The following is a 71,787-nucleotide window of genomic DNA, read 5'->3' as shown; positions in this document are numbered from 1 at the left end:
AGGTTTTTCCTTAGTGTTGAACCAGCAACATTGCAGTTATGTGGTGTGCATCTGAACCATATGCCCTGACTATACCTGTATGTGTCAACATCGAAGTAATGACCCTGGCCTAGAGCTCAGGTTCACCTTCACTGACACCAAGCACTGAGGTTGGCACTGGAAACGTCATAGTGCTGGTAGGGCCAGGCAGACCCACAATTGGTGCACTCTGGACAGTGGTGGTGGAAACCCCTCACAGTTCCAGATCTCCAGGAAGAGCTCTGGTCTGCAAAACAAGACCACCGGAGACTTGTGCACCTCTCCAGAGGTACCCGAGTAACAGGTCTCAACTGCCTAGGCTGGCAGATGGACTGTGTGCCCAGCCTGACTTTCTGGGCTTTGCAGTTCTGTCTGCATTTGTAAAGCTGATGCATATTTGAAGACTGACTCAACCAAATATGCCATTAAGCCATGGTCAGCTGGCTTTGGCTTTGTGCCAATTACTCTTATGACTCTTCTGAGATGCCATTCTCTTTTTGGAAACACAACGCGTGCCTCACTGAATAATCTGAAGGGTTAAAAAAGAGAAACACACGTGCAATCAATTAAGTCAATTAAAAACATGCAAATTATACAAGTTATAACAAAACTAGCTGCCCAGTTCAAGGGTGGAAAAAAAATGCTGCATCAGAACAACGAAGAGAGACCATCAAGTCTCAAAAATAATTCTTGACTTGAATGTAATACCACTCAGTAAGAGTAGGTGGCGACAGCACACTAAGATGCAGGTGACATCCCACACACAGGTGTGATAGGATAGGACAATGCTCCTGACCTGAGGGTGATAGTCACATGAAACGTGGTTTCGTAACAAGTTTCTAGATGTCCTGGCACAAATGTGTGTACTTGAGCATTTGTCCTCCAGTTTTGTGCAACTGTGGGACAAATGCCTAGGTACATACACACACACAGACACACGCATTAGTAGACACATAAGTACAAAGCTGCCAAAATGTGTTATAGTTATTTTATCAGGTCATGTTGACAGATTGACCTTTTAATGATAAACAGATGGACATCTCCTCTGTGTTCCCCAGGAGGCAGAAGGCCACAGGACCCTGACTTCCTCTGGGCGCCGTAATAGAGAACACAGCTCAGGTCAAACAAATAAACACGTTGTCGGCAACTGACAGAAACCTCCCATCACCAAGTTTACCATTTGTGTTTTTTACCGTAAATGGATGGTATGAACAAAATGTTTTTCTGACCCTGTGAACCTCTGAGCCAAAGGCCTGATAAGATATTAGTCAGTTTTTTAAATAAAGGGCCATTTCAAAATGTTTCTGTAGATGTGACAGACGCTGATGTAGTGTAGAAGATAACGATGTTCAATGAGTTAGGTTTATTCACAGGTCATAAGAGTATGGGAATACACTATAAACAAACTATATATTAATACATGATATAGTAGATTCTGGAAGTATTCAGACCACTTTCACTGTATTGTGTCTTAAAATGTATTAAAAATGGTTGAGTGATAGTGAAATGATTATTAGATGATGGCAATTAATTAGATAATAGAGATAATCAAGAATAATTAAAATGAAAAAAGATGCAACTGAGCTCAATCTGCAGTGCAATCGTACATTTTTAATACATTTGCATTTAAAAAATAAATAAATTGCGTATATTATCCTAGCAGTTTGGTTAAAAATTGGGTTAATTTTTGGTACATTTTCAAAAAAACAAAAACAAATACTCTGTAAAGCAAATATAAATTATATATAGTATGTGTGTGCACAGCAGCATTATAAATTATATATAGTATAGTATTCAATGCATTTGATTATAATTTTGTTTATTATTTTGTTTTATCCCCAAAGAGAAGAAAACAAATGATTGGCCATGTAAAAACATTTACACAATCATGAATGAAATCCAACAGAATTTGTATTGTATTTTCTGGTATTCTGTGATATTTAACTCTACAATCTCTTGTAGATAAAATAAATAATGAAATTCTTGTCAGTTTTCTTTTGACCTCAGTAGATGACAGATCACTTTCAACACATATTCCACTCATTTGTGTTAAAACCTTTATGTTTTATGTCACTTATGGATTACCTTGTTGTTGAACTTTAGAACTTATGACCATTTCCTGCAGTCTTCATGCACAGTTTGTTCAATTGTGATGGATCTTTTAGCTGGTTAAACTCCGTGTTTTCATTATGGGTTAACTTCTTTTTGCCAAAAAGATGAATAAATAAAAGTTTGGTCTACAGATTCATGTCAACCAAACAAACTTAACCTGCTGATGAAGACCACGTGATTCACTCAAGAGACCTAGAGTTGAGATTTTTTTGCCATTGAAAACATTTCTCTGTGAGCCCTTTTATTCCTGAACTCCTGGCGTCTTCTATCCCTTCATGTCTGCAAAAAAACATGAACTTTTAACTCTCTAACACACTTTGTTTCATACTATCAACTACACACTATAACTGAACACAAATGACAGCAGTTAAATCAGGCCCCACAGAGGCTTAACTTAATGCTGAACAGAGGCAATTAAAAGTTTTACAGTGCTCATTTGGAGAAAATGACTTCCGCTACGGTGAAATGATATTTACCACCCAATAAACTGTCACTGATGCATTATTAAGACTTACTGCACCCAACAACCTTTACAAGAAACTTTTACAAGCAGTTAAACTGCTTATTATAGAAATCTAGGCCTCCTTCCTACTAAAAACTTGTTTTTTTCAGTTTTCTGCACAACAGGTTTACAGCTACAGAGAGCAGAGTCCTCCGGTGAGAGACCTTGAGGAGGTAGTTCATGGAGAAATCGATACAGTTAAATGAAATACAGTAGCAACAACAGAGTTTGGAAAGAGGGGGAGAGATGGAGAAACACACACACAAGTTGGTGTGATTACGCAGTGAGGGGTTAATGATCAGATGGGTGGCCTCGTCGATGTGTAATAACATCTGTTTTGAGGTCAGTCACTCTGTGGCCCCACTGGCCCCCAAAAATCATTCGACGTGGACGCAGAGTGAGCCTGCACACACACTGTACACATGTAGTCCATGCATCAACAACACAGCTTTGACAGACCACCATGTTTCTTGACACACTGTTGTTGCCAGCAACAAAACACTAAAGTATTATGAAGGAAAAGCAGAGGGATAATTCCAATATTTCTCCTTTTTTATATTTTTTCTTTGCAGATTCAGATTGATAATATAAAATTTAATCAACAAACGAATTATGGTGTATTATCATAGGCCAGGATAAGACTTTATTGTTCTGCTAGGGGAAATTCACAAGCTACTAAACAACTCCAACTTTACCATCTGCATTATTATAAGTGATGCTTTCACGTTAATGCATACATTATTATAATACAATAATGCAATATGTTATTCTGAAGTATATTGTATTTTGAAACACTTAAAGTAAAAATTTAAATCCAGGACTTGTACTCTCTTAGTTGTAATGGAGTATTTTACTTTACTAAGTAAAATATTTGAGTGTTTCTTTTGCCACTGGCATTTAGTAAGTTGAAATAAATTACTGAAGGTTGTCATTTCTCAAAGAAATTGTCAGCTGCTTCTCACCTCATACTGAAGTGGCAAACTCCATATCTGTGAAGTGAAGCCAATGCAGAAATGTCAAAACTGCAGTTCCTCAAGCAGCCACTAGAGGCTGACTACAGAACGTAAGCCCCCATATTAAATAACCAACTTCACAGCAGAAATAAACATGTTTACAGTCTGCTACAAAAAACTGTTTTGGTCATGACAACTGTACTAAGTCTGTTTTTTCTAACTCACCCATTCAATTTATATTAACGCTGAAAGTTATGCATAATTAATGGCCTGGCTGCTTTGATTGACAGATGGGTGCCGTCAAAGGCGGCTTGTTTGAGCACCCAGCCTCATGTCCATTGATGATCCACATTACAACAAAACTAGCCAGTTAAAGGGTTGAAAAAATTGCTGCATCAGAACAACGAAGAGAGACCATGATGTAAGTGTAGGTGGCGACAGTACACTAAGATGCAGGTGACATCCCACACACAGGTGTGATAGGATAGGACAATGCTCCTGACCTGAGGGTGATAGTCACATGATTACAGGTTCACTGAACTGAAATAAAACAGAGACACAAAGTATGGAAGGTGGGCTCCCGGGCTCATCTCCTGGGCACTGCCAAGGTGCCTTTGAGCAAGGCATTGAACCCCTAACTGCTCCCAAGATGCTGCTTTATTACATCAAAATGCACTGACAGTCAGCAAAATAAGAAAATGTATATTACATGCTATATGTGTACTCAACACATATAGTATGTAAGGTGCAAATAGATGGTAGGTGTCCAAACAAAACAGTTATTCTGTGTGATTTACGTGTAAGTCGTAGCACTAAAGCAAATCCCTGTTTATAGACAGAGTTTAATGGGGGGATAAAAAGCCATTTAAATCACAGCCTTTGTTCCTTAATCCAGCAGTTGCTGTAAAATAATTTAAAGACCCATTTCAGTGATCTCTTAACTTCCGCAGATCTTTAAAGAAACCTGGTTCTCAACTTTTTGACTTGTTCTTTCGCTTTTCAAAGCGCTTTACAACACTTACCCACTCACAACAGGAGCGATACAGCACTTCCAATCCAAAGTACTTATAATGGAACTAAGCTCACCCGTACACACACACACACACACACACAAGTCATCAGGACATCAGCACAGTCATCAGGACCACTTCTGGGATTCAGTATCTTGCCCAAAGCCATTTTGACCAGACCGGGAGAATCGAATCAGTGATCCTCTGATCACTAGATAACATCACTTCTAACAGATTAGCCTCTAAATGTGGATGTGAGTTTCTTTTTGTAATGTTTTACACAAGGACTAGTGTAATTTTTTGTTTTTTTATTCATATGTTTATTTTTTGCTGTTCCTGAAAATGTGATATGGATGTTGAGAGCTATCCATCCCATGAGGATGTGGCAAAATGATTTGTTTTCTCAATTATATACATGATATTATTATATAGAGCTATCATATGTATCAGACAAGCTTGGTGTTGGTTGATGTCTTGTCTTGTGCTTGTATTGACTCATATTGTATGAATGTGTATTGATTGATTAACAAATAAATCTTGTTTTGATATTGGGTTTGACATTGACAGTATAAAAAATGGACGTCATATCTGTGGTGTCACCCATAGGAGCCGTTTTGAAGCTCAGAGTGTTGTAGCTCTGGCTGCCGCCTTGTTGGCAGTCCTGCGTCTTCCACCTACTGGCTAATCTAAATATCAGCAAAGACGTGGATCGTCGTTGGACCTGAGGCAAGGCGAATGACGCCTGGGTGCTCAACAAGGTATCTGTAACAGCACCTACCTGTTGATCAAAGCAGCCACACGGTTAATTATGCAACTTAACTTTAAGCCTTAATATAATTTGAACAGGTGAGTTATGTAGAAATTCAGACTCAGTGCAGTTGTCATGAATGGAGAAATTAGCTATAGAGACCAGGTTGTAAATGTGTTTATTTCTGCTGTTAAGTTGGACATTTTAACATGGGAGCTTATGGTGATTGACTCGTTCTGTAGCCAGCCTCAAGTGGACATTTAAGGAACTACAGTTTTTGGGATTGCCACTTGAGGTCTGACTGTCAAAACTCAAACATCCTGCTCCAATGTATGCCTGCTTGAATTCATCAGAAGGAAATTACAAGCCCTTTCTTTCTCACTTTGCTTGTTTGTCTCTTTCCCTCCATGTGTCTTAATTTGAATATATTGCATAGTGTCCTAATTGCTGTTTAATATTATGTTTTGTGTGCAGTGTTTGTGCAGTATTTGCTTAAAGTACCGATTGACCTGAGCTAGTTTGTTTATCGAGTTACTGTGACAGTGTTTTGATGGGTACTGGTCGGGTTTTTGTTTGCTTGTACAATAAGCAGCGATAAAAGAAAATACAAGCTGGTTTGTCTTATACACATACACGTGTAGTGTGACCATGTACCATGTATGGCTGCTGCCTGTCATCTACAGCAAACATGATAACTTCGACATATGTGCTCTCTCCTACTGGTTTTATTGAGAATAAGAGGTGTTTCCAAGTGAGAGGTACTCCATGTTATCACTGTCACATCCATGCAAATAAGTGTTGAGGCCACCATGGGCAAAGTGTGTGTATTTGTGTGTGTGTGTGTGTGTGTGTGTGTGTGTGTGTGTGTATGGGGAGGGGTTGTGGATCACTTTCCACCCTGTTGGCATAGGCGAGGTCGACCGGTGCATGTTTTTTAGCTCATTCACTCATTTACTTACCACCATCACCCCTTTCACCCCTTACACACACACATACACACATACACACACACACACACACACACACACACACTGAGGTTGTTAGAGTTCAGAGCAGGGTACACAAGGACCCCTCTGAACTCAACAAGTTGGCTCTTTTCCAACAAATATCTCACTTCAGTTCTATAGCTCACAATAGAGCAGAGTCTCCATGCCCTCCTTACCCTATACACACACAGGTTCACACACACAGAGACGCACATGGGAAGAAGGGTTTCTGAGGTGGCTGCAAAACCCCCTACAATCAGACATTTAATGTCTATAAAATAGACATTAAACCGACAATTAATGAAAAAGTTGTGATGCAGCAGAGATAAAAAGGGAGAGCTCATGTGGATGAGTGAGAGAGAGAGAGAGAGAGAGAGAGAGAGAGGCGACAGGGCGAGCATGTGAATATGGACAGAAATATCAACGTTACATAAATCTTTCTTTGATCATGAAGCATGATGATCATGGAAGCAGGGGAATTATATATTTGGGGCAGGCACAATAAATCGCTACATTAAATCCAAACTAGGCCGGTTACATGCTGGCTGTACCCTTTAGAAACCCTTTAGACCCTTTAAGAAAGCAAGAGCCAAGCAACATTAAGTGAAATAATTGTACGGGCTATTTCACGCTAAAACTTTTCCCCTGAAAGATCATGATGAGTCCGAGTAGTATGCTGCAATTTCAACATTTAATAGGAACTGAATATGTGCAGACCACCTTAAAACAAACAAAACAAACAAACTGAATGAAGTGAGTGAACCTTATGTGTCATATAGCTACTTATGTCCTCATGCAGCTACAGTGTGTGAGCAAGTTGGCTGGTTCTGACCAATCGTATTTTAAACTTTTTCAGAATTAAAAATATTAGTTTACCATGCAACTAATTCTGACTACTAAAAACAACAAATTATTTTAATTATTATCATCAGGCATGACCTGGAGGTGACAAGATGCAGCACAGAGTTCATCCAGGGTGGGCCTGGTCCCCAAATGCCCACCCATGTTGTTATTGTCCAGTAATGTTGTTTATCAGTGAAGTGTATGTGCTGGAGTCTCTGGTAACAGTCATCAACACAGACAGATCCGTGTTATATGCACTTATCTCCTCTAGCATCTGTGCCCTCACTTTTATTATGATGAAAACTATGACGAAATGGTTGTGGGTCACACCTCTCTCCCTCTTCATCTCCTTGCAGTTCGCATGTATGTGTTGTTGACTGTGTAGTTCCTCTGACTGCTTTGACATATAGTATGTTAGTGTTCACGTTTGCTATTTCCTGCAGTGTAAAACATTCATGTAGAACATGAATATCATACACTATTTAGTATTACGTCGTTGTAGACTGACCTTCTCTCAGCATCCCCAACTGTGACTTATTTTTTAGTGTCCCTGCTGCTGTGCTTTCCAAAACAAGGTCAGCCCTGCCCAGGCATACTAAACAGCATTTTAAAACCCTCTTTTGATCAGGCTCGATGACCTCCGGGCTTCTTTTCCCTGCAACATCAGCACATAGCGTCGGCACAGCCTGCGCCCTGGCACCAAAACCAGACAGATGTTGTAATAACCAGCATGAACCACATCAGACTTTGTAAACACGAATGAAGATGATAAAAAACATGGACATGGAATAAACAGCAGGAGGAAGTCTGGGTATGGTACAGAATCACATATGTGCAGTCACGCACAGACACCACCTACCACCTACACACGTCAAAATGTGAATGTGTAGTTCTTCTGCATGTCTGTATGTATGTATGTATGCACTCGTGTAGAATGTGACATGGACAACCATACACACACACCTTCAGCTGACTATGGAAAAATAAGATTATCAGTTTTATTTCCATTGCACTTTCACAGGAAGCATAAAGTTTCAAGATACAGGCACCCTTAGAGGAGTCATTTTTTAGATTTGGCTGTTTATTTTTTTAATAAAACATTCAATTTTTTGATTATTAAATGTCATTCAATGTATATATGGACAACTGTACAACTTTATTTGTTCATTTTATTACTTATGATTAGGGATGGGAATTGATAAGATTTTTATAATTCCAATTCCATTTTCGATTCTGATTAACGATTCGGTTCTTTATCGATTCTTTCATCGATTCTCATTTGGAAAAAAAAAGGACAAAAAACTGGTTGATAAGCATCATCTTTGGTTAGTTTAGAAGTAACATGAGTCATGACCTTACAAACCCAACAACAGTGAGGTCTTAAGAGGCCTACAGCCTAGGGCTCCTCGATAGGGTGCCAGCCTTTAATCTCTCTATTTGGGGCTTTGTACTTAGGGTTGAGAATCTTTGTCATCTCCCTAGAAAATATATAATGGGAATGAATGACTGAGCTGGGCTGAGATTCATTAATGTTAGTCCGGAGCGGATCGAAAACGCGACATTCAGTAATAGTTATCGCATGCTATGTGCGCAAATGTTGTTGTCTTTTCTGTACTGCTTGGGCGCCATGTTTACTGTTGACTACTGGCTGCACTGGAGTCGGCAAGCAATGTGCGTGGTGACGTCATTCACGCCCACTGGAATCGATAAGGGAATCAATTCCAAGGAAATGAAACACTGGGAACCGGTTCTCAACAAGTCTTAACAACCGGTTTTCGATTCCCATCCCTACTTATGATCAAGATAGAGGCTGTAGAGCCTAGTTACATTGTCTGCATGCCCAGCTCCGGTTCTGGCATGACACAAGCCCCAACAGCACTCCTCCAGGCCCCTGTGCCTGAAAGCCTCTTCTTTCTGGTGGTTCAAAATTCCTTTGGTACAAACAGTAGCACTTCCCCTGTAGTCTGAGCTGCTCTAAGAGGAAGCCAGCAGGAATTTTGTGCTACTCTGAGAAGTGAAGTTATTTGAGGACTGTTGGCTGCCAGGCATGGGCTTTTCCAATTAGGAGTTTAGAGAAGAAGCTAATGTCTATTAGACATCATGACTACGAGGTTGCCTGAGTGTACAAGGATGGACTTAAATAGTAGCGTGAATAGTTGTGGCTATTGTTGGGTAGATTTTGAGGGCTGAGGAAACAAACTTCACTTGCACTCGAGTCCATTCTGTTGCAATGCATTGTAGAAACCCAAAAAGCCAACAGAAAGAGCAGGGTTAGTGTAAGATGTGTGCCGGTGATTGCATTCTAGTTGGCTCGCCTTGTGATTTGATATGTAGGATGAAATTGAGGCGGCCTAGAAGTTTCCCTTTTAGTGCAGCATGGGGCAAGAGAAAATTTGCTTAGCATAGGCAGTAAGAGTAAGAGTGCCTGGAGCCCGTGCTATAACGTGCTGTTGCGGTTGCTGGGAATATGCAGCAGGGGATGCTGGCATCCTGGCTGCAGATTTCTTTGCTAAGGCTAACTGCTGTGGTTGCCATAAGAAGGCAGTAGGCACTAGTATCCCAGTGCCAAACGCTCCAGCTGATGTGAAAATATGGGACTGGTAAAGCTGTGAGCTGGACGATCCTGGCATTCTAGTGCCAAATGCCCTGACTAAAACATGCTGCTGTGGTTAGTAAAGGGTGCTAGCATCCTGGTGCCCAGAGCCCTGGTTAGAGCAAGCAACTGTGGTTGCTGGAAGTAGGCAGCAGGGGTGCCAGCATTCCTGTGTCGAAGGCTACATGAGCTGCTGGGATTAGTGAAGTTGGGAGATGAATGATCCTGGCATCCTGATTAAATTTGGCTGCTATCTTTGGCCAGAAGGAGGCAGTGTTGGACTCTGGCATTCAAGTTAGTCCCTGCTAGAGCAAGCCGCTAGAGTAGCTGGAAGTGGGCAGTGGTTGACTCTACTGTGGGTGCAGTAGCTACCTATATAAATATATATATTGGCTGGTCCTGGTCGCCTTGACTCAGTCTTGTCCTGCCTTGTCCTGGTCTTGATTTGGTTTCAAGTAATCAAAGTCCTAGTTTTGTCTTTTGTCACTCTGATCTTGCTCATGGCTTGGTCTTGATTTAGGTGGTCATGACTACAACACCTCTCCAGTCCACACTGATAACTTCCATTTTATTGTACTCTACCCATGTAAATTCCATAACTAAGAACAAAGTACGAATAAGGCTGATTGGAATCCAATTAGTCTTGTAGGCATTCGGTCTTATAACAATGTATTGGTATAGTATTCATCCTGATGGGAACATGACTTTGTATCAAATTTCATGGGAATCCGATAGTTGTTGAGATATGACTAACTGATCAGAATTGCCCTCCATAGTATAAGTAGAGTAAACATCTGGATATGCAGATGGAAAATACACATTCCTGCTGTTTGTGTCTCCAGGTAATTAATGAGTAAAGAACTTAATATATGAACTCAATATATTCTCACAAGCTGCTGTTACTGACATAATTGTTAAGTCTAGAGAGTGTGCCTGGCTGAGGTTCTAGGTGTTTTGAGCAGACACGTAAACATCACCTTCTGACAACAAAGTGGGCACATATCCCAAGGCAATGACGAAGTATGACTGCATTGTTTTTTTCTCTCCATCTGTCTCTTCTAGCACTTAATAAGTCCAGTAAATCTGCTGAAGAGTGATCAAAACATGCCTTGCACAACAGCAGTAAAAGGAGTTGTAATAACATGTTTGGCCTTTATCTTGTGAACACGTGAACATCTCCCACACACAAAAAGTCCAAACACACTTTTCCACCAAAAGTTTAGTTTGAGCTGCTGTGGTGTCTCTACATGCTTGTTTTTTTAGCCCATTTCTGACTTCCCCTCCGTGTATTACTTCGTCATTGAGCAATGTGGTCCTTTTCCCAGTGAAACCTGATAATGTTACTGTACACTCAGGAATGTTTTTCAGTGGCAGGATGTGTTCACATCTCTTTGCCTGTTCCTCAAAAGCGTTGAGGCTCCACTGTTTGTTCACTCTGTCTCTGTGAATGAGAAATAACACATGCCACATGTCATGCAAAATTGAATGCACACCTTTTCCCAGAAAGGCTCTTCTCTGCCGCCCAGTGCTCTGGTTATTGTTGTAACAGATGTTAAATGAGAGCAGAACCCGCCATCATTCGGTAGTAAACATCACTGCCCATCAAGGAGGTGTTATGCTCTTATCCTTGACAAGAAAACATTGTGGATTGTACAGTTAACTCTTCACCCACAAAATCACATTATTATTTATGTTTTTTGATCCTGATCTAGTTTTTGACCCTGTCTGTGTTTATCACATTCTGCCTCAGCTTGAGCAATTTCATACTTTGTTTGACTGCCTGGAGTTTTGAAAAGTAAAGACTCTGTACATTTTACATCTGCCTCCTGAGCCATGCTCTTAGGGTTTTTTTTTTTTTTGTCTTTGAACTGTAAAAGGTTGTCAAACTGTTTCAAAGTTGATTTGTGTTTCCATTTACCTTAACTTAACCCCAATCAGTTATCTCTACAACATCTGCACATAAACTAACAAGATCTCAATCCAACCAAAGCAGGCAAAAAAAAAGAAAAGGGAAACACCATTCGATGGAGGGAACAGATTTCTACATCAACCGAGTACCAACCAAACTCAATCAACTACTGACAAGTATCATTTGACTTGAAATGTACAAGCAGTATGTAGTGTTGATAAGCAGCAGCTGACCATCTGTATATGCACAAAAGCTGAAGGTTTAAAGCAGCATAAACTGGAGATCAGAAGCTCAGTGGTTTAAATAAATATATTAACCCCAAAACAATCTAATACAATGCAAATGAAGGAGGAAATTAACTCTGATCCAGAACTGTATAATATTTATAAAAGTCCTGTTTAGCTGTCCACTCATAAAATGCTTTGGTCCTCCATGGCACATGATTAGCCAACCTAAGCCACCTTATTGCAAAGGTTATGTCATGTGTTGCACATAAACCCAAATTTTGTGCTGAACTAGCTCTGCTTAAATTATATAACATCTGGCCCGAAGCATACTTTGTGGATCTGGTCTGAACAAGGCTCTTAACTACATTTTAACTGCATTCACTTTTTCCACCCTAAATCTGCACCAAGTCTTCTTTTTAATTCTTTTCACTTTTTAAAGCACATCTGCATAATAGATACAAAAACAAACTTATCCAACCTTGAAGATTAACTTATTAGAAAACTGTAAATACACTTTGAAAGAAATGTAATGTCGGCATGATAATTAATAATAAAACAAACTGTTAAAATTTTCCAAGTCTGCAACTTGGCAGTACTGAACATATCAGTGAAGTTAAGTGATGTATTTAATTTGTTTTCTTACAATATTCACCTGTAGCAACTAAAGTATGATTAAACCTTTTCAAGGTTGTATTTCAGGCACTTGCTATGTTTACTATTTAAATGTATTCAGGAATTTGGGAAAACAAATTTCACTGAATTTACTGAACTTATTTTAACTCTTCAATAGTGATAAAATTGGTTACTTTAAAGTGAAATTCACTTTCTTCTGTCCACCAGGAGGTCAGCTACAGAACAAATAGTTTGCAGTGTTCTTAGGTTCACTACTTTGCTCAATGGCAATAAGTGCCAGGTTAAGGATGCTTTCTTTGTTCACTAACCACCATGAAGCTCAAACTTGGTGTGAATTTTGTGTTGCAAACCTAATTATGCTCTGCTTTGCACGGCCTCTTTGAATGCCCATTGACAGGCAGACTGACAGGACATTGGTGCATGATGACATCCACCAAGAGCTTTTTGTTTATAGTGATAAGATAACAGGCAGGGCGATCAGTTGATGGGGCCATCGGGGTACACTGTATCTGGGGGTCAAAACCTTGACAAATTTACCTCTGAGGCTCAGGTCAGTGAAGAGGTCAAAGTGTACCAAAGTGTGCCAACGATGTAACCAATGAGTTGATTTGGGGCCATGGCAGTAATGGTGACATAACTACTGCAGAGTATTCATGGTGTAATATTTATTTTTAATCACTTTCTTTCTCACTTTCTTTTCTTCTTTCTTTTTTAATAACTTAGATACAATAGCAACAGAAAACATCATCAACTAGGACACTTGCAGAGCGCAGACCTTTGCCAGTCTCCTACAGTGATGTTTAAGGGAATCTAACATAGACAACAGTGTTCCAACTGACCTTGCAATGTTAACTAAAGAAAGAAATTATTTGATTTGGTTGAGCTTTAGATCTTCTCCAGAGTTTAATGGGTTCTTCTATGGCGTTACCCTTCCAACAAGTTTCATGGAAATTTTAGCTGACAGACAAACAAACAGCACAGAAAACATAATCTCCTTAACAGAGATAGTAAACATCACACAAAAGTGCTTCATAGTAACCACTGACCTAGTCAAATACTACTGCACTTGTTGCACTCCAAGCACTAACTGGCCTTTAAATTCCACAGACATCATACAAGTTAACCTATTGGCAAAAAGTAGGGCAGTGAATACAGTAAGTGTCTTCAGCTGCATATCAGATTACATAACCTGCTACCTTTGGTCAGATATTCTTTCAAGGTGCTTCAGCCAGAAGAACAAATACATCACAGGCAAGAACAGTCAGCTAATGCTCCTTTCAGAGTGTGCATGACCTACTTAACCTCTGAACATACAATCCATATGCAGAAAGCAAACTTTGATGAGACATTAAAAGCAAAAGTGCAATACATTTGACCTAATTTCAGGGTACAATAGGCCAAATACCTGTTAGTGCAGCTTGAGTAATAATTGCTATGCACAATCATAGTTTTGTCAAAGTCTTTAGTCATGCCATTGGGTTTGTGAGACTGCACTTTGGCACAACAGTGTTTTGAGCTAAATACAACAATTAAAATATCAATTTCATGGTGGTGTTAGAGAAAAGATCGATGCATCAGATCAAAATCATACACAGTTTTGTGCCAATCTATCATGTAACTGTTGTTATTTCCCCTGTTAAGTGAAAACTTTGACTTGAAGAAAAATCTGATGATCACCAAAGCTAGCAGGATTCATCCTGCTCCAACTGGCTCCAAATGTCTGGAACTATAAAAGAGGATTTTCTGAGCATAGACAGTTCCCCTAATAAACTGACCCCATAAAACTAAATGCCTTAAAAAGATTAGATTGAATTCTTGAAGAAGTTTTGCAGGAGTCTGGACAAGACTTCTGAACCCCAACACTGTTTAAAATCAATTGACCATCCATCTAACAGGTGGTGGACCAACTGATATCCCTAAATATCCACTATAAACATTTGACCTGAGTTTCAGTGCAGTGCGAAGTTTTAACTCCTGCTGTTAAAGATGTTGTATTATATTTTTGATTGCAGGAGTGTGTGACTCTGCGGGAGGTTTCATGTGCTTTTGAAAACACAAGAAGGCTGGAACTTTTGCAGGCTTAGTGACAGGTGGACAGACAAAAATTTGCTTTTTGTGAACACTGACGCCAACAAAACACAATACTTACAAAACCTGACCTGCGGCCTGTGGGCCTGAACTGGCCCACTAAAAAACAGATTGATGCACAAATTTTTCTTGAGATTTAGGCCGTTCATCATCTGTTTTGTAAATGGATGTTTCATTATAAGAATATTCTCAGACTTGAACTTTTTAACACTAAAGAAATGGAACAACATGGAGTTGCGTTATATTATCATGCAGCAGTTTTACGTGTTTACCAGCAACTTGAAATCAAATTTGGCTGGATGTGGCCCAGTTTGACACCCCTGCTTTAAGTCATTGAGAACATTTTTCAAGGTATAACAATATGTATTTTGATCATCAGTGTCAGAAATTCTCAGAGGCTACCATGAGTTTTCCAGGACGTGTAGTTCACAAGCTTTTGTTAACTGTGCTCACTCAGTGACAGCAGTTCACCTCAGTCACCCTTAACTCAACTACTGATCTCTTCAAAATGAATGACACAGCACTAATATCACTGAAACACAACAATTTGGATGAGCTCTGTGAGCAACAGTGGTGGTTGTTGCGAGGGAAACACGTTCCTTTAACACATTTGTGACCCTATATATACATACGGTATATGACTTTGCTGTTGCCTATTGACATTTCCCCTTTCCAAGGAACAAGCCTACAGCCTCACATCTCCCCCTTTCCATTCCATTAGCTAGTTGCTGTCAGAGAGGAGGGAGGTTGGCCCTTCTCCATCCAGGGAATCCTGACCCAGATAATGAGCCAGCCTTCCCCTCCAAAGCCAAGAGGCTACAGCGTATAGAAAGGGGTCAGCAAGTTTATGGAGATCTCCTTTCTTACTAGCTCTATCTCCAGCCCTTCACCATCATCTCTATCAATATAATCAGTAGGAATGGCCTACTTTCTGACCAGTCAATAATCTATAAGCTGTTGTGAGAGAAATGTTTGTTTCATGTTGTTACACTGGCTTCATATCAAGAATTTTAATGCTCAATCAAGGCCAATGAATGCACAATGAAACGGGATGCATTGAAAAACTATGAATAGCAGATAAACTTGTGAAACCGTTAGATTTCTTGCACCGTCGACACCATTTAGGAACATCTCTGTCAACTCTTTGAGAGCCTCAGTGCTGCTCAGTGAGTCTGTGTGATGCAGGCAAACAACACACTGCTCGAGGGTGGAGAATGTGGTTTTAGAGGGCTGCTCCTTACATTACTTCACTCCTGCTCTGTTGTAAATATTTTCATTCTTAGTGTAAGGGTGGGCTTTGCAGAAAGGGGCACCTCATATTCTAGGTCAGCAGTGTTATGTGACCAGTCCTGTAAGAATTACTTCAATCTCTCCTAAGGATCCCAACTAATCGCCTCCTTTTGTGGCCTCCACATTATTATTATTATTATTATTCTGCCAGTAGCCCGGTGGTCTCTCACTGCTCACTTTCATGCATGAATGTGCATCTTTGTGTGCATGCGTGACTCAGTCGCATGTGCCTGCATCCCTCCCTGCGTACGGAGTAGCCTCCACCTCAAACCCAATCACCAAACTCACTGACCTGTCAGTCAATCTGGACATGAGTGAGTTTGAGTCATCAGGTTTGCTTGCCCTGTGTGCTGATGACTCCTCTGCTGCCTGAGAAGGTCAGCTGCCCCCTATCTCAGTTCATCACTTATCTCTCTGGCTGTTGATGTCCCGACAATAGAGCCCCTGTTGATTTGAGTGGAAGAAAGAAAAGGGAATCAAAGTGATGTCGAGCTGATGGGATCATGAGACTTATTTATTCTTTTGTTTCTGAAGGGGTATAGGGGTGGGGCATAATAAAAGTAGATAATAACAGAGTTTTTAAGACAGAGATGTTGATGATACGTCTGCATTTTAGATCCATGTATTTAATGATGGTGTCTATGTTGCATTTCTGTATTAGGTTAATAACCCTCACCAAACTATAGCAGAAAATACAATGTGAAAATCAGACAGATACTGATGAACAAATAGCACAAACATCCTCCATGACACATTTATTACGGTACAAAACTTTTCAGTCACTTATTCTACACAAGGTCAAAGAGGGTCGGGAGGGGGGTGGGTATTGCGTAGCACTATTTGCCTACAGAGAACATCATGAGAAAACATGTTTTCTCTATGACTTGCACCCTACGCAGTGCCAGCTGTCAGTGACACTGCCACCTCGTGCTCAACATGCCAGTACAGACAGGACTCTGCAAGGTTGAAGTCCTGACGGAAAGCCTTGCTTAACAACCTGCTGCTCTCACTTTAATGATAAAATAAATCATTAAGATGATGACATGTTTATCTTTATGTTACGATTAAATATCTGAACTTTTAAAAATGTTATTATCCTGTAATTGCAATATAAATGTATTCACTCACACTTTCATTGATTTTTTAGATTTGTTTTTCACTAGTGTTCCTCAGTGCCATATTTTTTTTCAACTAGACAATTTTGCAATCACATAGAGCCATGAATAACTATTATTTTATATGTATAATCTGCTGATTATGTTCTTAATTTATATACAAATGTATTCATTGTAATTTTTCATATTTGTTAAACATCTTGTTTTGTCCAAGCAGCAGTCTCATTTTATTATAGTTTACTATTAGAAGCCTCACATTTAAAGGGAAAGAAATCAGAATCATATTATACATATGTTAATATATGTGTATATATAGGTAAATAAAGATAAATTAATATAAATAATACATAATACATTTTTAAATTATAAATAAATGCACATCCAAAGGAAAAATATGTCGTTGGTAATTGATTATTTTATATGCATGAAGGCTGTTCATGTACATTATATGTATGTATGTACGCATACAGCATGCAGGACAGTGTTAAAGCTTTAAAACTGTAAATATATAGATTTATAGTTGTAATATCAATTTGTGTAATTGGATGTTTTAGTGTTATAGGATTATTCACTCTATATGGCTATAACAGAACATTTGGTCTTATTGTTAAAAAACTGACAGACTTGATGAATCCTTCATTTAAAAAAGTTACTCATCACTTTTTTGTCAGTCATCTCAGCGTAATTTACCTCCACTAAACTTGAACTAGACCTAAAGTTTGCAGCACTTGGAATATTCAGAAGGCATGCTGTGTATGAGTGGCTTCTGCAGCATCTGTCTTGACTACCTGTCGCCATTGTTGTTATCACTCCTCCTTAGTTATGGTGCACAGCTTAACAACAGCTTTACAATGGCAGTTGTCCTGACCGAGGTACTGATTGGCAAACTGTTGGTATCTCTTAGGTGTTTAGTGGATCGATACTTTTCATGTCCTAATGCCAATAATAAAAAAAATTAATTATGTTATAAACTGTATGTTTAAAAGACATGGACATTTACCAGACAGGAAGGGTCTAATTAAATATTTCTCAAATTAAGCAACAAAATCTGTTTTTTTCCATAATCAGTTTGTACATTTTGTCCATGATAAGACAAAAACAACCATAACACATTTACAATAAAAACAACACAATACATAAAAATCCATCAGCTCCTTTGATGAATTCTGGAACCTCTATAATAAAGTGAGAAAGTTGATAGCACTGTCTGTATTTTAAAAATGAAGCTCCTGCCAGCATCAAATCTGCCCGTCGGCACCTCTAAAACTGACTAATCAATACTTTATATCTTGTTTGTTTAATCTGAAGTCACAGCCCCAAACCAAAAAGTCATCCCACACACAGTTCACGTAAAACTCAACTTTATTTTTTGTGGCTTTTGTGAGGATTAAACAAACAACACAAATATAAAACTCAGTGGTCTTTCCAAGTGGTAATTTTGTTACCTTTTGCTAGACTAGTTCTGCAGATTGGTTGGTGGATTTATGAGACACTGATCTTCTCTAACACTTGCAAAGTGTTTAACTACTCCTCTCATGATGAAGTGAATCGAACTGTATCTACATTTTTCAACAAGTTGTGTATCATACTGATAGTTAAGTAACAAAAACTGACAGAGTTGCCTGATACAATGTGATTTCATACGATAAATAGCATGTTCGGAATCTGAGAGAAAGACAGAGAGAGCAAACGAACAAACATGAACGATGCGTGGGTGATGTTTTTTTCTTCCTTTCTCTCTCTCATTTTTTTTGGAGGGTGGGGGTGATTAATGTGTGTGTGTGCGTGTGTGTGTGTGTGTGTGTGTGTGTGCGTGATACACCTGGGGAGGCTCTGACTTTAAGACTCCCAAATGCACCAAACATCAGTCAAGGTTCAAGGTTGTTCTGATGCCACCTGAGAGTCTGTGAATGAGTGCTTTTACAGGGTAACAACACGGGGCCTCTGCACATGTTATTTAAGTCATGCCAGCTCTGAGGGATGGTGTGTGTGTGTGTTTAATATATGCGTGTACATACATGAGAGCAAAGTGATATCCAAGATGGTGGTTTCACCACAGGTAAACCAATGTTGAATTATACAGCTTTTCTTCACCTGTTTGCTTTGTGTTACGTGCACTTTATGAACAGTTTTGGACTGTTGCAAAAGCTGGAAAATCCAAAGTTTGATAATTGATACATTTTGAGGATGATTCAGACAGCTGGATTTGTTCTTGCAAAGAGTACAACAGCAATCTGACAAACTCAAAATAACTTATTGTGTATTTTAGATGCTTTAATATGCATATATGTGCTGTTAAAACCCTACAACCCTCTACAAAGAACACACACTCCAAAACACAAACAAAGCAAACACACACACACGCCTACACACACACATACACACACACACACACACACACACACAAGCTGCAATCTGTCAAATATTTGCCCACGGTGCAGAAGTGTGGCAGTAGTATTTGCTTTGCCAAAGTTTCGTTTCTTCCAAACGCGGGTCGCTCTGAAACACGGTTCAAGCGAACCGCGTCACCTCCGATGTGTCCTGTATGTTTATTTATAAAGCGAGGGAGGGGGCGAGGGCACTTCCTCGGTCTTTCTGGGGTCATATGATCCTCCCAACGTGGATCCATAAATGAATGGTGGGCTCGACAGCCACACCATGCAAGACCGATCCCTGATTGGTTAGGTGCACTGCAGGAATAAACACTCTCAGGGTATATATATTGGTGTTAAGGTGTGACACTTCCAAGAAACGAGAAACCCCAAGATAATAAAGAAGAGCGGCTGGTAATCATCAGAATATTTAAATAATAACAATACAAACAGATTTGAGAATGAGGTCTCAGATACAAAAAGTTCCTCAGATTGTTGAGTTGCTGAAAAAGAAGTCTGTAGGGCTGCAACACTTCAAACCAACATCCTCAGTGTGCGTCCTGGAGGAGAAGGATGCTGTGGAGGCGGCGCGGTGCCCTCACGCCGCCTCCACAGCGCACAGTCTGGAAGCGATCCCGGGACCCACCAACTGGCCCCTCGTCGGCAGTCTGGTTGAACTTCTCAGGAAAGGAGGTCTGACAAGACAACACGAGGCACTGGTACAATACAATTCACTTTTAAACTATTTTTTTCTATGTTTATTCGACTTGTTTTAACTCAACTTTACGCACTTTTACGCAGCGTCTAAGCAAAACGAATGAGAAATGTTTTAACTCTGTTTATCAGGTTGATTATCACAAGAAATTCGGCAAGATTTTCCGATTGAAGCTGGGCTCCTTTGAGTCGGTGCACATCGGTGCACCTTGCTTGCTGGAGTCGCTCTATAGGAAGGAGGGAAATTACCCTCAGAGACTGGAGATCAAACCCTGGACAGCATACAGAGACTTGAGAGACGAGGCGTACGGGCTCCTCATCTTGTAAGTAGGCTTTACATATTTCATTTACTCGTGCATAAAATGACCAAAAACGATGCAGAGGCACAAATATTTTATACTGAACTCAAACTGTTGATGTGAAGGGAGGGGAAAGATTGGCAGAGAGTGAGGAGCGCCTTTCAGCAGAAACTCATGAAACCGACAGAGGTGGTGAAGCTTGATCGCAAAATAAATGAGGTAAGCTTCACATTTAAAAGGTAGTGTTTGCTATTGTATTTACATATTTGGTTTGTATGGGGTTAATTACAACTGTTCTCTGTAAATACAGGTGTTGGTGGACTTCGTTGGCAGGATTGGAAAAGTGAACGTCAGTGGAAAGATTGAAGACTTGTACTTTGAGCTGAATAAATGGTCGTTTGAAAGTAAGTTTAACTGTTTTTTAAATGCATTTCATAATATTTTTCTCCATCTTTTTGTTTAGTCCATAAAATGTCTTCAAGTCTCTTGTAAAGATTTTCATTTTGCTTTCACATGAGACAAATAAAAGCAGACAGTTTTCACATAAGAAGCTAGAGATTTTTCTTTCTTCGTTTGGAAATGGGCTCAAACAATGCAGCATGCTAAATAATTATTTATTTCTTTATTCATATATTTGTTTCAGCTCTACTATTCATTTTAATAAAAATGCAAATCAGATTGAAAATGAGATTACTTGTTGAATTCTGTTTAAATATTTACTTTTAGTGTATTTTAGTCTCATTCTTTGCTTTTCTGTGTCATTCAGCCATTTGCCTCGTCCTCTATGACAAGAGATTTGGTCTCCTGCAAGAGAAAGTCAACGAGGAAGCCATGAACTTCATCACAGCCGTGAAAACAGTGAGTACACCTGTTGTTATTCTGCTCATAGCAGCGATGTGTGTGTGTGTGTGTGTGTGTGTGAGGACACCTGGGATGATCTGAGTAGAAACGTTGTAGTTCACCAGGTTCAGCTGAACTGCAGCCATGGATGCAGCAGTTCAGTATCTGACTGATACTTTCACTGTACTGGGATTTACTAGGGCAAACCAATATCATCTACAGTCAAGAGATAATACATAAAGGCTAACAAAGGTCTCACAGGGCAGTGAGTGCAAGAAAAAAACAGAAGATCCTTGGAAAGGATTGCATCAAAGATTATCAGCAGGGGAGACGGTGATTAGATTTAATCCTCTTTTCTCTCCTTTGTTTTCTGTAGATGATGAGTACATTCGGTATGATGATGGTCACACCAGTGGAGCTCCACAAGAGCCTGAACACCAAAACATGGCAGGACCACACTGCAGCATGGGACCGCATTTTCAGCACAGGTATAAACATTACTTTTACTTGTACTTCACCACGTTCTGGTCCAGTTTGTCTCCACTTATCCATGATGTACTAACCAGTTTGAGCTTGTTTCCAGCTCAGGCGATAGATAGAGAAGAACTGAGAGAGGGTGGATTTGAACTGGATGCCTCTGTGTTTTTTGTGTACTTTTGGGCACTCTGGTAAATGATGGCCAGAATTGTAGTAAACCGCATGACCTAAGAGGGACAAATCTGCCAAATATTTGTAGTAGTAGGAGGTTGGTGGGGGCATAGAGGGAGGAAGGAGTATATATGCACACTGTCCTGACAATCGGTGGCAGATCTCAAGAAAGAATAGAATAGAAAAAAATACATGTAGTAGTAGTTTTTAAAACATTATGCGCATGGTGTTTTTTTAATGATGCATTGTAAACATTGCAACCAGCCACACTCACATTAAAATCTAGTGTTTAAATCATACAAAGCATAAAAGAACAACCTCAAGAAAAAGATTTAGCTAATGTAACCTAATCCAGGTTATAAACACACAACGTAGATTGGACATATTACTAGTTATTATATCTATCTAAATCCATCGTAGATATTTCCCTGAGAACCTGATAAAGGCTTAAAATGTCTTCTTTGGTCCAATCAACAGTCAAACCCCAACCTTTTCTTATTCTTTACAATAACAGCAGATAAAAGCATTGAATCCATGTTGGAGAAATTAATATTCATTAATCATCAAAATTATTGCAGATTCATATTTTGTCTTATTCGTCTTGTTGTTTTAGGTTCAGTTGTCCGATACGAAAAAAAGATTTGGTGTATCATTTAAAAGTGTGTTATTTAAAATAAGTGTCAAACATTTATTCATTTATTGTCATGAACCTCCAGACTAACTGTACTGACAAACAGGAAGTCGAAAGTCGTCAGGAACATGACAGATTCACACTGAATGCAATAGAGAAGGATGACCTTAATATGTACGAGTTATAACATCTTTACCTCTGTGTTTTTCCTCAGCCAAAGTCTACATAGACAAGAAGTTGAAGAGAAACACCATGAGAGCTCCCGACGACTTAATTGGTGACATCCTGCACCAAAGCTGTCTCTCTAAGAAGGAGCTGTATGCAGCCATCACAGAGCTGCAGATTGGAGGAGTTGAGACGGTGAGCATTATTTTGTACAACAAAGACAAATATGTTCTTTACTTGATTAGTTCCACTTAATCATTTTACTGCTGAGAGTTCAATCATTTTAGTTATCGTCTCTTAGGTAACAAAATCCACAATGCAGCATCACAGTTTGTTTTATCAGTACAAAAATTGAAGTGTAAAAATAGTTATAGGGTAATGTGGTTGGACTGTTTCATGACAGTGACTTCTCACAGTGATGATAAGACTGCAGTCACATCTACAAGCTGAAATTTCTTACTTTTTTAGTGTACAATGAAACAAACGAGATCCTGGCCAAGAAATGATGAAACAACTCATAAACACCCCCCGTAACAGGTTCATTAGTGAGTTTTATTTTTGTCACGTTCGGACAGATCCAGGTTACCTGTTTCCTCTTGTTTCCAGTGTTTATGCTAAGCAAAGCTAACTAACAGCTAGCTGTAGTGAAATACTTATGTTAATATTTTAATACGATATGAGAGCGGTATCAGTCTTCTCATCTAAGCTGCAGCGAGAAAGCAAACAAACTTACATCCCAAAGTGTTAAACGATTCTTGTTTGCTTACACTTTTGCTCTCACATCACAGCTGCACCACCATATAGCTACGAACACAGGTTAACCTTTTAAATGTTTTACCTTTTGCCTATATTCCTTCGAGAAAGAAAAAAAAACTGTTCAGCCTCCAAAGCAAACAGGTGCTGCGGTTACAGTGCTTCATAGCGGAAAATGAATTTGGTGTGGATGTAACTGAGGATCCTTTGAGGAACCTCAAACATTCCACAGCTCCTTTCAGGACCCCACTGAGGAATGCACTTGGAGTAGCTGCCTCACTAAGTGACATCTCTTCCCTTCCTCCCTCCTTCTCTTTCTTGCCGTGTTTACGTTTCTCAGACTGCCAACAGTATGCTATGGGCTATTTTCAACCTGTCACGTAACCCCGGCGCCCAGAGGAAGCTGCTGGAGGAGATTAGAGAGGTGGTGGCTCCTGACCAGGACCCATGTGGGGAGCACATCAAGAGCATGCCCTACCTCAAGGCCTGCCTCAAGGAGTCTATGAGGTACAGTACAACAGTTACAGCTACAGTTACAGCCCTCGCATTATCAGATATGATTAGCAGTTAAAAAACAAGGCTTCCAAAAGCTATATGCGTCCCAACAACTACACAGCTCATGATCAAGCTGCACCAGTCATCTCCTGATAAATTAGATTTTTCTAAACAGTCTGCAGTTTCATGTCAGACCCTGGCTGCATTTCACCCGGTACCACGGAGATTAAGAGGCAAAACTCCCACACATGACTGCCTCAAAAACAAGTTTCATGAGATATGAACAACCAGTGGTCCCAGATTAAAATCCACCGTGTGGTCACGTTCAAATCACTTCCTAACCCTCATACGGCCCACTTTCTCTCCTTTTTCTCGTGTAGTCACAAGTTGTCTAACATGTTATTTAAGGCTTATTCCATAACACCATCACCCGGGGAATGTAAATGACCTCTGTGTGGAGATTATATCTCACCCCATCTTGCACCGTGAAAACCATCAGAGTATGTTTAGCTCACGTTAAACAGCTTAGATATGTGTCATGCTTTGCTATAGTTGCTCTGAGGGCATGTTCCCATACGCTTTTTTCAAATTCTTGCAGGTTATCGCCATCAGTTCCATTCACGAGCAGGACCCTGGACAAAGACACTGTGTTGGGAGATTATGCCATTCCCAAAGGAGTAAGTGGCTTAGTTCTTGTTAACATACACCTGACAAGAGCAGATTATGATTCTTGTATTCATTTACATTAGACTGATGTCTCAATGAAGCGTGTTACAAAAACCCACTCACATACTGTACAAAGTCTAAATGGCGTATCTCTACTACAGTGCAATTCAAGATTTACAATACTGTAAAGCAGATTTACAGTAACAAAGTCTTTATTGTAATATACTGATCTATAAAACTCTCATTTATTTACAGACAGTTCTAATGATAAATAGCCATGCATTAGGCTCCAATGAAGAGTACTTCGACGATGGGAAGCAGTTCAAACCTGAGCGCTGGCTGAGGGAGCATGGCACCATCAACCCCTTTGCCCACGTTCCCTTTGGCATCGGCAAGAGGATGTGCATCGGCCGACGGTTGGCAGAGCTCCAGCTGCAGCTGGCCATGTGCTGGGTAAGATCAGATGAATTACAGTTTATAGATAGCATTATCAGTTCAGACTTATCACTTTGAATTTTTGTCGCACACCTCTCTTGAAGCCCAAATTAACTGATCAAATCTTTCTTACAGTTGGTCAGAGACTATGAAATCGTGGCAACAGATAATGAGCCGCTCGACGTGATCCATTCAGGACTTTTGGTTCCCAACAGAGAACTGCCTGTTGCCTTCATCAAGAGATGAGGTGAGAAAAACAACTTTTTTGGGGACATTTTGGAAAATTTGCTGAGTAAGACAACAAGACTCTCATATCATAAGCTACAGGCAGCAGCCAATTAAGATAGCTTAGCACAAAGACTGGAAACAGGGGGAAACAACTAGCCTTGCTCTGCCTAATGAATACGTGTATCACCCAAAATGTCAAACTGATCTTTCAGCCTTTGTTGACAGATTTGACTTAAAGTGTTCTCATGCTGCATAATGACAAAAGGACATGGATACTGTGGCATTCACATAAATTCATTATTTTTTCTTTCCCTCCCTCTCAGGCTCCATTTTCAACTCTTCCGGACATAGCGACAGAAAAATGATACCTGTTACCACTGCCCCTGATGGTCCAGTGACTCCCTGCATTGCTGCTCTGTAAATAAAAAATAAAGACAAAGAAATTATTATTATTATTATTATTATACAAATATAATCTTGCCTTAAATACCTCAAACTTATTTAAAACTATTACTTATGACTGTTAATGACTGACCAAAATACTAGTTGTTTTGTACAAATTTGAATAAGGCAGCTGTCCTACAGATCTTAATGTCTTCACCTCAGACATGATTGTAAATGTCAAACTATTACTTTTTGCTTTTCTTCATTTAATATTTTTCATTGTGTATATAAGTGCAGTTGTACTATTATAATATTGTACATTGTTTGATGTAGAGACATATTTTATTCACTGAAATAAAAACATTAATAAATGTGTTTGTATGTTTGTTATTAAAAGCTGGTTTATCTCCAGGACTTGGTATTAAAGTCTTTAAGAGTTTTTACAGCTTGAAGCTATAAAAGTTTTAAAGTATTAAAGTATATGTTTCACTTTTCTTTATTAGACAAGCTCTCTTTAGCTAATCCATGCATTTTTAGATCAAAAGATGATGAAGAAAAGCAGTTGATTAAATACTTTGAAACAAAGTTGAGTGGTCACATGTGTTTAGCATAATGTATGTGTCTGTAAATCAGGGTTTAACAACCTTGTTGGCTCGTGACGATTTAAAATTAAGTCATGTATACTTGACACAGGTTCTGTCCTTGGTGTGGCCTTACACTGTTTCAGTGAAGGATTTTAGAGGCCTGGATATCTAAAAGTATTCAGTATTTGAGAGCAAAATTAAAAGAGTGGAAAAGTGCAACCATGTACCATCTTTTTTAACATTTACATTGAAAATAGGGCTGCAACTAACTAGCTGTAACTGTATGTCTTTTATTTTTCTCAATTGATTGACTAATCATTTCTCTATAGTGCCAGTAGGTATTGAAAATGCTCATTATAGCCTCCCAGAGCAGCTCCAAAGTCTAAAGATATCAAATTCTCACTTTTGAGAAGCTGAAACTGGGAAATATTTATAATTTATTTGTGTTTTTGGCTGATATACTAAACCTGTTACCGGTTATCAAAGCAGTTGCAGATAAATTTCCTGTTGATCAACAAATCCACTAATTATTTGACCTCCAAATGGAAACAGTTATGGACTTTATGACCCCAGAGATTTATCGTGGAGCCCTTTTGGTCGGTCTCGTTCACCATATTACTGGAAACCACTAGTGTAGGCGATAAATGGTATCTGCGATATGCAGCATGTTTCGGTCTAACAGGTAACAGGTGGATACACTCACTGTGGTGAGAATATAATTAAAGCACCTGACAGTCATATCGACTAATCGAATCTCTCATCAATGGTGGAAAGTAAAAAAAATCATTTAAGTATTGCACTTACATCCTTACTTGTTACTTCACTAACAGGGTGCATGGTCTTGTACACCTGTTCTGAAGGTAAAGCGATGAAAATATTCTTAATATAGCGCATATTTAAATGGCTACAGATTTTTTCAGGTGGTCTTTTTTAAGTGGCTAAATTACATTTGTCCTGTCCACAGCAGTGTATAGCTCTTTTTCTGTGCTGGGATCCCTATTTGCTGAATGCATCTATGAAGTACCTCATACAACCCCACTTCAAAATACCTGAACTATCCCTTATAAGTAAACCATTTATTTCACTGCTTATACTTTTGTACTTTAACTGAACTAAAACTATGAATTTACTAAAAGAGCTCAGTATTACTCCAAACACTGTCCCATGATTTTTGGAGAGAAACAATGTTGCAAAGTGTTTCAGTGATTATGTGACCCTCCATTGATAGAATACGCACATGCTGGGACAAACTTTAAGTCAAGCATAAGCCCTAGTAGGGATTTAACTCGCAACCCCTGGTTTACAAGACCAGTGCCCTAACCACTGAGCATAGAGCCAACTGTGTGGGAGGAAGTCTGTTTTTTAATCTGTTAACTTAGTTCATGTACAGTAAAGGTCAGTGTTTATATATTTCACTGCTGACTTAATCCCACAATCTAAAAATCTTGTTACCCAATATGATTGTCTACTGTAACTGCACACTGAAGTTTGCAGGGTTATGTATGTTAACAAAGTGAGTTTTGTGGTTAAGAGCTTATATGTCATGTTACTATATTTGGAATGAAAAGGGTAACTAACCTAAATAATAAAAGAGAAACAGGAAAAAGAAACACTCTTCAAATATCTTTAAAACCTGCCTCAAGCAAAGCAATGTTAAAGTTCAATGCTACAGGTTATACACAAACCTTTACAACAACTGAACATGTAACCTGACATGTGAATGGGTATTTGTTTTTCAATGGAGAAAAGTAAACTACATATATTTATTTATTCCTGTACTTAGGTATAAGTTCAGGTACTTTTATTCTAATCTGAGGCCCAGAGATGTAGAGATCTTCAATAATTAAAGAGTGAAGAATTTATATATTTTTTTAAATAAATACACATTTGTGTTAAAAATAAATGTTTTTCATCACACTTAATCATCACAACCTCCCAGATTTATCTAGTTTGGAAATCATTGGACTAAACTACCTAATTTTACAGTCCATGATGTAGATATAACTGGCCTCCAACACTAGCACAGGCCATTTTTTCTACAGAACTAGTACTTTTACTTTCTTCTACTTTAAGTACATATTGCTGGGAATACTTCTATGATTTTACATGCAGGACCTTTTCTCATTATGGATTACGTTTACACTGTGGTCCTGGTACTTTTACTTAAAGGACCAGTGCGTAGGATTTAGTGGCATCTCGCAGCATAGTTGTAGATTGCCACCCCTTCGCCTCACTATCTTTTTGGTAGCTTAAAGTAGAAGGTATACTGGCCATGAAAAAAAAAAGGAAAAAGACATCTTTTGATTTAGAGCCAGTGTTTATTGTCTGTTCTTAGCTACTGTAGAAACATGGCTGTTTAACATAGCTCTGTGGGTGAGAACTTGATATAGATATCATAGATATAAAATGCTCATTTTAAGGTAACAAAAACATATACATTTCAGGTGATTATGCAAATTATATTTAATTTCTGTCATATTCTGTAAATACAGCTCCCTTAATCTGACACATTGGACCTTTAAGGACAAGGATCAGTGTACTTTTGCCAGCACTGCTCAGCGCCTCCATCTTAAGGAAAAAGGATGTACATTTGAGGGCAGCATATTTTGTACAGACTGGACTAATGGTTTGGAATTGATTCAAAGAGATAAACAGCATTACTCATCAGCTTCTCACATTTGATGTCCTGGCAAACTTCTCCTGAAAGTTACATACCAATGCACATCTTGATTAATGCAACCCTGATGACTCCCACATGACTGTCATGTTACCTAAAGAGTGCCATGTACCCATCAACACATGAACCAGTCAGAAGAGGTTAAAATACCTCCAGTCAGAAGAAATGATGCAGCCTCTTGGATGAATAAATACAGGTATAAATCTTTATAAACGCTAAACAGCAAGTAAACCGATATTTTATGATTAAATCTAAATCAGAAATCACAGTAGATGAGCTATGATTAGATCACAGTCATTTGGTCAACACATTTATGCAGCAGGTTTGGGAGTATAGTATATATTTTTAAGGATTGTCAAGAGAACAATCTTAAATGTAGCTGAACACAGTAGGAAAACACACACCCTAGTGAGGATCAAACTCACAACCCCTGCTGTACAAGATCAGTGCTTTAACCAATGAGCTATAGGGTCACAACACTTCAGGTAACCTTCCATGCCTAATTGAATCAGTGTGATTAAAGCTGAGCACTACCTAAAACACTGTGGTATGATACAGTATCTTTATTAAGACCTTTAATAAGATGATAATAACATATTATTTTAAATTGGTACATGCAGCCATAGTTTCTGTTACAAACCACAAGATGGTGAGTTTGAAAGAAAATTCAATATATGTTTGTTTTTGTATTTCTAATTGGAAGGACCAACCCTTTAAACAACAACATCAAGCTGTGCTACTGTGTTGGATGGGAATTGTACAATACTGCCACTTAGTGGCCAAAAGTGCTTTGTCGCAGGTAAATCCACTTACAGCAGCTCAACAGTCAAAAGTAAAGGAAAAGTGACCGAGTTTTAAATTAAAATATAAACACACATTTTATTTTGTTTCATTTTAGCCAGTTTCTTGAGATATGTTGTTAAAACCATGTTCATTTGGAGATATATTTTGTCTGTATATAACTTTATTTCATCATTCCTCACTTCAAATATAAAACATGTTCACTGTATATACTGCACATAACCACCCACTTCATGTATATTAGGTAATTATCACATTGCCCATTCAGTATTCATTCACTCCCCATGGTGAAATAAGCTTAAGTTAGACACATTTTTAACCTTAGATCTTCATCAGTTCATCAGTCTACATCTTTCATAGAAATACTTGACTTTTACGTACAGATACCGTGAAAGCAGAAAGAAAACAGTGTTAATTACAAAGCTAAAAAACAATCAAAGCATATAAAACAATAATTGTGTACTATACTATATATTTAGCTTTTTCTCTTTATAATTCATAATCCTGTTACTCTAGTTGACTCACACAGGAGGAAATGAAACCTGTGTTAAGAGTTTGCGTGTAGTTAGAGCTGCACACACACACACACACACACACACACACACACACACACACACAAAAGCAGGTCTGCACCTCCTCCTGTCTGCTTGTCATCATCAGCAGTGACAGGAAGTGTCTGTCGCTGCTCGTTTTTTCATGTTGCGCTGTTGGATGTTTTATTTGAGCAGCTGCCTTTCCTCTTTTAAACATATTTTAGTGGGATCAAAACTGTAACTGTAACATCCCAGGGTTTCTTAATTATTTGTCTTATGCATACAGCTTGATTTAAGTGGTGAGTTTTTAAAGTTTTTAAAGATTTAAGCTACTTGTTGAAAGGAAATTTAAATATTCAGAGCTGGAGATGACTTCTGGAGGTTTGGGCCTCACCGAAGGTCTGGGTGAAGACATAAGTCAGGAGGAGTTGGACTTTTCTGACCTGTTCCTGTATAATTCACCTGGAGAAGATTTCCCTGTCGGCTGTGATAAAGGTGTGTGGTTGCTTTTATAGATTTAAATATAATATCTTTTTACCAACTGCATTATGTAATTTTTTTAGTAATTTAATATTAACCTATATAGATTGTGTCTTTGTTCTGAGTACTAAAGTGGCTTTGGGATATCCACCAGTAGGTTGTAAGTACTTAGCTGTCAGGTACTGATGTTGTGCTGTAATCCTCCTCTTTTGCTGTCAATACGTAAGAGGGGAAATCGACTAAACTCACAGTTTAGTGGAGTTAAAATGTCTCCCTCCTATTAAAAATGTGCTTTTCTTCTTCTCATTGTTACATCATACACTTGGATGTTTGAGCTTCACTATGTAGAATGATATGCAGAGTTTGACACATTTATCTGCTGAAAGTTTGAATTTAACACGTGCGCACATGAGATGATGTAACGACAGCAGAGTCTGAATTAGGTTTACTACAAAGTAGGTCAGATAAAATTAGATAAATTGGAATCAGCTGTGCTTTTTTAGTGCATAACAATAAACGAAAAAGAGAAAAAAAGAGAAAAAATAAAAAAAACAAGAATCATTAATAGAAAATAGAAATTTCCACAATAAAATCAGAAAAATCTATTCAGAAATATGTCAAATATACTGCAAGTTTTTAAAATGAAAAGAGCTGTACAATGTTTTGAAATATGCAAATGTTTGCAGGATAAAGTATAAAGAATATACGCAATATGCAGAGATAATAATACAAAAATGTGTGTTAGTGTAATGAACTTAGACAGATGTAGAGTGCGTGGATGTGAAGATGAGAGTAAGTCGGGGTCCTGGGCATTGCTGATGCTGCACGCAGGAAAAAACTGTTTCTGTGGTGTGAGGTTTTGGTCTTGATGGACCGCAGCCCACTTGCTGTAAATGAGTGTTTTTCAAAACACATCACAACTAATATGGAGACAATTATTGGTGTGATGTGAAAATATTTACAAATTCTGGATTTCTCAATGTGGGCAAAAGTGTAGATGTAACGCGCGCACCAATTAACCCTTACTTTGGTTATTGGCAGATGACTCCGGTGCTCTCCTCCAGAACGACAATCAGCCTCTTCTGCTGGTGGTTGACCATCACACTGCGTACATCTCCAACTCCAATCAACCAGTCTCCACTCAGGACCTCTCCTCTCACAGCACCACCACAGAACCCTTGTCAGGGGCAGTGTTTGACTCCTTGGGGCTGGCATCAAGACCAGGGACCATCCCTGCTCCCAGCCCCAGGATTGAGATCACTCCATCGGGAGACTCTCTCAGCTCTCAGACCCTGCAGCCGAGCCCTGGTACCAAAGCTCTAGGGGCCTACAGGGAGTGTGTGAGCCCTGCCAGCAGTAACTCCTCCACTGGCTGGCCTGCAGATGCATATTCTCCTGTAGCTTCACCATGTGTCTCCCCTTCTATGGGAGGCTGTGGCATGGGGCTATCTGGCTTAGACCTCTGCCCAAGCCTCCAGGGCATCCATACTTCTTCTACCCACTCCTCTCCGGGAGCCTCACCTCGCAACAGCATCACGGATGAGACCTATCTCCAGCCCCAGCATCAACACATCACCTCATCGATTCCCCACCAGCGCTCCCGCTCTGCCTCACCACACGGAAAGCGCTCCTATGGCCAGGCAGATTCCTGCCAAGGGGGCACGCCTGTGAAGCAGCGCTCCCGGAGCCCCAGCCCCATCCCTTCGCCCCATGAGCAGCAGGGGTCCTACTACCTCCACCAAAACCAGGTTCACACTGAGTTCCAGCCTCAAGCTCAGACCTCCACCCCAGGCGTGGAGGAGATCCTAAGCAGCCTCAGCTCCAGTCTGCCTAGAGTGATGCCTTCTGCAGTGGCGAGAGATGCACATGGCCAGGTTCAAAGACAGGACTGTGTGTATGGAGAGGGGTATGACTGGGCCATTAAGCAAGACAGGATGGGCAGGGCAGGGCCCGAAGTCAAGTCTGAAACCATTTATGTGCTCCCAGCTGTGTGGCCTTCTCCTCATCCAGTCCACCATGGTGCATTCGGGTGTGTTGTCTGTCCTTTCTTTTCGTATTACTCACATAGAATTTGGCTTTTTAGAATTCTCAAATGTGAGCACAAATTACCAGTTAGTACACCACTCTTTGCCAACATTCTTTTATTTTGTTTTTTTTTCTCTATGTTTTCCTCAGTGGTCTTCCAGCTCCACTTCCATCTTTGGAGTGGCCGTTGCCCAGTCAGTCCGGTCAGTACGAGCTTCAAATCCAGCAGCAGCCCAAATCTCACCACAGAGCTCACTATGAGACCGAGGGCAGCCGAGGAGCTGTAAAGACATCGAACGGAGGGCATCCGGAAATTCAGGTGAATTTCTTTTTTGTTTCATGCCTTCAGGGTGTGGGGCGTGAAAGGAAGGAAAAGTAAGCAAGAAAAAAACTTCACCGCTGCGTCACTGCCAGTTTTGTAGAATAGAAACAAAATAGCAGGAGAGTGTAAATATAGGATGGTATTTCCTGGATTATCAATCATGCAAATGTGTGAAAGAGCCTCATGCCACTACTCCCACAAGAATAAATGATTAGGTCATGCATTGTTTGAGAGTGCTAAAAATATACTCACAATTACAAATCAGGTGCACTGACATATTATAAAGGTATTGTTACATGTTGCTGGTTTATTTGCTGCTCTCGTGGGGTTAATTTATAAGCCATTATTGTTGGTTTTCCTGGCACTGTTGCACAAACAGACTATGCAAAGCAGTGTTCTTGTTCTTGCTATGCCAGTTAGATAAGTCACCTGTGAAATTATGCCCACAGGGGAAAGAGCTGTATTGTGCAGTGTGAATTTGTTCTCTCCAGTCATGGACAATAATGGTATTATAGTTGATTTAATTTAATGTGAAGCATGCTTTTAATCGCCTTTGTTGCCCTCACTAGCTCCGTGGGTACCAAGGCACAGCTCCACTGGGGCTGCAAGTCTTTATAGGAACAGCTGACGAGAGGCTCCTGAAACCGCACGCTTTCTACCAAGTCCACCGAATCACAGGGAAGACTGTCACCACACGCAGCATGGAGAGGGTGATGAACGGGACCAAAGTGTTGGAGATTCCACTGGAGCCAAAGAACCACATGCGAGTGGTGTAAGTAGCACAGAGAGACTGTGGGATACGTGTAAACCAAAAAAGTCACACATGCTCTGAATATGTGGCATCACTACAAGTCAGTAACATGTGGCCTTATGCCTGTTAAACTCACTACTGTGGTGTTTTTGTGCTTCATCTTCCAAAATTACAGAAGCATAGATACACTTAAATGAGCCAACAGTAAAGTGCCATCTGTCATAATTTAATCATAAAGTTTGAAGTTAAAGTTTTTTTTTTCTGTCCTCACTCATGGTGGCTCTTGCCGCTCATGCCGGCTCAAGATTTCTGTCGTTTTCGCTCTTGTTGTTGCCGCAAGTGGAAACATAAAATGCATCATTTCCTGTGTGCCAGAGAGTTTTTCCAAGAAAGACCTAACAGATATTTGGGTGTTTACAGAAACTTTTACTTAGGCAGTTTGAGAGAATAACAAAAAGTATTTTTTGATCAAAATGTTGCTAATGTTACAAACAAATCTGGGTCATGACTACAGAAACAGATCATCATCAGCTATCTATAATTTGACTGTGTGAATAGAAACAGTCCTGCTGTAGATTTGGAAGAAAAAACAAGGTGACGACACACCCAGCAGATCACTTTGACCTCATTCAAGATCACTTTTTTATTTTATCTTTCTTTTCAGGATTGACTGTGTGGGAATCCTGAAGTTGAGAAATGCCGACATTGAACTGAGGAATGGCGAGACGGACATTGGACGAAAAAACACACGTGTGCGTTTGGTGTTTCGTGTCCACATTCCTCAACCTGGAGGCCAGTTCCTGTCCCTTCAAGTTTCCTCTGATCCTATTGAATGCTGTAAGGGGTGTTTGATTTCTGAATTTTCCTTTCACAAGTTGTAGAACTTAAAGTTATATCTTTACCTATTTATGCGACTTCCTCTTACAAATAAATTCATAAGGAACACAACAAACTTTTGATTAATTCTGTACACTCAGGTGTTTTGCCACTATAGCTGTACTTGTTCTGGTATGAAGAGACAAATTGGACTATTGCTGACATTTTTACTAACTTTATGACATTTTCCCACTAGGTGTGTTTTTTTTTTTACCTTGTTGTGGTCTTTCATCTACCTGTCATCTTGTTTCCTCAGCCCAGCGTTCAGCTCAGGAGTTTCCTGCAGTTGAGAGGCAGGACCTGGATCGATGCTCGGTGCTTGGTGGTCAACAAATGGTTCTTACTGGACAGAACTTCACATCCGACTCCAAAGTGATATTCTTAGAGAAGGCACAAAGTGAGGACGAGATATTTTTTTGATTAGTAATCTAATTGTCTGGCATGGTGTCATGTGATGTTGGTGGATAGTTAGATTTTTAAGAGATACTAAAGATGAGGCACAACATATAAAAGAACAGTTTGTAATTTTAGGAAATGTGCTTTTTCACTTTCTTGCTGAGACTTAAATGAGAAAATTTACACCACTCTGATGTCTGTATGATAAATATGAAGCTTCAACCAGCAGCCAGTTGCTTAGCTCAGCACAAAGACTAGCAACAGGGAAAACACTGTCATAAACACATTATATTCAGGTAATCTCCAGGAAATCACTGCGGCCACCAGAGAAATGAAACCACACTTAGGAGATAGAATGTGCTGAGCTTTGGAGGTGCTGTTGAATGGATTTTGTTACCTTTGTTACAGAGCCAGGCTATCTAGCAAAATCCAATTACAAGCATGTCTAAAGCCTGCTAATTAACAAGTTACATTTTGTATTACTGCATATATAATTTCACGCTAAATTAGCACCAAAACCAAAGAGTAAAAAATACTTGTTGTGGTTTTACATGTGGTTATGTTTTATAGAGGTGCTGTTGGATTGTGTTACTTTCACAGAGCCAGGCTAGCTGTTTCCCCCCGTTTCCCCCCATCTTTATGCTGAGCTAAACTAACCAGATCCTGGTAATAGCTTCATATTTACCATACAACGATGAAAGTGGAATCAGTCCTTCAACTGTCAGCAGGAAAGCAAATTTCTTAAGTATTTCCTAAAATGTCAAACTCTCCCTTTCATGTATTATGCTGTGCCTCTAGATATTAAGACATGATGTGATTGTTATGTATGTATATTTGGACAAGGTTTCTATTATTAAAATAGAGTCATATTTTTTTGCAACACCAACATAACACTGTTGCCTCCCAATATCCTGTTTGAGCGTACCAAACTTCTCATATAGTATTTGTATTTTGAGATTATTTGCATATCGCCCGACCATCAACTTTCAGTGACGCACATCTTCCTTCAGTCTCTTTAACCCTGATAAAAACGATTACACAAACTTTTACTGTTTTACTGGAGGTGACAGCTTTTATTTATTGCTACATGGAAATTTCTCACCTCGTTACTGCTCCTTCTGCCCACTCAAATTAGTTGGGTTACATGGTTCAAGAGCAGGATGGGTACAGTACTGACTGCATGTAAAGCCTCCCCGTTGCTTGGTGTGGGGTTTTATGCAACAGGATGTGGTTAGACAGACTGATAAAGATTCAGACCCAGAGCAGAGGCTTTGTTTTTTTTTTTTTGTTTTTTTTTTTAAAGCGTGGGTAGAAAACAGAAACAGCAGGTAAAAGCTGAGGTGGGAATGAAACACTAAACCAGACATAAAAGAGAAACTTGTTTTCCACTGTCTGTGTGTAAATGTTCTCTCATGGTGTGCTGTAAAGTATAGAAAGGCTTGACGTCTGATTTCTCATAGTTTTTTCACTCAGTGAAACTTGACAATATTCAAAGCAATAGTTTGAAATGATAGGAAATGTGCCTTCTTCCTGAGAGCTAGATGAGAAGAGCAGTACCATACACAAAACATTAATGATAATCTATTGAGTGGCTGGTAAAATTTGAAAATTCACTTGCCATTTTATTGGTTATTTCTGCACCCTGTACTATATCTGTCTGACACTCAGCAGCTAGTTACAGTAGCCTAACTTAGTGCAGAGAAAAGTCTGCAAAAGATAACAGAATCTACCTCACCCAGAAACAGTTCAGCATATAACTCAGTAAACTGCAACCTGTGGTTTTTACACTTTTATGTGTGGGACTGGCTAGCTGTTTCCCCCTCTTTCGAGTTTTTATGCAAAGCTACGCTGACTAGCTTCTGTCTGTCTGCTATATATTTCTTGTGCAGAAATGAGAGTGGAATGGATCTCCATGTCTAGCTCATCAAGAAAGCAAATAAGAATATTTCCTTAAATGCCAAAAGCCCCACTGCATTAATGCCTGTACACTGTATTCCCTCTGCTTTCAGATGGGGAGCAAATCTGGGAGGTAGAGGCCACTGTGGACAGAGACAAAACACAAACTGTGAGATAACTTCCACTTATTTGTACTGACAGTATAGTTTTACATAATCAAATATGTACAATTTGTACATTTTCAAACACTCTAAACAGAAAGCAAAACACAAACCCTATGAACACACTTTGCTGAGTACCTCAACATGCTGATACGAACAGTATATCATATTTAAAGAATTACTTGTGACACTGTAAAGCAAGACATTGTTTGCCAGCCTACGCCTCTCTGTTTCAACGGAACGGTTTGTATGAAGCGTGATCTTTTTTTCTGTTGTGTCGCAATCCCCATCTAGAACATGCTATTTGTTGAGGTTCCTTCATATCGAGACCGGACCATTTCACACCCAGCCAAAGTCAACTTCTACGTCATCAATGGAAAGAAGAAACGCAGTCAGCCTCAGCACTTCATCTACACTCCTTTGACAGGTATAAATATCTGTTAACATCTCTGCTCTGTCATTACAGGATCAGGAGGGACACCTCCGTCCATTCAAGCAGAATCTGGTGTTGTAGAAGTTTACAAGAAATGAAGTCAGTAAATAGCTGTTACCTGTTAGCCGTTAACAGGTTTTTACGTAGGTGAACGACTCTCACTTGCTCACTTGCAAAAGGGGAAATTTGTCACTCCACTGTTTTCGCTAATGCTCTCCACCCACAGTGGATACAATACCCACAGCCATAATGCAGTCACATGCTTTCACTCATGTTGAAAAGCACTTCAGGAAATGAACAAAATCAACCAGATGAAGCAGAATAAGTAAAGTTGGCACATGAAAGAAATGCAAATTACACTGCATCACAATGAGATGTGTTGGTGGAATAAGTTACCCAATCAAATAAACATCTCAGTGACTCAGTGATATTTTAAGAACATGCTAACAGCATGGCACAATGGCTGTTGGTGAGCCTCGGACTTTTCACCTAAGGCCATCACAAAGTTAGAATTTCAATTTCTCAGTAAAACCATTCCCATAAGCCTCAGTTGCATTTTGTGTTTAGTGGTCAACAGTAAATGCTAAATTAAGATGGTGAACCTGGTAAATATTTCAGCTCTCCATCAGCATGTTAACATCGTCATTGCAGAGATGTTAGCATGCTGATGTTAGCATTGACCTTACTAAATTTGAATAACCAAATCTGAGCCAGGGGCTCTTGTTGATGGTCTTGTTTTGCAGGTGATATAGAGGCATTAGTATTAAACAGTTAAAACATCCTTGTATTATGTTTAAGTACTGCCTCAAAGAGAAACTTCTGTGACCCCTGTTTCTGTCCTTGTACTCTCATCCGTGAACTAATTATACTAATTATAGACCTATGTTGATCTTGCTCATCTTTTATGGTTTAAGAATCTTTGTTTTGTTTTCTAGCTATTAAAGCAGAACCACTGGATGACTACCATTTGAATTCATATGGCTACTCAGACAATCAGTCTCTGACTGGTCTGTCAATGAAGTCACTCTATCATCACCTGGATCAGGACAGCAGCCTTCAAGCCTTGAATATTTCTCCAACACTGTACCATCTAACCACTGTAGACCCCAGAGCTCACATGTTAAACCCTGATCCTTTGGATGACCAAGCAGTCTATTATCAGCCCAGGGTCAACACTCTGATCAACAACCCCATGCTGTACCACACTGCAAACCAACATTACAGCAACTGCAGTACCGCTCTCCTTGGTGGATCCCAAATGGCTTCCCACTCTGCCTCCACTCCCAGCCATTGTGTCGGTCCCAGAGCCCCTATGGCCAAACTGGGCGAAGGTCCTCAGGTTGCTGATTCATTTGAGGCCTGTTTGATGTCAAGGCATGAGAGTTTTGTGCAGGCAGGACTGCCACTGGGAAAGTCACCACCATCAAGATACATCCATGCTCAAGCTCAAGGGAAAGTTGGAAGCCGAGTGGAGCCAGGCGACCAGCATCTGACCCACATCAGCTCTGGCAGAGGAAATCATGAGGAACGGGCTCCAGAGAAAGTCACAATCAAACAAGAGAACCTCCGCTGTGCTTACCTGGAGGATGGTGAGTATCCCTGTTATATACTGTGTTCCTAACAGTGTCTTTGCCACAAGTTTTTTTTACATTCTTTACATCATTGCTTTTGTCACTTTTATCCCCAATTTAATGGTGATCACATCTTGTCACTCTGTGGCAGCTAAACCACCTTCACATTCAGACATGTTCAGACAACAGTATCAGTCAGTCTTTATGTTCTAATTGATGGTGTAATATTGTGTGTACACAACTGTATGGAGTGATTCATTTGCAACACATTTACATCTTTCTACCAGTAGCAACGCCCGGATTCTGAGATTTGTCTGTTTGGTTTCCGTGCTTCAAGTTTTTTTGCTTTTACAGTACAAAGATACTAAGATTGTATAAGATTATACAAGATACTGTATTAATTACTTCAGCAGAAGAAATTAAATAGGAGAATATCAACAAAAAACATACAAACTTTAAGTCTGACGTGACATGTTCAAGCCTAGGGGTTGGGTAATTGTGGTCCAGTGTGCAAATGCATACAAGCACATTGCAGCTTTATGCTTGCAAATCCCGCCTTGTGGTTTTCTGTAGGGCCTTTCTATCCACTTTCCTATCTCAGTATCACTCTCTGTCACACACGCAAACACACTCATTTGAAATCAGTCTAGTAGAACCTGCTTATGAGAATATACCTATTTGAGGACAATGAAAGAGAAAGAAGCAACACCAACATGAAGAGAGAGAACGAGTGATGTACCCTGACCTTGTTTTCTGTGGGGGGTTACGTTTCTCTTCTCACACCTCTGTGATGGAAGACAGGAACCGGAAGTTTACTGTATTCGCAAATACATGCAGACACACCTGTGGTAAAAAAAATAAAAAATAAAAATAAAAATCAATAGAATAAAATAAGCTATGTCCTTTGTTCTGGTCTCTGATACAAGCTGGGGTAATAGTGAAAGTAACTAAGTAATCTGTTTGCCTGAGCATCAGAGGCAAATATTAAATAATATATACAACTGTAATAATGTTATTAAAACAATATATTATATATTTCTGTAAAAAGATTAATGTGCAACAATTAAAGCGATGCATGTAAATCTATGTATGTAATAAAACACAGACATCTAGTGGACTTTAATGTAACTGCAATTCTCCATATGATGACTGCAGAAACTGCAAGTCATCATTCGATCAATTTTATGTATGAAATTAGATCATTTCTGGGGGTGCCTTGGTGGTTTTGGAAACTTTGGTGCTGTCCCCATCTCGCACCATTCTTATTTCCTGTCATCTCTTCGCTGTTGACTCTCTCTCTAAAAAAAAAAAAAAAAAAAAAAAAAAAAAAAGCATAAAATGCCCCCAAAGTCTGAGTTTGGTGACTCCTGCTGGTAATACTAAAATCAAAACACTGTTGTAGACAGCCTAATCCCCTGACTCTGCAACAAATCAAACATGTAATTGACGAAGAGGAGAAAGCAACACTAGTTTTGACTGTCATCATCACAAAAACATAAGTCATCAGAATTTTACAAATCTACACAAAGTGGCTTTACATACACAAACTAGTACATGTGAAAATGAATTCTTATATTATATATATTGCTTAAAATAAGCATCTTGTTTTGCTTTATTACAGTGTAGTTGGGAACATTGTATTTACTCACCCATATCTGTGATGTTTTCCAGTGAACGACATCATAAGAAGAGACCTGAAAGGCCACAATGGAGAATGATACCAGAACAGCAGCTCTGAGGCCCATCAGATGTGAAGTCTCAGGAACAATAAATATAAAATCTTGATCGTTCCAGAGAAGGCTTGTACTTGTAATTGCTATCTGTAATTAAACTTAGTCACAAACATTTAAGGCAAACAATAGAAATTCATCCACTATAGGTTTATGTTGACCTAATTTAAAGATTACATCTTGTTTCTGTTAAGCTAGGAAGTATGTTGGTCCACTCGCTGTTTGTTAACCTTTAAAGTCGCCATGCATTTTACCCTTAGAAAAGATAGAAGAGCTTGTGTCATATCTTATACTGTGTATCTATTGTCTTTATTTTAACCAGTTTGACTTCCCATCTGTTCATATATTTGTACAACTGCTCTTTGTAAGCATGTATAAAATATTTTATATTGAATAAATTCTGTTTATACGAATCTGTGTGGTTGCATTAAGACAAAACTACATAATAGGTTACAACCTTGCATAAGGTCCTTAATCAGCTATCATTACCAGGTCAATAGATAGGGGAAAAAAAGAAATAGAAACAGAAAATAGATAAAATCCCTATACCTAAAAAACAAACAAACAAATACCTTACTTCTATTAATAATACAGACAGTTTGTCTTATGGTGATTACCAAAACGGTACCAGAATAGTGTCAATTCAGTAATACAAAAATATAGATATTAAAATTGAAACAAACTTTATATACATATACATAAATTACATGATTTATATTAAGTACGTACTCTGTGGAATCCGCTTTGACTGTTCAATTGTTGATGCAAACCCATGTAAACACCATCTTTGTCTAAAACGTAGGTTAAAATAACTTTATTGGTGTATCCGACAGGAGCTTTAACGCACGATAATGAGGTAAACAGACTATGAGCTACAAGATAAACACCGTGAAAACAGCGTAGTCTATTACAATTAAAGTTTTAAAGCATATTGTCAGAGCAGTGAGTAAAAGTTTATTATCCTGTCGACAGGTGGCAACATTTTCAAACCAATCATCTACAACACATTTCGGACGTCACTTCCGATAGACGGATGTTTCTTTTCTCCTTTGTGAGCTTCATGAGCGTTTCTTGTTTCGCAGCTTCGCCGTCTCTATTCGCCCAAACGTTGATGTTTTATAACGACAGAGAGGAGTGCAGCTAACCCGGCATTGGTGAGCTTTTCTTCCATGCACTTATTGTTTTCATGCATAACTCAGATCTACCCGTAACCACGTTGTAAAATGTCTCTCCGCTGGGTCCGTTCACAGTAAGAAATGTACAATGCATAATGTGATTCACATTTCCAAGACGGTTTAGTGGGGCTACAGCTACAGTGACAGAGAGCTACAGTGTTTCTGAGAGGTGCCATTGTTTGCACTAACAGGTCACTGAAGATTAACAACCCAAACAGCAGCATCATGTCTGCAGAGCTGGACCTGTCCCCTCCAGAGGTCCCAGAGCCCACCTTTCTAGAAAGCCTCCTGCGCTATGGGTTGTTCCTTGGTGCCATCTTCCAGCTCATCTGCATCCTGGCTGTCATCTTCCCCTCATCCAAAGGATATGAACATGTAGGTAGACACCAACGTGAGGAAAAGGAGAGGAGGAGATCTCTCTCCTTTTATAAAAAGTGTTTTTCACAGTACATCCGATGCTTTTGTGCCCCACAGTTGAGGTTTGGGGATGTGTTTGGGCTCATTTTAAATGAGGGGAAAGAGACTTCGACCTGATTTTTTAATTCTTAGATGACATAAAGGGGATAAAATAAGGGATTGATATGTATAAATGTCATATTTACACTCATTAAACCATTTTTTCCATCAGGACACATTGTCAGTCTAGCCTGTTAATTAGGTTGAATTGCCATGTCACCTTATTTGAATCTTTGAAAAATAAAATAGATGTGGGCAGCAGTTTACAAGGTTGGCACCGTCATGCAGGAAGGAAGCTTCCCACACATTCTTACTCAGACTTTATGTGAGGAGGTTTGAATGCTACGATTTTGATATGCAGATAAGTGTTTTTTTTTTAAACAGGCTTGTCTCATGGGTCACTGACCTAATTCAGATTTTTTTTAGTATCATTCCAACTAGGAGTGAATATATGTGGCTCCAGAAGAGGTGACAGTTCTTTGACACCATACAGCAATTTTAAAATGTGTCAAAGTGATACTATTAGAAACATTTTCAGTGTGGCATAGCTGCTGATAACAGGTATCTGATCACTTTATCTGTCTTTATTTTTTCCCACGTTGTTTGACATATCTGCAGGTTCTGTAATAAGTGTGTTTTGTTGGGAATGTTACCATTCAGTCTTTGTGAAATACAGAGCAACCGGACATCAATTAGCAAGAGTAGTACTCAATATTTTATTTTTGAATGTCCGTGAAGACCGAGCCACCAAGGGCTACTCTCTCAATCTCCACACTAACAACTGTCAGGAGAGATTATTTATAGTCGAGAGCAATTAAATCCACTGTCTAATTATTCTATTTTCAGGCATTGTCATCTGATGCACTGATTCCTCTCCACAGTATGTCGCCATTTCATCGTTCACAGCAGCCTGCCATCGTTCTGCTTTGCCACAGGAAATATTGCACTGACAGAAACTGACAGAGGGAGAGTGCTGAAACATGCCTGAATTTCTTTCATATGATATATGTGTTGTCAAAATGTATATTTATTATTACCACTAATTACTAATTACGCCCCATGGAAAGTATATTATATGCAACATTTACTTGGAATTAATACTCAATGTGCGAGCATCTAATGACAAAAGCATTATCCAAATACATCTACAAAACACACTTATCTAATCATGCTTAGCAGCCACGTGCATTTCTACGACATGTTCTAAATGACTCAGAGGATTTGTTGTGAAATAACAGGATGATTAATACTTCCTGTGTTTGCTGTACAGGAGGAGACTGAATCCAATGACGGCAAAGCCACTGAACAGATGAAGAAACCTAAAGGAGCAGCACCCCAGATCCGACAGAAACCAAAGAAAGAGAGCAAAAAGAAGCGATAGATAGTGCTGTCTGTTTGTGTGTGTATGTGTGTGAATGCGTGTGTGTGTGTTTGTGTAGTCATCAGTGAGTCAACATTGACATTTACCAGTACAATTATCACTACAGATGTATGAAACATCACATTGTCACCATACAACAATAAAAATGAAGTGCATTGAATTTGAGATACTTCAGAATGACCTTGAACTTTGTGTCCTATTCACATTCAACACAACAGAGCACTGACAGTAGGAGTGACTGTTTGAATTATTGAACTATTTGAATATCATTTATTGCATTTAGTGAGATTACAGCAGACAAAAAAAACACAGTGATTGTGCAGCTGTTAATTTTCATTTAAATTTAAACTATTAACAATTCATTTAAATTTCAGTTTGGTTTAAATGAGTCAATGAAATCACGTCCCATCCTTACGTTTACACAAAGACTTCCTTCAGACACCATTAATGACCACAGTGATGGTGGTTACAGAATCTAAAATTAATTGATGAGTAAACTAATAAACTCAAATTGTGTACATACATGCTGAAAAGGGCAGTATTGGTCAGGCTCTATTATAAAATATAGCTGGACATGTCATAATCAAGACTGAAGAAATATTAGATTTGTATTTTAAGGGATTCAGGTTAACTTGTTTGTGATTTACACTCACACCTCACTCTAAAGGTACACTTTATGTTTATGTTTTATTATTATTGACCACTCCAGATCCAGACTGCGGAGCCACTGGCGCTGGAGCTAGTATCTGGGTGCACTTTGTTGTTTTTGTCTTCTTAATATAAAGTTTCTATATATTTACTGTTTGATGAATTTTGTATATATCATCTCTTTTCAGTGCCCTGTGCACCTCTTTAATGTTAGAACTATTTTAGGACTACCAGTTTGGCTATGGCTTAGTGTGTTTCCTTCAGTTGTGATTGTCTGGCTCACGTTGGTGTGCAGTGGGTGATAGATGTTTATGCACTGAGCTTTTGGGTCGTGTTGTTGCAACAACTACTTTCAATACTAAAACAGCCTCTCATCGTGACTCCAGCGGGGGCGTTGTCGTGCCTCCCGACGCCTCCGTGAATTCAACTCCTTTACGACCTACGCAACACGACGTGAATCCACTCGCCGCTGCGTAAAACGCGTAAAATTCAGACTCATCATATTTGCGCTCTCGTGTTTCGTCAGTGATGTGATGCACTATCCCGTGCCTCCCCTCCCCTACCCACCCCCTACGAGGCATGTCTTCTCCACACCACTCCTGCTTCCTCGCATGAATTTTCCGCGCCGTCGACTCTTCTCCTCCCAGCTGAACAGGCTCCTTCTACTTCTCCGTAGGTTTTTTTTTTTTTTATTTGGTGTTCGTCCTGCCCACCGCAGCCGCTCGGCAGCTGTGCCCTCTGCTCCTGAAGGCAGTCCCCGTCATGACCTCCCCTTTCTGCGATTCTGCCGAAATTCGCTAAATGGGCTTCGTGGCTGGTCCGAGGTTTCCACAGCAACTGGCCACCAGCTTTCATTATTTCTCTAATGAGGACAGCCATAAGGATTTAACACGGTTCCTCTGTGTGCGTCTCTGATTTTTGGGGCTGAATCTCCAGACGCGTTAAAGGTGAGTTAATTAGGGCTTGTGGCGTTTTTAATGCGGGGGATTTATTCCGGCTTTACATTCAGAGATTTTTTGGCTTGTGGTTGCGTTATTTCCCTTTATACTGATGTTTTTTTTTTTTTACACACAGCGTACCAAACCCCCCTCTCGCACTGACTTGTATTTCATTGTTGCACAGGCCATTCAGTCAGCAGTGCTCGCACATTTGGTCAGTGCCACTCAGTCTGTGTGCCAGGGAAGGCTACGTTGTTGACGATTTACTACACCCCACACAAAATGCGCACCGTATGTGTGCATGTCATATTTCTGACTATGAAACCAGCATTTAAAAAAAAAATCACCAGGAAGACGCAGTAAAGAGACTGCGCACAGAAAATAAGAGCCAACAATCCATCGAAATTCAAAATGGAGCTGTAACAGCACCTGTTTTGATTCATCAGGCCGCATATGCGCTGTATGTGAGCCGAAGCCCCGGCAGTATTGTCGGCTTTTATCCCTGTTCCCATTCACAAATCCCTGTTTACGTGCGTAAAGTGGATCAGTTTGTCAAACACGGACTGTTATTTTTTTTTTGTTATTTTTTTTGTTTTGTTTTTTTCATTCCCTCTAATAGCAAAGACGTTATCATCTTGACAGCTGCTACTCCTGTAGGCAGCTACTACCCCACCCCTTGTTTCTTTGAAAGCAGCTTTGCTGACAACTGGTGTTTAATCCCGTGGAAATAGAATTTTAATTATGTGGTTAATCTATTTACAGTTGGTTTTAAAGGTTTTGGACCAGTTCCAGTTGATTTCCATAAGACGCTGGATTCAGGTTTTTGCTAATTTAAATGGCATGAATCATGGGAAAGCTCAACATTGGATTTTTTAACAGAGGAACAGGATGCAATAACATGTTAGCCTCATCTGATAAACATTAGGTGGATTGTTGATTGACCTTTTCTCCAATAGATAAGATGAAACAGTACGCATTTCAGAGGGCAGTGATAGCTTGACATTGGTGTTATATTATTTACATTATTGATTAAGCTATTCGAATTGAGTTTTATTTATATGGCACCAAATCATAACAAACATTACCTCATGACACATATAGAGCCGGTCTAGACCTTTTATATACAGAGACCCAACAATTCCCACCATGACCAAGCACTGTGACGACTGTGGCATTAAAAAAAAACTTCCTTTTAGTGTTTTCATGATTTGTTTGGTCTGTGAAATCTGGCCAGATGTTGAAAAATAAGGTTATATGTTCATATGTCATCAATTCAAAACCCAGAAAAACAAAGAAGCAGAACATGTTCCTGTTTGTTCATTTATTTTTGTGATTTTTAAAAAAATGACACAAGCTTTAAATGTTCATAAAATTGATTATTTGTCTGTTAATCGCCTGAATGTTTTAGCTCCAACTGGCTTTGTGTCAACCAACTAACTTGTGTTTCCTCAAAACACATGGAAATAGAAGCATTTTTTAAAGAAAGAACAAATATTAGTTTAATATCATGTAAATCGCAAAGAAAAGCTGTCTGTAAATTAATTACAGACAGTCAATAATAAAACTCCTACAAATCTGTATGTATAGTTATAATGTGGCACCGCCTTCATGTCATCCTCCCCCACCTTTATAGTCAAGCTGTAGCAGCTATTCCTCATAGCCTGCATTGTTTGCAGCCAGAACTGCTAGTTAAAGATGGACAGAAAACGGAAGTGGATTTTATCAGATGAATGTCAAAGTCGTCCTCTTCCTCTTCTTCTCTTTGCTCTTTGTTTATCACTGGGGAAGAGGGGAGATTGATGGGACAGATAGACACAGACAAGCTCAGACTTTACAAAGTGAGTGAGCTCAGCAAAAAGATTTGGGGGAAACAATAACGGAGAATATCCGATTGGAGGAGGTATCCACAGTACTAAAATACGACAAGACTTGATAATTCTGTGACAGCATTGTTTTTTGTATTTTTTTTAATACCAACTGCCCGCTCTCCCTTTTTGCTTTCTAACTCAGGATAAATATAGATGATCTGTGTGTTGTACTTGTGGACTGTTTCATGATATCACCCAGCATACAGCAGGATAAGACAGTGATGCTAATGTGCACATTTCCTCTTGTTTTGATCTCGAGGAACCATCATTGCTCCCCCCACCCTCCCCAGGGCAAACTGTAATTTTCCCATTCGACTGAAGCATTGGCTCGAGTTCCTTCGCTCTCTGCAGCACAGTGGCAACTGTTACCTTCTGTTGTGACTCAGTGAGGTTTGTCATGGCCAAATGTGCTTATGTGCCTGACCAGAAATGTACAGCTTGTGTGCCCGGCTTCAGATGGAGGATTACAAATGCTGATTAGACAGAAAATGTGAGAAAGAGTTACATTTTCGGTGCAGTTGGAAGCTGTGCAAAGTTACATTTTAGCACTAAAACACTGTCTTTACGATGTACTTCTGCAACGTATTGCTGCATTTATAGTGGGAAACTTTCTAGGTTAATTCAGTTTATATTATACAATGAACCACCCGCTCAATTTTCTCCACACGTCTACCTGCAGAAAATTTAGCAGATAATTGGAGGGCCTGAAGTAAAGGTGCTATGTCCTGGAGTACAGTATTCACTGGAGATCATCAGTGATCTAATGGATAGGTTCTTATCTGTACAGACGGGCAATAAAGAGATTTCTTACTGAGTCGACTCCAATGTAAGACACAAAACCCACTTGTCCTGCAGAAAAAACACATTTTCAAGTTAATCTAAAACTAAGACAGTTAGTCTAATAAGGTCGATATCTTCCAGTTAGTCATTTTAGCACCAAATTCCCTCATTGTTTCCATGAACAATGGTTCCTTTCTGAGCTGCGATGGAGAGACTGTAAGAAAAAGAGGGACTAAGAGTACAGTCATGCTCGAGGGTCTGAGACTATACTTCAGGACAGCGATGCTTTGAGTTGAACATTAGCATGTTAAAATTCTCTCAGTAACAATGCTTATATGTTTATCAGATGTATTGTTTACCTTGTTGGCGTCTTTGCAGCAAACCTAGTACAAAGGCGGCTGATGCGAATATCATTCGTTTTGGATGTAATTATATTTTTTGACCTGAAGAAGTCGTAAAGCGATTTCAGTTCATCCCGTGGGGAATGTGAATGTCTGAAATTTCTAGACAACTTTTGGATGGATTGTCATAAAATTTGTTACAATCAAAGCCACAAATGTGAACCTCATGCTGGAGCTAGTGGAAAAGTCAGGGGATCACCGAAGTAATTAGGATTCATCCTCAGGGTGTTACGAATGTCTCTACAGAATTTTGTGGAAATCCATCCAATAGTTGAGATATTACAGTCAGGAACAAAGTGGTTAGCTTTGTCTGAACTTCAGAGCTGTGGATTTTGACCTCTATCACTTACATTGCAGTCACTCTAAGAGGAAATCTCTTACCAGCCAAAATGGACAGAAGGACCGACTACGACAACCAGTGACTGTCTCCATGTATATATGAAACTTGAGTTGAATCCTTCAATCAAGTTGCCAGATTTGAAATGACAGTGTAGGTTTCTGCTATTCTCCAAGGAAGATTGGAGCACATAAGCAAATGACACATAATGAAAACTTGGCTGTGTACACTGGCCCAACCCTGATGTGATGTTTCAGCACTGGACAGGTGTTGGGACTTGCCGGCTTTAATAACTCACATTCCTTCAAGGCATCTAAGCTCTCTCACTTTCTCTTCAGTATTTTACCTCACACGCCCCGTGTTCAGTTCTACAGAGAAAGTTTCATAGATATTGCAAGACTCAGTCAACACTCAGACTGTGAGAGAAAAACACAGCTTAGTGATAAATGTACTGTAGAAATTGAAGTGCTCTTGAACTCCATCGTGGTTCTGAGGTAAACACCACTCAGAGAGCAGCCTTTGAACGAACCCGCTATTTGTTATGATTCATATCTAATCTTAAATCATATCTAATCTAAAATCTCCATTCCCACAGCATAACCAGGCACGACTTCATGCACACAGTTGGCATGTCTGTGCATTTGTGATGTTTCTGACGTTATTAAACCACATGTTGTATAACTTTAATTTATACTTGAACCTGACCAATATGAGATTTTGATATTCAATGATTACCGATGTAGTGAATTTTTGAGCTGGAATGAAAATTGACCTTTTTGCACTGATATGACGAAGCTACTCAGAAGGCGACTATTTAAACAAGTTAACTTAAATGTTCTTTAACATGTTACATAATTTAACATAAGAACACTGTCACTTGCTTCTAGTTGACATCACTGAAAGCTGCTTCCATCCCTCTTAGTCCCTGCAGCTTGCCGCCGCAGTATGATAAATCGCAGTTCAATCTGCTTGATAAACTTTGCAGTGACACCAATATATCACCACACATATTTAATTCTACATCATATACATGAAAAAACTGTTTTCATATTAGCACTTATCATACACTGATACTAATATGTCTGCAATATGTCCAGTATCGCCCGATAATATTGTCCGACTGATATATTGGTTCTGCTCTTATTTTTACAGCAAATTTCATAACAGATATGCAGCTCATACAGCTTTAAATGAATAGAAAATCAACTTACACATGGAAAGATCTACATACATACAGTACATGCACAGACACATTCAAAGTAAGTTATTCATCTTGTAAATGATGATGATGATCCTAAGCTTTTAAAGGAGTGATTTTGGAATGAGATCAGTATCCCAGGAAAATGTGAAAATAGAGCGATTTGTTCCCGCCTCCCCGCCCCATCTCCCTCCTCACTTCCTTCCTCCCATCCCGCCCTCCCACTGTTAGGTGCCTGTTCTTGTTGCAGTCACTGGCAGTCGTAGCAGTGCGGTGCAGCCTGGTTCTCCCACATTCCTCCTAGCTCCTGTTGAATGGAAATGCTCACAGGGGACTCAAATCCCTCCTCATCGCACATTCCTCTTAATTGTTTCCATATTTTTACTCATCCTCTTCTTCTATATTTTGTGTTGTTTTCTTTTTTGTCTAGCACAATTTAGTTTCCTTCACAGCATTATCTTTGCTCATCCATTCTACCCCATTTTATATCATACTGTTGGCAGCAGTCACATGTTAGCACTTTTTAATATTAGGGCACTCTGACACCATATTAGGAAAAGGCGTGAGGCTCAGCCTCAGCACTAGCTCTCGTGTTTACATACGCAGACTCTGAGGCTTTCAATGGTACTCTGCTGTTTGCAGCGTCGGGGAGAGAACCAGGGGAAAATGACTCTCATAGGATGTGGTATCTTACATCACTGCGTTGAGATATGTTTGCAGTACTGGTTGAGGATCATTACCTCCCTTATCAGTGTGTGCTTAAACCTGATGATGAGTCAGTTTTCCTAATAGACTTGACTTTCCTTCAACCAGAGGATCAGGGTCAAAATGTCCTGTTCTGCCTGGCACTTACTCAGCTGAATGGTCCATGAGGAAGATATTAGCTCTAAATTCCCCATGCTATATACTAATCAAATTGAAATTTCCAAACATATATGTTTCATTTATGGAAGGTATAGAATCGTTTAAGGCAGAGGACATTTTCTAAAGATATGTCAGCAAATTCAAATGTGTACTGATGTACTTCCAACAGTAAGAAACCCAGCCCAACGTCTTTTAGCCTTTTCTTTCACAAAGCTCTCATCATCAACTAAAAGTCAGTCCCAGATTTACGTGTTTATGTCTGGCAGGCTCTCTTTTTCCTCTTCTTATCTTCCTCTGTCATCCTCTTTGTTCTCCTCACTCTGCCAGACTCTGCCTCTGCTGAACCTGACTACTCTACCCACTCGCCTGGCTCCAATTCTGGTGCCCATTCCAGTGTTGCTCCCCATCTTTTGTTCCCGGCAGTCCAAAGCTCCTGTGTTAATAGTGTAAACACAAACGGCACTCTGAGCTCGCTGCCCAGGCTGCACAGCTAACTGAGAAAACTAGCTAACAGCAACTACAGTTTTCAGCAGTTTACTTTTAATGTCTATCAAGACATTCTGTGAATCACAGATAGTTGAGGCTGAGTAGCTGGAGGACATCAGAAGGAAAACCAGAAAAAATATTCTCCATAAAATCCTGTTTTACCGAAATAAGTAAAACTGTGTAGTGTGTGCCGTAAAGCGCTACGTACTTAGAACCATAACAACCCACAACCGAAAGTTACATAGTGTGAAAACAGGTGTACACATTTTTGTAGTCTTCGATCCTCCTGTAATAAAATTTGACTTCCTAATCACCAAAGAGGACATCTGCAATATGCTTTCTGAGAAGGCTGCGAGGCGTGTGCCTCACTCAAAGAGATATGGCAAATATTAGCTATCTACTATCTGCCCTTGTTCTTGACTTGGTCTCAAATCTTCAAAGTCTTGGTCTTATCTCAGTCTTTATACTCTGGTCTTTGTCTTGACTTGGTCTTGGTTAAGTTGGTCTTGACTACAGCACTGAAGTCTACTTTACATCAACACAACTTGGGCTGCATCTTTGCATGAAATGTGCTATACAATACTATACTTATTAGTAGCATGACAGTAATTTTACTCATCCATATATCTTCACATCAGCAGACATAATGGCCCATCTGGGAGAAGTTACTTAACTGATAGAATTCGATTCTCATTTCCAGTTAATCTGATGTTTTCCTGTATCCTCTTTGCCCTTGAATCCATTCCTAAGGCATTGTGCTTATATTATGGTCTGTGCTGTTAAGTTCAGGTGCTCAAGCTTTGGTCCATTTGATGACAGGAATGAAATCCTCATAATCAGCATCAAAGTCCAACGGTGATATCCAGCCTAGCCAGCCAAATAAAGGGTTAGAGTTAGTCACACAGTTCTGTTCACCTTTCCTCCAGGCCTTTGGACCCATCCCTGTGTGACACAGTGTTGCACCATGGGATACATGGGATACATGGTGCAACCCCCCCCCCCATATGCGCCAGACTACATCCTGGCAGGAGTTGAATCAAAGCTTGCATGATTGTATGTGTGTGCTTGAACTCGCTCACACTCGTGCACGTTCACGCAGCTTACACGCCCACACACATCTCCACAGCGGGATCTTTCCATATCTTTGAGAATTCCAATACCTGTGTAATTATGTTATGCTTGCACATTACACTTAAAACACCCACTAAGCCTCAGCTGTCCATGCAGTATACAACAACCACCTACGTGTTCTTTTTACAGCCACTGCCAGTTCCTTCCTCCTTGTCTGTTAATAACCCTCTCTGTCCTGTCTATCAGACTCACACAAGTATCCTGGAAACACATGCAAGGGGTTTGGAAAAAAAGGATGTGAGACACAACTGTGGTTGGGTGTTAGTGTGCGATAGAGCCTTGTTTCCCAGAGACCAAGGACCAGCTGCTTATGCACATAAACGCACACACACAACACATGCACCTACACACAGCAGCATACACTCTGTCTGGAACTCTGAGTGCCTCTATTCACAAAGGAACAAGGCTGTTTCATGTGTGTGTGACTGTCTCTGTTTCAGCTGGCCTGAAATAGCCGGTCTCACAGTGAGTCACTCTGCAATGACTCGAGGGGTGGACTGGACTCCAACGAGCTCCGGCTCCGTGGGTGCACTTGTCTGTCTGAGCTTGTTTGCCTTTGTCTGCGCTCACGATGACAGTGCGATGTGGTTGCATTCATCAGGCCGTGATAGATGGTTTAATGGATGTATTGGGCATCAGGATGGAGAGGAGGAGCAGCGGTATAATTACCTGTTGGAGGTCAAAACAGTTTCTGTCCTTGTCGACTCACCAGTATTAGCATCAGTGGGTTTCATGCACACTGCTTCTTTTGTTTTCCTCGTAGATGCGTATTGATTCAGAACAGATTGAATCAACAGATAGCATTGACCTTGAATGTATGTGTGCTCACTCTTTCAAGGTGTCCTGCTCGCTGAGTATTTGCATGCTAAACGGCACTAACTGAACCTGGAACAGCTCCAAGGGTACTCTGTGCTGGAGTAAAGATGAATGTGACGCTCACGGCACACATTCCTAAGAGGAATTTTTTTTTTTTTTTTTTTTGAGAAAGGTGAATGAATAAAACTAAAACGAGGTCAGTTCCTGTTCCTGAATGAACTGCTTTCATCTCCTGTCAGAGAGGATTAAAGCAGCACTTATACATTTCTTCACACAGACGACATTTATAAAACAAAATAAATGTGTATGTAAAGTATTATTCTTATAAATAAGCTTATTTAAAAGTATCTTGAATTTGCATCTTTTTTCCACAGTGGTTTCACATGTTTCCTCGTGGTACAGGTTGTGTGGGCGACAGACTTGATTTAAATATTAATGAACAGTAGACTGACATTGACATGGCCTGTTCTAAGCAGTAATGTACTGCTGCCAGGATCAAAGTAGACCTGATGATGGAAGAGTTCAGATGGAAATGTCTGTCCCAGTTTCCCTGAGTCGAAAGTGATGTATTTAAATGTCTCTTTGGTCCAACCACAATAAAATATTTCATGTACAATTATATAAAACTGAGAAAAGCAGCAAATCCTCACATGGGAGAAGCTGATGATTGATTGGTTAACCAGTGAGTTAGTTAGATGTATCTCTCTTCTAACGGATTCATCATCTCAGTCCTATTTGGCATATAACAGAAAATCGAGATTGCAATCCAGAAATCCCCTTTTGGCCCTTTTAAAGTGCTGCAACCTTACTCATCATTGGCTCTTTTCCCAGGTCTGCACATGGGGGCCGGCAAGAGCAAGCCCAAGGAGCCGGGTGCGCGATCCATGAGCCTGGACGGCACCATCGGCACAGGCTCAGACAGCGGGCACTTTCATCACCTGAACCCCGCCCAACAGACCCAAACCCCCAACAGGAGCCCTGCGGTCGGGACAGGCAGGCGGGGACATCAAGGGCAGCACCAACACGCCCCGACAAACACTCCTGAGCTGGTTCTCTTTGGAGGGGTGGACCACACCGGCACCATCACCTCGCCTCAGAGAGGACCTCTGTCAGGTAGGCAGACTGACTGACTGTAAAAAATGTTTTATGTTTCAGGTGCTGATCCAAACGAATTGTGATTTTGTCAGCAGTGTTCTTTAAGGCAGTAAAAATACGTTCATTCACCATCTTGCCAAGACTTAAATGAGATTGATGCGACTGTCTGCCTGCACATTCAATATGAAATCCAACATCCAGCAGCTGGTTAGCTTAGCTTAGCATAAAGACTCAAAGCAGTTATCCAGGCACTGTCCAAAAGTAATAAATCTGTCTACCAACATCTTATAAGCTCACATTACATGTCATTTGTTTTTGGTTTTATGCGGTATTATGGGCCAGACTATTTCTTGGCCGTGACTTTGAGTAGTCACTGCTGGTTGCCTGGCAACCTCATGGCAACAAGTCACTACATCTGACCAAGAAATAGTCCCACACATAACCCCCGATATAATTAGTGAGTTTTTATTAATTTATTTTACATTTTTATGCCTTTTTATTTTAGATAGTGACAGCCAGAGATGGCAAAAGGCCATAGGTCAAAGACTCATACATGTAGCACACGTTCTACTCTACTGTGCTCATGTTAAGCTAAGATAACAAGGGGCTCTGGCTCTTGCAGCTCAATGGGTTTTTCCCCCAAAATATCACTGTTTGTTTTAAATGTGAGCTGGGTTGAGCCAAATAAATTCTGTATACATAGAGACTGAAGAATGCATAAAAAAGTCTAACTTTTAGTGTGAATGAAGTTGAAACTGAGCAGAATTGTGCAATGCAAACAGATTTGTTAAGATCTGATGAGAACTCTGAGTCAGTCCACAAACTTTCTTTCAGTTTAGAGATCACCAAAGTCCTGGGAAAAAGCATCTATCGACAATGGATTCACAATGAGTCATGCTTACACAGATAGAAATAGTTTCTTTTTCCCACCATCAGCAGCCAAACAAAGTTAAAAGCTTGTCTTTGACTTTGAAGCCCGTCGTACACCGACCAGATTTTACTTGACATCAGGCTGTAATGTGTCTAGACTGTCCAGATGGTTAGGTTAATGTTGCTCCATCCAGAGAGCAGAGGGCTGCTGGTGTATCATGAATGGCTCTGTTGGCCTCCTCCTCCCGTTGCTTCTAATGAGCCAATCAGTGATTGGCTGAAGAGTTTCCAGGTTTAGATCACAGCTTCATTAGAACGAAGGGGTGGAAAGCAACAAAGAAAATAGAAGGCCATCGGTATGATAGCTTTGTCCTTCACGGATGATCAGTCACAAGCAGTCTAAATGTCGATATTTCTCATTAGGCCTTGGTAAATTGTTTCATACAGATTTGGAGCAGAGACAAAAAAACTTTAACCCTTGATGGTAATTTTATTACCATCAAGGGTGAGACCTGTATCATCTTTTTTATGGAAGTGAATCTGAATAAGGCATAAGAGGAAGTATTGTTTTGTTTTTTGATGACACTGTTCCTTAAATCTGTATTTCTGTGTGTGTTTTTGTAGGAGGTGTCACTACATTTGTGGCGCTGTATGACTATGAGTCACGGACAGCGTCTGATCTGACCTTTAGGAAAGGCGACAGGCTGCAGATTGTCAACAACACGTAAGAATCAACAGTCATCTCTCTCTCTCTCTCTCTCTCTCTCTCTGATGCCACAACTTTCCCAAAGATTCAAATGAACAGATTTGTAGACGCACACTTGATTGCGAGTGCGCAAACGTGTATGTGAATGAACACTGACACAAACAGCAGAGTCTGATCCTCTCCATCTGTTGACTGAATCGAAGCAGAACGGCAATTTACTAATGCATTCTGTTCTTAGGCAACTGTCATTATCGTCTTTAAGAGACTTTTAAAAGAGCCTGTTTTCCTGTTGAACATTGGCACATGTTGAAGTCTGTCTGTGTTGTGACGTGATTTAGATAGAAGGAACCGAATGTTTTCAATACCAGGAAGTGAAAAATTTCAAAGCATCTGAAGCTTAATTTGTTATGTATATGTATGTTTTTTTTCATTTTCTAAGAACTTTTTCCATAACTTCCTGCCATAAGTCTGGTCTGCTGTTCTTTATTAATAGTCTGGCACTACATAATAGGGCTGAATAATATAATTAATCCATACTTAACCGTTCCAATATCTAAATTACAAGACAATTTTTTATAAATGTATGAAAACACTGAATTAAAACATTATTTGAAGATCTGATCATTTATGGATAGTAAACAGAAGATATTTCCACAATCCCCTGTTGTAGGATTATTTAATAATAGTACTAGCTGCACTGAAATGGAAAGTGGAACTTTTAAAACTTTAAAAACCACCACAGCTCGTATCAGCCCCACTGTGTAGTCCCACAGCATATTCGGCTCCTCTGCTTATCTGTCCGTACTGTGCTGCTTGCCTTTGCTGTGTCTCCTCGCTGTGTTTTGATGTGTCTGCTGTGTCTGTTATCTCTCCCTCTCTCTCTCTCTCTCTTTCTTTCTCATGCTTCATGGTTTCTCCTAGGAAAAAGTACAGCTTCAGGTCAGTAATACTTAATGCAACAAAAAAAAAAAAAACTCACGCAACCTTTTGTTCACAGTCCCTTTGCTGCCGGTCACATTTGTCTGATTAAACTTTTATTGTAGCTGCAGAAGCATTGGTAAATATTAGATATATATGATGGTCTCCAGATATAGAGCAACACTTAAAGGTTGAAATGTAAACTCAGGGACCATAAGTGGAACAAAAGGTTGTCTCTTTCTGTCTATTTCCTCTCTTAACAATGTGTTTTTCTTCACATCACTCTGTGCACTTTGGTGTGGAATGAGACAGGGATTTTATTTTTTAAACCTCGATCTTGAGGTTGCTTTGTAAAGAACATTATAGGTCATCAGTCAAACAATTTGGAAGTTTCAACTTGAGTCAGAAGTAAACTGTCTTACTGAGACATAATGTGAAGCATACTGTAGTGCATATAATGTATTATAGTTTTTAATTGGAACAAATCCCATGAAAAGGCCAAAGTAAACAATATGTTTATCCAGCTAAGTATCGTTTGTGTAGCCAAAGCCTGATTTAGCTCATTCCTCTATGTCGTACACCTTAATTGTCCAAAAACTATTTTAAAAAACCCTCATAAACGAGCCACACTATTGCACTGGTTTATATGTTGCACATGGGTACTGTAGTTTATTTCAAGTCAATGCCACATACACCTTTCCATGGACCATTAAAAATACACTGTAGTTTACGTAATGTATTCATCCACAGCTGAAAATAGTCCCTGACAAATGCATAATGTGTTCCTGTTCGCTAAAAACAACTGTTTTAGGCAGTTTGTTACATATTCATGGTCTTGACATGTGTTGACAATAAGAATAATATAAACCAACACCACTCTTGAGGAAGTGTTTTTCCTCCATCAAACATAATGTATCTCAGTTGGGAGTAAACTAAACTAACAGATCACTGGATAAAGAAATGCTGTGGTTGCTCTGGTCAGTTTTCTGTTTATGGTTGACTCTCTTGCTCCCTCTCTCTCTGTCTCTCTCTGTCTCTCTCTCACAGAGAAGGGGACTGGTGGCTCGCTCGCTCCCTGACAACCGGAGAGAGTGGTTATATCCCCAGCAACTATGTGGCCCCATCCGATTCCATCCAAGCAGAAGAGTACATTATCCTCTCTTTGTTTCACTCTTGCAGTTTCTTTTGTAGTTACTGAGATGTAAGGCTTTTTTTTTTAGTCTTCAAAGCCTGAATGCAGCTTTATTCTCTCTGCTATGTCTATATCTACCATGTTAAGATAAATACCATGCAGTACAGTCTTTTATATTTCCAGTAAAAAAAAAAAAAAGTATTTCTGCCTGCCTGCTCCAGACGCTCAGTAGTAGCTTCTCACTGATCTCATTCTCTGTGGCCCACTTTGGCAGGTGGTATTTTGGGAAGATCACTCGGCGTGACTCAGAGAGGGTCCTTTTGAACTTACAGAACAGACGAGGAACCTTCTTGGTGAGGGAGAGTGAGACCACTAAAGGTGAGACAGCAGACATTTGAATCACTCCAGAGGCTGAAGTCATTATCAAGATGGTCCAATTAGCTCTACCTTTTTCCATTAGTGTTTGTATTGCTGTATTAAAGCAGCAGCTCTAAGGCCATACTGAGAAGTATTTCTTTAATGTAAATCTCTGGTTTAACCTTAGCTTGACATTATTACTTTAAAATGCATTATGATGCCTATATTATCTGGAATATGCCTTGAAACCTACATGTACAGCTGAAACAAGTATCAACTAAGCATGTAGTCATTCAACAGAAAATTAACCTGCAATAATTCAACTCCTTTAACAGAAATACACAAAATCCACTTGTTCAGATTCTCAGATCTACATTTTAATAGTTATTTCTTTCTAGTTTGACTGTTACTTGGACAAAACAAACAATATATAAACAATAAATATCTAATCCTGAGCTCCAGGGACATTTTGTTTTCACTAATTTGTGACATTTTGACAGATGAAACAGTAAGATAAATGCCAGCACAGCTATGAAATCCTTGACATTCTTTTTGATATATAATATTTAGATATAATGACAAGAAGCTGATAATCAAAATGTTTTTTGCAGCCATGTTCAAAGACAAAAAAAGTTTTAAAATGATGAAATGAAGACTGTGATCTAACAACAGATATAGGCTTTGAGCCGTGTTTCCTGGCAGTTCAGCATTGCATGAGGAAATGCGTGCCAGATCAGAGAAAGTTTGACTAGAAAACACATTTTTATAAAAACCTGAGCTTTTTATTTTGCACTTGCTTGGTGTTTTAAAATGTGTGAAAAAAAATGACACTTTCTGTGTCCCTGAAGTTTACACCGTGCAGAAAGTGCGATCTTACTTTGAATTAAGCACATCTTTAGGGACTCAATTTGAAAGAGGCAGACCCTCGTAATTAAGTCATTTTCTAACTTTCTCACAGGCCTTTGGCGCTGTATCTAGATCTCTGGGTTTGTGGGAAAGTTTAGCATCTTTTCCTAAAACTTTTATGTCAGATGTAGTTCCTGTGATGTAGATGGGTTCTTTAGGGGGTTGTTTTGCCGGAAGAGGGAGGAGAAAAAGGGAAAAGAGCACAGTGGAGTGGATCAGGGCTTGTGAATGGATAGGGGTGAATCACTCTGCCAGAACTAGGTCAACCTAGGAGGGTGCTGGATTTCCCTCTGGCTATAAGTCTCTGTTCTCCCAACATGCCCACACTGAGAGAGAGAGGGGAGGAGAGGCATGAAGTGGGGGGAAGAACAGTAAAGGGGGAGGATCTGGGAGAGAAGGAGGAGCTCTGTGTTGGTCTCTGGTTGTGACCTGTATTGGATGTCAAATGTGAGGCTCATAGTGACACAGAGGAGCAGAAGCATGCTGCTCATATGTTGTATGATGCATAAATCATGTCAGAGTGTTCATGATACATCTGATCCTTTGTACAGTTAGAAGCACATAAGTCATAACCCAATTCAAATCCCCAAACATGAGAGGTGAAAAACATAATCTCAGCTTTTGTCATAGTTTAAGAGTGGGGGGGGGGATGATAGATGTTGTGTCAGTGCATAGTGTGGAGGTCCTATATTCTTCACAAATTTAGAAAAACCACAGGAGATAATGTAGTTAAGGCTGTAGAATATGTATCTGTCATTTAGTGCTGGAGTGGTCATGTGATAATCAGATACTTGCTGTCAGTTCAGTTGCTGTGCGGATGAAATCTTTGTGTCTTTACTGCTCTAGATTTTCTTTTTGATGAGGGGAGAGCGGTGAACATCAGTCAACAAAACCCCAGATCAAAGATGATTGATTTTGCTTTTTGCTTTTACTCTGGAACAACCTCAACTGTGGAGCTTAGTTTCACAAGTTTTCAAGTCTGTTCAGCCTCTTGAATCACTTCTTAAAACACCTTTTTGTAATTGTAAGGTCTTAAATGTTTGATTTGTGTCATTTTTTTTTTGTGTGTCCATCCAACACAACTCAATAATGATCACAGTTTTACTCTGAAGGATCATACTTTACTTAGTGCACCGTGAACAAGGACAGAAAGGTTTAGTTGAATTTTCAGGGCCATTCATGGGGCCAACAGGGACTTACCCAGCACAGCTGTTAGGAAACTCCACAGAGCAGCTGTCACACCAGGCCCAGATACGCCTGGTTTTATTGTTCTAACCTGTCTCTGTCTGTTGTTGTGCCTTGTTCACAGGGGCATATTGCCTGTCAGTGCTGGATTATGATAACACCAAAGGCCTGAATGTTAAGCATTACAAGATCAGGAAGCTGGACAGCGGAGGTTTTTATATAACTTCTCGCACCCAGTTCACCAGCCTACAGCAGTTAGTCTTCCACTACCGCAGTGAGTACTTGGACACACAGTAGCTGTGATAGTTAACCTTTTTATAGCACTGTTGCCTTTAATCTTCCCCCTTCGTTCACTCTTCTCTTCCCTCTTTCAGAGCACTCCGATGGGCTGTGTCACGCTCTTACAGAAGTGTGTCCTGTGGCCAAACCTCAGACCCAGGGACTGGCCAGGGATGCCTGGGAGATTCCCAGAGAGTCCCTCCGCCTCGACCTTAAACTGGGACAGGGCTGCTTTGGAGAGGTCTGGATGGGTAAGAGCAACACACCGCCTCTTTTTGGTGAAATAGATTTAATTTCTCTAACACCATGGCAGAAAGGTATACAATGAATATATAAAATATGAGGATACGTTGCCGTTTCTTGAAGCTGGAAACTCAAACTTTTCCCATTAAAGGAGTAGATTGACATTTTAGGGAGGATATTTGCTTCCAGGCTGAGAGAAGATTGATACCAATCTGATGTTTATCCACTAGATATTAGGCTACCATCAGCAGCATGAAACTTTAGCTTAACACAAATGCTGGAAACAGAGGGAATCAGCTAGACTGACTCTGTACAACAGGAACTAAATGGCTGTACCAGCACCTCTAATTAACATGTTGTATCTAATGTGTTTAATCAGTACAAAAACTGGAAGTGTAGTGTAATGACACCCTGTCGTATTATAGACAGTTATGTGCTGCACTTCCTCTACTGTTTTTGTATGGAATTTATTATTTAATGTGTTAATTAGTGATATTGGAGGTGCTACTAGGTAGATTTTGTTACCTTTGGACAGAGCCAGGATAGCGCTTTCTCCCTGTTTACAGTCTATATGCAAAGCTAAGCTGACACGCTGCTGACTGAGTACTGACGGAGCACTTTTATTAGAGAAGAAATACAGTGTTATTCTGTTGTGTTTTCTGACAGGTACATGGAATGGTACGACACGGGTAGCCATTAAAACCCTCAAGCCAGGCACCATGTCTCCAGAGGCCTTTCTGCAGGAAGCACAGGTCATGAAGAAGCTGAGGCACGAGAAGCTTGTACAGCTGTATGCTGTTGTATCCGAAGAACCTATATACATTGTGACAGAGTATATGAGTGAAGGTAATGACTAGCAAGTGATGGGTATCAAACCTCTGCACTTTTTGTGATACTGGCTGAGAACTGTGAACTGTCCTGAACACTGGCATCAAATATTGAGTTTATATTTCTCAAAATATATATGAAAACCTCAAAAAGGATTGTTTTGGCACAGAAATCCAAATATTGTATTGGCACTACTGTACTGTAGTACTATAAAGTACTACTTTTAACATTGTTTTGCTTACAAACTCGCTTGTGCTATAGGATTTACATATAATGGATAATTTATTTGGTAGTTATCCTTCATTTGATGCATTATCTACAACTCCTTTAATCTCTCATTCACAGGTAGCTTACTGGACTTCCTTAAAGGAGATGCAGGAAAGATGCTCCGTCTGCCTCAGCTGGTAGACATGGCCGCTCAGGTAAAAATGACTTACAGTTCAAACGCACTAAATACTACACACGCACACAATATTTGTATTTGTTATAAAATCTCACTCCTCTCTGCCTCACTTCCTCCAGATTGCAGCAGGCATGGCCTACGTGGAGAGGATGAACTACGTCCACAGAGACTTGCGTGCTGCCAACATCCTGGTGGGAGACAGCCTGGTGTGTAAAGTGGCCGACTTCGGCCTGGCAAGACTCATCGAAGACAATGAGTACACTGCAAGGCAGGGTAAGTGCATACAACTTATTTTTTCTTAATTTGATTTGTATTAATGTGAAACTGAACAGACCCGATGCTCCAGACAATAGTATAGATTTGAAAAGCCATCTAAAATTGAACAGTGTTTATTTTATTCCACAACATGGTGCTTTTACTCACTCGTCACTGTTCCTTAGGAGCCAAGTTCCCAATCAAATGGACAGCACCGGAAGCAGCTCTGTACGGTCGTTTCACCATCAAATCTGATGTCTGGTCTTTTGGTGTGCTGCTCACAGAGCTGGCAACTAAAGGCAGAGTCCCCTATCCAGGTAAGGACTCCAGCAACCAACAAACACTCATACAGTCTGTTTGATAGTGAACAGTTCCCCATTGAAACAAGTGTTTATTTAAGACCTGCTTAAAGAAACACTTGACAATAATTGAATAATTGTTTGTCGATCCAGCCTGTCAAATGTGACGATTTGGTGCTAATACTTATATGTGATCAATTTGTATGTACAAAACAAGCTATTTTAGGACACTGTATTATACTCTGGGGTATTTAACGGACCAAATAAAAGTAATCTGCAGAATGACTGATTAGAAAAATAATAGATAATTGATAGATAAAAATGATAAAACTATAGAAATAAAGAATAAATGTTTAACATCATACACTGATTCACGCAAATATATATTTTATCTTTGTGTTTACAAATCAATTAATTTCATCCGTCAGATTTACTGTATTAAAACTACTGGTTTTATTTAGAAGAAGACGCTCTGTCTCTTCCTAAGTCTAACTTCCTGTCTCTCGGCAGGTATGGTTAACCGCGAGGTGCTCGACCAGGTGGAGCGCGGCTACAGGATGCCCTGCCCGGCAGATTGTCCCAGCTCCTTGCATGAGCTCATGCTTTCCTGCTGGAGGAAGGACCCAGAAGAGAGGCCTACTTTTGAGTACCTGCAGGGCTTCCTAGAGGACTACTTCACCTCCACAGAACCCCAGTATCAGCCTGGGGAAAACCTATAGAACCACACACTGAACCGAAACTAGGGGGAGAACCTCAACACAGAACGATCTGCACTAACCGACCTCAGAGGAGCACCCGTGGAAGGAACTGAGCCTGTGAAATTCACCTGGGAGGAACTTGACATTCAAAGCAAAACCGAGACAGAAACCTGCAGAAGTCCCATCGTGCGCTTCAGAAGAACCCAGAGAACCTCCTTTCTGCAAGCACTCACTGTTTACCGAAGGTTTTCCTGCAGAAGCGAGGTTCAAGGCTGTGAAGGAGAACTCCTGCTGGACTGTGGTTCTGATTTGATCGAGGGACTACACTCGCGGTTAAATGTTCTTTGAGAGGTGCGACTGATGTGGGAGGAACCGAATCAGAATCTACGGACGGAGCGTGAGGGAAAAGAACAGGCATCCTGTCGAAGAGAGAAGGTCATGGGAGGATATTTCAATCAGACATGAGCTGTTTAACCTCCCTCTTTCCCTCTTCTATTGTGTCTTTACCCTCGTCTGGTACCCTTTTCCGCCCACAGAAGAGCACTGCCACTGTGGCTCAGGTGCCAAAGCAAAGTCTGTCTCTCTTCTTCACGTCCTTTTATGTCCCTTCCTCCTCTCTTCCTCTATTTCTGTCTGACTTTCAGTATCTCTCTCCAGTTTTCTCAAGTGCTGCTTCTTCAAAGTGTCTCCAAATAACTCAGCTCTGGAACTCTACTTTGCATCTTTATTTATGTTTACTTGGACAATATGAGTCCCGTGGTTTCAAGTTTTGTTCAGTGGAGGTTTCTGATTATTCTTTATTTTTTTCTGTGACTATCGATGCGCACGGTTGTTAGAACCACTATCATGGTAGTGCCAGGGTAAAAGTACTCAACAGGCAGATTATGTAACACTGAAAATTAGGTAAATTAAATTTGAAGCCTTTCATTCTTGTTTAATCCCTCAAGTTGTATTTCTTCACATATGCATACACATGACGGCCATTGCGGCCAGCTGGGGTCCAACCTCGCTGATTAAAAATGATTTTGATGCAGGTAGCGTTTATATGCTTTGTTGTTTTGACCTTGATTTTAACTGGAAAGTTGCATTGAAAATAATCAGCACAGTTATTGTGGCACTAAAGTGCAGTTATCAGCTCATTTCCTCTGAGGACTAAAATCATCAAACATTTATGTGACCTACTAAGAGGCTGATATGGCTACCAAACCAATCATATTACTGGTTAACATTCAACTCGGCTTAAGATGTGAAGACCCTGAGTGAGAAAGCCTACCTTGTTGTGTGCCAAACAAATCACATTTATTTACTGCTGTCCATGTATATAATGTTTTACTACCAAGGGGCTTACTTCCAAGGGTTTTGTTTAGTTTTTAAACAGGCAAAATTTACAATAAAACTCTGCACCATTTCCCCTGGAAACATCACAGATAAACCTGTCACAGTTTGCTGAAGGATTTAAAAGGTTTTCTGTTCACTTCACAGCTGTTGTGTCCATAAAAATATGCAACCAGGCGGCCCTAATGAAACTGTAAAACTTTGATCAGGTAACCCTAATAAAACTGTGTTTATGACTTTACTATAGGAGTTGATTTAAAAAAAAAAAACAGTTAGCATGCTTTTGTGCCGTTCTTCTCTTGACCATTGGCTGGGTTTGTATTTATGCTGTACTGTACATCAACACATGTATGTTTACTTTACTCAAGGTCCAGGTGAAGCGAGGGGGGATCATAAACAGACTTATGAACATTTGTGCCATCAACCTATAATTATTATTATTTTTAAAATATCTTATCCACTGCTGCCAGTCCTCACTGTCATACTGTACATACTGTAGCTCTCTAGAGTTTGTATCATGTAAGCCACTTTTCAAATGGCAGGTATTTATGTTGGGTGTCACACATTTCACAGTGGTTTAGTTTATGACGTAGTCGATGCAGCAACAGTAGATATAAAGTTATAGATTGTTGCCAACAAATACAGTGAAACCAGTTATTAAAATATGAGCCATGCAGCCATAAGAGAGATGGTCCATGCCCACTAACACCATGAAGTTGTTATCCAGTGATGATTAATCCAGATGGCTGATTTAATAGATGTGGATGCTTCTAAAACGACAATGAAAATGGAGATTGGGTTGTGATATGATAAGAAAAATGAGGTCAAAGATGTAAATAGTAATCTTAAACAAATGACTGTGACTATCATGTAATTTGTTTTTGTGTAGTTTTTCTTTAATTGCTCCTCCATGTTGAGGTTTTTACAGTGACGCACGCCTGCTCCCAAACTGTTTTAATAATAAGATGCTACTGTAAATGGGGCTTAAGGAATGTTTTCTTTTTTAAATATTGGACTAAATATGAAATCATATCTGCAAAAGACAATTTTCAAATTTGGCTTGACATTATATATATAGACATATATATATTTCCGAGAACATTTTATCAGTGCTTTCCTCTTTTAGACTGGGAAATACCCTGTTTGTTCCACACACTGAAACCGTCTGTCAGCCACTGGGACAATGTGGAAGTTAATGGGCTCATGACAAGTATGAGTAATGCCAAGGTCTGATTGGGTTTTCTGTTCCATATTAAAGAAATGTCTGGGTTATTTTTTATGTTTTATTTTTTATAAATCTATGCAGTTTCGGTCTGGCATTCCTGCAACTTCATGGCCATTTTGTTCTCAAAGACAAAATCAATAATCACAAACAGAAGGTGTGAGCATTTTGTAAGGACTTCTTCTTTTCTTTTCTTTTTGAATTATTATTTTGTTTCCGATGTAACAGCATTGAAATGGGTATCGTGCCACTTTATGTTGATCTTTAAATGTGCAATAAATTATATTTCAAATGTGTTTTGATAAGGGTGTGTTCTGGTGTGTGTGCTGTCCTTTAACCTCAACCTCAACATCATGCTGCTCAAACATCATGAACTTCTTAGTGGTGCACCACAAGCCAAAAGTTTAGAAAAGTGAGCATATGATGTGAGGGTCATCAGTTCCAAGTTACCAGAATTTCTGGTCATGAAGAGAATACTTCATAAAAGAAATTAAGTATATAAGGAAAAATAAGTTAAGCACCCGCTGGTGAAAAGTTTGCATTTAAAAATAGTTTGTCAGGCAGTCAAACAAAACAAGGAAGCTGAAGTGGAAATGCTGAATGAAGCGTTAGTTGAAGGAAAACTATTGAAAGGCGATAAAATGTTCGCCAGACTGTGTGTGATAACATGACCTGAAAGCAGGGATGCTGGAAGTAAGTCAGAGTTGAAGGTGCAGAGAGAAACTATTACATGATGTCGTACAAAATGCTGTGTTACATTTATTGTTTTTGCATTTATTTGAATACCCATGATCATTTACTGTATATCATATTATATATTCACTAACAATTTAAGTGTTTCACAACCAGGCAACAAACTTCAAAAATTTAAAACAAACTCTAATTACCAGATATATTTTTTATAATCTACATCTATAATCAAATCACACATCTTGTTGTGGAGTGGCCTACATGTGTCACTATACAGTGGCAGTAATTGCAGCTGTGTTATGTACTCCAGCTGTAGCTGACTGGATCGAACTGTGCACCGACATCTGCTTTGATTCAGTCAGACTCTCTAAACTCCCCAAAACACCTTTTTTTTGGGAAGTGGGCATTTTTGTCCTTAATGACTTAAGAGGGTAGTATTTGATTTTTTTCACAGTGTCCTGTTGATCGATTCGAAAAATGAAAATTTCTATTTCCTATCCTTTGTTACAAAATATTTTGCCATATGCACTAACACAGACAAAATGATGTTATAATTCACACACACATTCACACACTAGTGGCGCAGCCTTTGGGAGCAATTTGGGATTCGGTATCTTGCTCAAGGACTCCTTGACAGGCAGACTGGATCAAACCACCAGTCATCTGATTAGTGGATGTCTGCCTCCTGTCTAGTCTACCTCCTGAGCCAGCAGATGTGTCTTGTCAGTCAACAAATCTCCTACAGCAATGCCCAGTGCCAAATGTGGCACTCTGGTTTAAGTGTAATAGTGCAGTAAAGTTAACGCACAGCAGTTTTATATGACAGCAGCGGGTGTTATTAACACATTTTACCCTGTCTGCTTTTCTGATTCGAATACATCTTTATGTCAGACGTTGAATCTATGTGTCTGTCATGATAAAGTTCAGTCAACTGTGTGAACAGTGGAAATAACTCCAATTGTTACCAAAAAAGCATCTCTCACAGATCCATCACTGAGTCATCTTTGTACTGGATCTGTTTACAGGACTGTGAGTGAGGAACGTGAAGGTTCAAGGTCTGGTTCAGGTTCTTTGTATGTGTGACTGTCGACCCCTGCTTCACTTAGAGCAGCTGAAGTGCTTTTGTCCACATGAGGGCAGTATTTGTCAGGAGTATCAAGGACAATCAGTGGCCAAGGAGCAGCCGGGCACACTGAGCTGCAGACCAGCAGCAGCAGCAGCAGCAGATTGTTACCCACCTGCTGTGGTGGCCTCCACCAAACAACATTAACCTTTGGTAGTCAGTTATAGACTACATGATGGATGACAGCCAGTGAGACATTTTTCAGAAAATCTCACTTATTGCACAGCACTGTAGTTTAAAATTCATGACATATGGGAAGAGCTCATTGGCACGGTTTTCTCTCTCTCTCGCTCTCTCTCTCTTTCTCTCTCTCTCCCTCTCCCTCTCTCTCTTTTGCTTTATGTCAAAATCTCCTGAAAATAACCGCAGCTGTTAATTGATTACAGATGAGCTCTCCCTATATTGGCTGAAATCAGTGGCTTGAGCCAATCGGCAGCTGACGTTTCCCCACTAATGAGTAGCTACTCTTTCCTGTGGGTTTCTGCTCTGCTGTGATTAGGAGCAAAAATATATCAGTTGATAAAGTGCTTCATTTCTAACATACATTATATCTGTGTGTGCATGTGTGTGTGTGCATGTGTGCGTGTGTGCGTGTGTGTGGCTGTTGATTTTCCCATCTGCTGAGCCGAAGTGCGAGTCATTTATCTCAGTTATCCAGACAGTGTCAGAGCTCCATCTGTGAAAACAGTAAACACACTGACTCACGCTCTCTAAGTGACTGCCATTGATACCAGACAAAAGAGCACTGCAGATACACACAAGGATATGGTATGTCTGGACACACACATACATACACGTACATTCACAGAGCTACAGTTACTGTTTGTTTTCATCTCATTACAGTGACAGGAGCATGGTAACCTTAAAGAGAAGCTGGATAATAGAGGTGTTTTGTTTTTCTTTTTTTTACCCCACTAATGGTCTAGATCTGATCCCAGGTCTGCATATAGTTAGTGTAGAGGAAGATGTCAGAGCACTGATACGGACGATCCATTACAAAGAAATGATGCCTGGACAGTGGTGGAATGTAATTCCTGAAGTACAAATTCACAGTACTTGTATTTTACTTCTTTATATTTTGGATAGCTAAATGAGCTATTTAAAACCCTCTTGGATGAGATGAAAATGCATAATCCAAAAACTGACAACATGTTTTTTTAAACTAGCTAAATGTATAAAGTATATGAGGTAGTTACATACAGTATATGAAATAGTTAAACATTGACAGCAGTAAAATGGAACATTAACATTAATGCACAAGTGATATTAATCCAAAAGAATGTCTTACATACTAGTAAAACACTGATAGGTACCATTTTTCTGCATGAGTATTACTGATACTTGAAGTATATTATTCTGATAATACTTAGATACTTAAGTAAGGATCTGAATGTCGGACTTTTACTTGTCACAGAGTGTTTTTTCACTTCTACTTCATTTACATTTCTCACTCTTCACTCCAATTTCTCATCTTTACCCTTTTGCCACTTACTCATTCTTCCCGTTCCTTCTTCTCTGTCTTCTCTTTGCACACTTTGATATTCTGTTTGAAGGTAAGACTCACTCGAGTAGGTGGAAACTGACCCGCATGTTCTCCATCAACTAACTTCAAACACCGGGAAGATCACTTGGCTACATGTACGAACAATCCATTTGGTTTCCTCTGTGCTCGACTGCTCCTAATGACTCTCACAGGCTCTGAAGGATATGCAGTGTACAGCCTGTGAACAGAAACAAGATATTCTTTTTGATATCAGAAGATGAACAGGTGTGCAGACACCCCCAAACTTTAATCAGTCTCCCTTTGTTGTGAAGTGCTGTGGAGTGTCTGTTTTGAGCCCAACCTGCATGACTACCTTACAAGTTGCCTGCCAAGTTGCCACGGGTTATGGAGCTCTCGGTGGCATGAAGTTGCACCCTTGTAGCTATTACAGTCATGTTGGCAGGGGATATTACGCCTGTGGCTCAGTTCTGACTTGTCGGCAAGAAGTGAGTTGGGACAGTTTTGATACGCATGAAAACCTGTGCACACATCTTCAAGGGACCTGAAAATATGCCCTGCGTTTTGATGCCAGAAAGAGCAGAGGATTTAATCTCCCTTCAACATGTATTCAAAAGAGGTTTTTCATGGGGTTATCTCACATTCACCGCCTTGCATTTGTTTTTTTTTTAAAATTAGAGGTTTTGGGTCCTGGATGAACAAAAAATAGTCTTGTTTGGAATAATCTGTTTTGCAGGGTTGCCAGGCAAATTGTCCTCTTTTATCTCAGGCTATTCTTTGTAGCATGTTTGTGGTATTATGGCGTACAATAGATGGATTTGTATACACACACACTTCCTGAATAACACAATATGTAATGTGCTCAATCCATCATCCCATCATCACTTTTTTTTTCTGCCTTTCTTCCTTATTACTGGCCGTGCTAGCAGCATATCTAAGGATGGCAATGCTGGTCGTCAGTCGGTCCACCACTTAAAATATCTTAACAACTATCAGATGCATTACCATAAAATTTTGCACAGACAGTCATAGCGCCCAGAGGGTGAATACTACCGACTTTGATGATCCCCTGAGTTTTCCATTAGCACCACCATGAGGTTGACATTTGTGGTTTTAACTGACATATTTCAACACATTACAGTAAATGGATTGGCATGACATTTGGCACAGACTTCCAGTCTCTTTTAGGATAAACTATAATCACTTTGGTGCTTCTCTCTCTTCTAGAGGCAGCCTCACAGAGCCTCTAACATGTCTGTGGACTCTTAGTCTTTCCACTCGTTCTGTCCACTCTTCTCCCTCCCCATAAATCCTCCCCTCCTTTTGTCAGCTCTCCTCCCTTTGCTCACACTTTGTCACATCTTCCCCACTCTCTCACTCCTTTTCCTCCCTGGCTTATCACTGCACACACACTCTCTCTCTACCTGTCACTTCTGTCTTTCTTTATCACCCCCTCCCTCTCTATCCCTCAATTCTAACATCTTGCTGCTACATTCATGTTTCAGGCCTCTCTGAGACCATCCGTTTCTTGACTTCTCCCTCCACTGTTATTCATCATTCTCTATTGGTCCATTCATCACGTAGCCAGGACGCTATTGGTTCATTCATCAACCAGCCAACAGCACCGCAGCTGCAGACAGCAACCAGCACACAGGCCCAGGAATGTATAGACTCAGAGTTTGGTCCCTAATGTTGCACGGCACTTGAAGCTGTGCAGTAAGTATCCTGGGAAATTTTCCCAGAGGCAAGACCCCTTTGATGGAGTCTATTATAAAGTACTCAATATTTTGAAATAATGGTCTGATAAAGAAAACAACTGTGAAACTCCAGCACATATGAGACTGCAGAATCTGTTTTCGTTCTTTCATAGGAAATTGAGAGACATGTGGCAGATTATTTTGTCAGATAGAAAGAACCTTCCATACATTTCCCTGAAGTCAACATGGATTTGAGTGTAACACTGGGTGGTGTGAATTTGACAGCCAAAACTACATGTGATTGGCTGCCAGGCATCTGTTAAAATCATATTACAGAACACCCCAAACTGTCTCCAAATCTAGTGGGGTTGTAGTTTTAACATGCTGAATTTAATACACAACATGCCAAGTGGTCAAATGGTACTCAAGACACTGTTGCAAGATATTAGTGCATGGCTAAAAAATATTGTTTTAAATGTTTCACAAACTCCATCTCCATCTCATAGCCCAATCTCATGCCCTGATGTGTTATTTGGTCAAGTGTCCCTGTACAATGATGGAAAGTAAAATTAAATATAACTGATAACAAAAGCTTTTGATTTTGGTTCAGGTCTTACAAATCATTTATTTATTGTTCATCAGATGTATCCAGATGGTTTTAGTCTTTGAGGTT

General features: G+C 39.8%; 4 protein-coding genes across 5 annotated transcripts; all 4 read left to right on the top strand.

The window, feature by feature from the left end:
* The first annotated feature begins 19,667 nt into the window (after nt 1-19,667).
* Nucleotides 19,668-26,032, top strand: cyp24a1 (cytochrome P450, family 24, subfamily A, polypeptide 1). The gene is made up of 12 exons (XM_010751211.3): nt 19,668-20,118; nt 20,246-20,436; nt 20,538-20,631; nt 20,723-20,816; nt 21,179-21,270; nt 21,629-21,740; nt 22,746-22,891; nt 23,790-23,956; nt 24,543-24,621; nt 24,866-25,063; nt 25,181-25,292; nt 25,597-26,032. The coding sequence occupies exons 1-11, from the start codon at nt 19,861-19,863 to the stop codon at nt 25,289-25,291; spliced, it is 1,542 nt and encodes a 513-aa protein (XP_010749513.1). The 5' UTR covers nt 19,668-19,860; the 3' UTR covers nt 25,292; nt 25,597-26,032.
* A 4,356-nt stretch (nt 26,033-30,388) lies between these two features.
* nfatc2b (nuclear factor of activated T cells 2b) lies at nt 30,389-41,306 on the top strand. Its single transcript, XM_010751210.3, has 10 exons — nt 30,389-30,747; nt 31,774-32,761; nt 32,908-33,076; nt 33,649-33,851; nt 34,495-34,667; nt 34,963-35,103; nt 37,112-37,167; nt 37,454-37,586; nt 38,528-39,181; nt 40,835-41,306. Exons 1-10 carry the CDS (start codon nt 30,621-30,623, stop codon nt 40,879-40,881), a joined length of 2,691 nt encoding a protein of 896 aa, XP_010749512.3. The 5' UTR covers nt 30,389-30,620; the 3' UTR covers nt 40,882-41,306.
* Nucleotides 41,307-41,929: 623 nt separating this feature from the next.
* On the top strand, nt 41,930-44,070 carry manbal (mannosidase beta like). Its single transcript, XM_010751209.3, has 3 exons — nt 41,930-42,047; nt 42,260-42,443; nt 43,795-44,070. Exons 2-3 carry the CDS (start codon nt 42,294-42,296, stop codon nt 43,903-43,905), a joined length of 261 nt encoding a protein of 86 aa, XP_010749511.1. The 5' UTR covers nt 41,930-42,047; nt 42,260-42,293; the 3' UTR covers nt 43,906-44,070.
* A 911-nt stretch (nt 44,071-44,981) lies between these two features.
* Nucleotides 44,982-66,399, top strand: LOC104928382 (proto-oncogene tyrosine-protein kinase Src). Of its 2 annotated transcripts, XM_019258183.2 has the most exons (13): nt 44,990-45,500; nt 54,204-54,485; nt 55,962-56,061; nt 56,965-56,982; nt 58,009-58,107; nt 58,368-58,471; nt 60,666-60,815; nt 60,916-61,071; nt 61,730-61,909; nt 62,237-62,313; nt 62,414-62,567; nt 62,735-62,866; nt 63,359-66,399. In XM_019258183.2, the coding sequence occupies exons 2-13, from the start codon at nt 54,212-54,214 to the stop codon at nt 63,565-63,567; spliced, it is 1,653 nt and encodes a 550-aa protein (XP_019113728.1). In that variant the 5' UTR covers nt 44,990-45,500; nt 54,204-54,211; the 3' UTR covers nt 63,568-66,399. The 2 variants fall into 2 exon arrangements, with proteins under 2 accessions (XP_019113729.1, XP_019113728.1); XM_019258184.2 differs by lacking the exon at nt 56,965-56,982 and having other exon boundaries at nt 44,982-45,500; nt 63,359-63,567.
* Nucleotides 66,400-71,787: the final 5,388 nt, after the last annotated feature.

This window comes from Larimichthys crocea, chromosome VI, assembly GCF_000972845.2.
Source record: "Larimichthys crocea isolate SSNF chromosome VI, L_crocea_2.0, whole genome shotgun sequence".
Taxonomy (NCBI): Eukaryota; Metazoa; Chordata; class Actinopteri; family Sciaenidae; genus Larimichthys; species Larimichthys crocea.
This window is presented reverse-complemented; position numbering and strand designations above follow the sequence as displayed.

What these genes read in the sequence shown, in the direction of transcription:
- cyp24a1 (XM_010751211.3), top strand. Translation starts at nt 19,861, where the DNA reads ATGAGGTCTCAGATACAAAAAGTTCCTCAGATTGTTGAGTTGCTGAAA. An exon ending in GAATAAATGGTCGTTTGAAA is followed by an intron (nt 20,817 to 21,178) that starts GTAAGTTTAACT and finishes TGTGTCATTCAG; the next exon opens with CCATTTGCCTCGTCCTCTAT. An exon ending in AGATTGGAGGAGTTGAGACG is followed by an intron (nt 22,892 to 23,789) that starts GTGAGCATTATT and finishes TACGTTTCTCAG; the next exon opens with ACTGCCAACAGTATGCTATG.
- nfatc2b (XM_010751210.3), top strand. Translation starts at nt 30,621, where the DNA reads ATGACTTCTGGAGGTTTGGGCCTCACCGAAGGTCTGGGTGAAGACATA. An exon ending in GAGGGCATCCGGAAATTCAG is followed by an intron (nt 33,077 to 33,648) that starts GTGAATTTCTTT and finishes TGCCCTCACTAG; the next exon opens with CTCCGTGGGTACCAAGGCAC. An exon ending in CATCTACACTCCTTTGACAG is followed by an intron (nt 37,587 to 38,527) that starts GTATAAATATCT and finishes TTTGTTTTCTAG; the next exon opens with CTATTAAAGCAGAACCACTG.
- manbal (XM_010751209.3), top strand. Translation starts at nt 42,294, where the DNA reads ATGTCTGCAGAGCTGGACCTGTCCCCTCCAGAGGTCCCAGAGCCCACC. An exon ending in CATCCAAAGGATATGAACAT is followed by an intron (nt 42,444 to 43,794) that starts GTAGGTAGACAC and finishes TTTGCTGTACAG; the next exon opens with GAGGAGACTGAATCCAATGA.
- LOC104928382 (XM_019258183.2), top strand. Translation starts at nt 54,212, where the DNA reads ATGGGGGCCGGCAAGAGCAAGCCCAAGGAGCCGGGTGCGCGATCCATG. An exon ending in GACAGAGTATATGAGTGAAG is followed by an intron (nt 61,910 to 62,236) that starts GTAATGACTAGC and finishes TCTCATTCACAG; the next exon opens with GTAGCTTACTGGACTTCCTT. An exon ending in TGAGTACACTGCAAGGCAGG is followed by an intron (nt 62,568 to 62,734) that starts GTAAGTGCATAC and finishes ACTGTTCCTTAG; the next exon opens with GAGCCAAGTTCCCAATCAAA.